Raw genomic sequence first — 64,100 nt, forward strand, 5'->3', positions numbered from 1 at the left:
TTGTGGTACATTGTTCTACTGTTCAGAGATATCTGCACAAATATGGTCTTCATGGGAGAGTCATCAGAAGAAAACCTCTCCTGCATTTTTACCATAAAATTCAGCGTCAGAAGTATGCAAAAGAACATCTAAAGAAGATGATGTATTTTGGAAACAAGTCCTGTGAAGCAATGAGGTTAAAAAATAACTCTTTGGCCACAATGATTGATGTGAAGAAAAAAGGACACATAATTTCAAGAAAAGTGTATCTCATCAACCATTAACCATGGGGGTGGATCAATCATGTGGTGGGGTTCTGCTGCAGCCAATGGCATGGAGAACATTTTACGGGTAGAAAAAAGAATGGATTCAATGAAATTTCAACTAATTCTTGATGCAAACATAACGCTATATGTAAAAAAGCTGAAGTTGAAAAGAGGATGGCTTCCACAAATGGATATTATCCTAATCACATGTGAAAATCCATAATAGATGACCTCAAAACGTGCAAGCTGAAGGTTTTACAATGGCCCCGATCTGAACATCATTGAAAATCTGTGGCTGAACCTCAGAAGAGCAGTGCACGCAAGACGACTCAGGAATCTCACAGAACTGGAAGACTTTTCCAAGTAAGAATGGATGAAAATCTCTCAAATAAGAATTCAAACACTCTTGGTTGGCTACAAAAAGCTTTTATAAGCTATGATACTTGCCAAAGGGGGTGCTACTAGGTACTAACTGTGTAGGGTGCCCAAACTCTTTTGAATCGACCCATTTTCCATTTTTGTTAATTTAAATATGCAAAACATGAATATATATATATACATGTGTATATATATATATATATATATATATATATATATATATACACACATATATAATTATATATATTCCCCTAAAATACAAAGGAAAGGTGTCATCATTAACTTCATGCCTTTCAGAGATCATTTCATCTTCAACTTGCTTAGCTGTTCACAATAACAGTAATTTTGACTAGGGGTACCCAAACCTTTTCATGCCACTGTATTTGGGGGGCAAAAAACTCCTGCATACAGTCCTGGATGGAGTATGCTGAGCCTTGTAGTTCTGCAGCTGCTGTCTGTCTGTATGGAGGAGAACATACAGCAGCTGCATAATTACAAGGCTCAGCATCCTCCATCCAGGACTGTATGCTGGAGGAAGAGGCAGGGGGAGCAGAACTGCAAGGCTCAGCATACTTCATCCACTAGTGTATGCAGGAGAGCAGACAGCAGCTGCAGGACTACAAGGCTCAGCATGCTGCATCCAGAACTGTATGCTGGAGGGAGAGACATGGGGGAGCAGAACTACAAGGCTCAGCATGCTCCATTCACTAGTGTATGCAGGAGAGCAGACAGCAGCTGCAGAACTACAAGGCTCAGCATGCTCCATTCACGTGTATGCAGGAGAGAAGACAGCAGCTGCAGAACTACAAGGCTCAGCATACTCCATCCAGGACTATATGCAGGAGTTTTTTGCCCACAAAAAAAATGACATGGGCTTCGCCATATTTTTGTATGCTAGCCAGGTACAGCAGGCAGGTACGGCTGCCCCCAACCCCCAGCTGCCTATTTGTACCTGGCTGGGAACTAAAAATATAGGGAAGCCCTTTTTTTAATTATTTCATGAATTTCATGAAATAATTAAAAAAAAAAACTACATGGGCTTCGCCCCATTTTTGTGTCCAGCCAAGTACAACTAGGCAGCTGGGGATTGGTATCCGCAGCACAGGTTGGCCTGAGGTTTCTTGGCCCCTCTGCTGTGAATTGCAGTCCGTAGCCGCCCCAGAAAATGGCGCTTTCATAGAAGTGCCATCATCTGGCGCTGTATCCAACTCTTCCAGCTGCCCTGATGCCGGGTGGCTTGCTGGGTAATAATGGGTTAATACTAGCTTTGTTTTACTAGCTAGTATTAAGCCAGAGATTCTTAATGTCAGGCAAGTTTGACCCGGCCATTAAGAATCTCCAATAAAGGGTTAAAAAAAGACACCACACAGAGAAAAAATACTTTAATAGAAATAAATACACAGACACACTTCGAGACTCCATGTTTATTACTCCCTCTCACCCCTCCACGATCCTGGCCTTCTGTCTTCTTTTCCTTCAACCCATGCAGCTGTGCTACATCAGACAGCACTGCGTGGGAGAAAGACGCTGCTGCTCCCGTGCAGTCTAATCACTCAGTGAGTGAGCAGAGGCTGCGGGTTGTAAGCAGTGATGTCACCGCTGCCACCATTGAAATAGTAATCTGACAGGCGGGTTACTATAGCAACGGTGATTTCCGTTCACCTGATTCCCGGTGCCGCTATTCACCAGCTGTGGCATCCAGTCCTTGCATGTGGGCTGACTCTGTAAAGAGCGCCCACATGCAGGAACGGGGAGCCAAGCATGTGCCCAAGCATCTCGCCGGTACATGGAGATGCTCAAACGAGCACCGCGTACCAGAGAGATGCACTGACAGGACCTAGCATGACATCTAGCCATGTGACCAGTCTGTAGCCAATAAGATAATAGACACGTGACTGGTCACATGCTGTGACGACGTCACGGAAGGTCCTATCATCAGTGCTGGTTACCGGGAGGGCGCAGCAATGATCGGAAGGAAAAGCGGCGGGAGACAGAGTGCAGGACACGTCGCGGGGACCTGTAAGTATAATGGCAATTGTTTATTAACTGTATGTGTACATGTACAATGTGTTTGTATGTGTTTGTGTTTGCCTGCCATTGTTTTCAATGGGGTTTGAAGGTGTTCGTCAACGTTCGTCGAACTAAGCCGCCGTTCGATGAACCGACCGAACTCAAACACTAGGGGGGTGGCTCAACACTAATCCTTAGGTCTGGTAATCCGGCTCCTGCCCTGCTAGTCCTAACCTTGGCAATGTTTGGCATAGGCTTATGTATTTATGATTATTCATTGTCCTACATTGTGGATATCAATCCATTGACATATTTTAAGAAATTAATTTAAATGCTCTGAAGACTTTCTCTATAAAAAGGTTTTCAAAAAGCAGAGTTGAGTTTTAATAGTCATGAATTTTGATGACTGTCAATCACTGGGGAAACTTCACTGTAGCATAAACACATACTGTATACAGCTTTTATTCTGAATTAGAATAATTGAATCAATGACAGTGATTTGCTAAGATGTCAAATCTATCCATCATAACCTGTCACTACCAGTTTATTTTTTTGTGATTAAAATCAAAAAGACTACTATTTTGTCATCAGCTATTTCATTAGTTACAGAAGGCTTTTTTTCTTCCTTTGCTTTTCAAAATTAGCTTTTACAAATAGGGTTTTTTCATACACAGTGAAGTTTTAAGTCAAAACTGGCACAGTCAAACACATTCAATGACGTGCCATTAGCTTCTGAGAGTTTGAAACCCAATTACAAAAGCTATTATTCACATTATGAAAGGGAGTGTAAGAGTGCGAGATTTTTCTGTTCTCTACTTATCATTTAGTTATTCTTTCGCATACAGCGCTCTTCAGCTACTTGCACATGGACGGGCTTCTTTTATGCCCGTTCTCCTAATCCATCAGTGGTGCAATATAGCAACTATTCTGGGGTCCTCATTGTGCAGCTTCACTTGATTATCTGATTACTGACCGGCAAGACACACAGGTGAGAAGTTCAGCTGCCTTCTAGTGTACTACGTATGCTTGTTCCAGATTAGCTGCTACTCACATTGCATAAAATATACTGTGGACATCAAAATTAGAGACCAACACACAATTTCCTAAATGTTAATGTAATTTTGTTGTCCTATGTGATTATATCCTAGCATAAGTAAACTCGCAGTATTTTAAGCTTATTTCATGAATTGAATTTTTTTTTAAAAGCACAAAATAAAACTGTAAATGAGATAAATGTAAAAGAACACTGATCAAAATTAGAGAACACTTTCAGATACCTGCAAGTTATTGGAAATACTCTGGCACCTAGTACTAATTTCCTTAATTATCGGACAAACCCTATTTAACTGACAGCCTAACTTTCCAGTTTACACTTACTTTGCAAAAATGATGCACTGTTCCATAGTGACTGAAACCCTTCGGCATCAGGTTGTCCAGATGAAGGCCAAAGGGGTGACCCTATCAGCCATAGCAAGAGACGTTGGTTATTCCTTGTCTGTGATTTCGAGAATATTGCATCTTTACAACATCACAAACTCTTTCAAGTCCCACAAGAAGGCTGGTCGCTCTCGCATGACACATACAAGAGAGGACAGGATAATGGGGAGAATCTCCATGGGTAATTGTTTCAACACTGCAGCTGGAATTGCTCACCAGTTCAGGATCAAGCAGGGTAAGGGTCTGTCTCGTCATACAGTGTCACAACATTTAAAAGGATTTGGACTGAAAGCCCACTCTGCAGTGACCAAACCTATCATTAGCTGAAAGAATCAAAAAGCTAAACTCACCTTTGGTGAGGAGCATGTTGTGTGGACAGAGGAGAAGTGTTGATGCTATGATGCTGAGCACGTGTGTAAGTCATTACCTCAGTCTTGTAATAAAATGTGGTGAGGTGTGTGGAAATGCACAATGGGCCTTGGTTTTCTCACCATCCTCAGTCAGTTCTGGACAAACAACTGATGCATGTGAACAGATGCGAGGCCCCTTCAGCAGGTGAGCAGTACCACTGATGACTGTGACTTGACTCCTCAGCGACATCCAACACTCTCATGCTAGGTCCCAGAATTTTTATCTTTCAGCAGCAATCCTGGCAGAAATCTTTTCCCATCTGGACAGGTTCTAGTCATGGTCATGATCAGCCCCACTCTGCCACTGGTATGTTCGTGGTGGGATGCTTCCATACATGGATGTTACTGGATCTCCTTCTGGCACCACCTCTCTCTATCTTCAGTTACTTCAGGCTGCACTTAAGATAGCCGGCCCTCTCCTTCCTTTGATACACATCCACCCAAGCTTAAAGTGCCACATCTATACAGATCTGGGCTTTGCCACATCAAAACATCAGTTTATTGACATCAATGAAAATTGATTTTAATGTGGGACCGATCAATGTGTATCAACATGATATATTTTCTAAAATATTGTACAGAACAGATATCTTTTATAGTCTTTCAGTCGTGCCAGAAAAACAGCAGCTCTTTGTGGTTGAATAACAACATTACTGCAAATGATTAAAGTTATTTACAACAAGTACAGTATTATACTGATTCCGGCACAGAGATACACATTTATACCACACTGGTGAGCCAGCACACATCTCATATGTGCACTTAATCTCGTTGTTCAACCATGGTGAGGCCTGCTCTGAGAGTAACCTGTCTTGTTAAACCGCTGTGTGGTCTTGGCCACTGTGCTGTACTTCAGTTTCAGGCTGTTGGCAATCTTCTTAAAGCCTAGGCCACCTTTATGTAGAGCAACAATTCTATTTTTCAGATTGTCAGAGAATTATTTGCCATGAGGAGCCAAATTGAACTTTCAATGATCAGTATGAAAGTGTGTGAGCGATAACACCAAATTTACCACACCTGCCCCCCCCCCCCATTCACAACTGACACCTTGTAACACTTATGAATCACATGACGCTGGTGAGGGGAAATGACTAACTGGGCACAATGTGATCATTTTAACTTAGGGGTATACTCATTTTTTGCCAGCGGTTTAGATATTAATGGCTGTGTGTTGAGTTATTTAGAGGACACATCAAATTTACACTGTTATACAAGCTGTACACTGACTACTTTTCATTGTCCCAAAGTGTTATATCTTCAGTGTTGTCCAAAGAAAAGATACAATAATATATTTATAAAAAATGTGAAGGGTGTACTCACTTTTATGATAAACTGTATGGTTGGGATGAATTTTATGTAGCATGCCATGTGCAATACTCCCTCATTACAAGTCTATAAGAAGTATGGTGACAACTAATTGAGAGTGATTGATTCTGCACCTCCCATAGAGTTGTATGAAGTAGTAGTGTGCAGGTTGTTCACTGTTCCATAGCATTTTTCCACACCAAGAATGTGCTGGAAAGAGAAGGGATGGGAACTATGGTCCATCATTCTAACAATTTGTGGGTTATCAACAGATATATTACATGTACTGTATCACATATCAGCTTTGCGGTATAATTAGTTCAAAGTATAGACTTGGTCCATCTAATATATAAAGCTGTGTATGTGTGTATGTGTGTGTATGTATGTATTTACAGTACAGACCAAACGTTTGGACCCACCTTCTCAATCAAAGAGTTTTCTTTATTTTCAAAACTATGAATTAACACATGTGGAATGAGATACTTAACAAAAAAGTGTGAAACAAGTGAAAATATGTCTTATATTCTAGGTTCTTCAAAGTAGCCACCTTTTGCTTTGATTACTGCTTTGCACACTTTTGGCATTCTCTAGATGAGCTTCAAGAGGTAGTCACCAGAAATGGTTCTCACTTAACAGGTATGCCCTTTTAGGTTTAATAAGTGAGATTTCTTGCCTTATAAATGGTGTTGGGACCATCAGTTGTGTTGTGCAGAAGTCTGGTGGATACACAGCTGATAGTCCTACTGAATAGACTGTTAGCTGCTTTTTCTTAACATAATAAAAATTCTAAGTAAAGAAAAACGAGTGGCCATCATTACTTTAAAAAAATGAAGGTCAGTCAGTCCGAAAAATTGGGAAAACCTTGAAAGTGTCTCCAAGTGCAGTGGCGAAAACCATCAAACGCTACAAAGAGTCACCTCTGCTGCGGAGGATAAGTTTATCCAAGTCACCAGCCTCAGAAATCGCAAGTTAACAGCAGCTCAGATTAGAGACCAGGTCAATGCCACACAGAGTTCTAGCAGCAGACACATCTCTAGAACAACTGTTAAGAGGAGACTTTGTGCAGCAGGCCTTCATGGTAAAATAGCTGCTAGGAAACCAATGCTAAGGACAGGCAACAAGCAAAAGAGACTTGTTTGGGCTAAAGAACGCAAGCAATGAACATTAGACCAGTGGAAATCTGTGCTTTGGTCTGATAAGTCCAAATTTGAGATCTTTGGATCCAACCACCGTGTTTTCGTGCGACTCAGAAAAGGTGAACTGATGAACTCTACATTCCTGGTTCCCACCATGAAGCATGGAGGAGAAGGAGTGATGCTGTGGGGGTGCTTTGCTGGTGACACTGTTGGGGATTTATTCAAAATTGAAGGCATACTGAACCAGCATGGCTACCACAGCAGCTTGCAGTGGCATGCTATTCCATCCGGTTTGCATTTAGTTGGACCATCATTTATTTTTCAATCAAACCTCCAAGCTGTGTAAGGGCTATTTGACTAAGAAGGAGAGTGATAGGGTGCTACATCAGATGACCTGGCCTCCACAGTCACCAGACCTGAACCCAATCGAGATGGTTTGGGGTGAGCTGGACCGCAGAGTGAAGGCAAAAGGGCCAACAAGTGCTAAGCATCTCTGGGAACTCCTTCAAGACTGTTGGAAGACCATTTCCGGTGACCACCTCTTGAATCTCATCAAGAAAATGCCAAGAGTGTGCAAAGCAGTAATCAAAGCAAAAGGTGGCTACTTTGAAGAACCTAGAATATAAGACATATTTTCAGTTGTTTCACACTTTTTTGTTAAGTATTTCATTCCACATGTGTTAATTCATAGTTTTTATGCCTTCAATGTGAATCTACAATTTTCAGAGTCATGAAAATAAAAAACTCTTTGAATGAGGTGTGTCCAAACTTTTGGTCTGTACTGTATGTCCGCTAAAGGAATCTGCACCATCACATTTACAATCGTGAAATTTTGCACACATGCCACATAGACTGTGTGTTGATGGGAAAATGTAACCCTGTGCTTTACAGTTACTCTCTAAAAAACCTGCCTCCATTAAAGTCAATGTGATTGGTTGCTATAGAAACAAAGGAAAATCATAGTATAAGAAGCTTGTGTGTGAGGTAATATGATGTCGGTGGAGAGACGGATAGAGAGACAGAGAGACAGATAGGGAAAAGACAGAGATAGAGACAGACAAGGAAAGACACAGACAGAGGCAGATAGACATAGGCACAGACAGACAGTGAAAGAGACAAACAGGGAAAGAGATAGACAGACAGGGAAAGAGAGAGACAGGGAAAAAGACAGACAGGGAAAGAGACAGACATGGAAAGAGACAAATAGTGAGAGAGGGAAACAGACAGACAGTGAAAAAGACTGACAGACAGAGAGACAGACAGAAGAAGGCAGACAGTGAAAGAGACAGACATGGAGAGATACACAGACAGATATACAGGGAAAGAGACAGACAGGGAAAGAGACAGACAGTGAAAGAAACAGAAAGACAAACAGAGACGGACAGGCAGAGAGAGACAGACAGACAGAGACAGACAAAGAGAGACAAACCAAGACAGACAGTGAGAGATAGACAAATAGACAGGCAGGGAAAGAGACTGACAGAAATACAGACTGAAAAAATTAAATGGTCTGGCAGAGCGCTAAAGACAGACAAGGACAGACGCACAGAGACAGACAGACACAATTACAGACAGACAAAGAGATAGAGAGAGACAGACAGACTGATATAGAGACAGACAGAGAGATAGAGACACAGACAGAGACAGACCTGGATAGAGACAGAAACAAACAGACAAAGACAGACACAGACAAACACACAGACAGACGGACAGAGTACAGACAGACAGGGAAAGAGATAGACAGAGAGAGTCTGGGAGAGGGATAGAGAGACAGTTACTATCCCGGGCAACGCCGGGTACTACAGCTAGTAATATATAATAAGTAAGTTGTGTTAACAAGCAGATATACTAGATTTATATAAAGAAACCAAAACCAAGGCTGCTGATTATGCAATCAGGGAAGAGCAAAAGAAAGAATGTCCCTAGATGACTGGAATAACTGTTTTGTTGTATTTGTATGTGTCAATGCACCTCATAATGCCTTCCCTGTACTGCTCCCATGAATTGTAGCTTATCCCCAAACCCAGACCACTTCACCTAGTACACAGTTCTAATTATATACAACTAGGCACGGCAGATGAACTTCCCCTCTCTCAACGCATCTTGGTATGGATGATGGGTGAATGATTATGTGTGAACCAATTTACACAATGTTTTGGTTGAATCAGTCTTGTCTGCAGTATTTGGGGCAGAATGAGTAGCCTGAAGCAGTATCAAATTAACATACAGTCTTGGACTTATATCATTGCAAAAAGGCTTAGGATATTTGCAATATTACCGAAAACATGTCCTGTTTTTGTTATCATGAATTTATAACACCATTTAAGAAGTAACTTTTATTAATATTTTAATTTCTCAATCCTAACCTCAGATTTTGTTGTCGGTGATGTAATCAGGCTCGTGCACAGCATTGCCTCAGTTGAACCTCTCATATGGATGCGTTCCACTGCCGGGTCCTCCATGTGTTCCACTGCAGGTCCATGCAATGCACTGCACTGCGTCCCACAATCCTCTGCCAGCCGGAAGCAATCTGTACCATCGGATGTGATGAGTGTGTGTGTTGGATCTGATGTGTGATTGTGTGTGCGATCTGATGTGTGTATGTGCAATCTGGTGTGTGGGTGTGTATGTGCATTCTGATGTGGGTGTGTCTGCGATCTAATGTGTGTGGGTGTGCGATCCGATATGTGTGGGTGTGTGATATGATATGTGTGGGTGTGCAATCTGATGTGTGTGGGTGTGCGATCTGATATGTGTGGGAGTGTGATATGATGTGTGTGGGTGTGCGTACTGCTGGAGGTCCTCTCATTTGGCGTCTGGTGAGTAGGATCACGGGGTCTTCTCACTTGTTTCTTCTCTCTTTTGGGGGTGTCTGTTTTCTATAATGTAGTTCCCTGCAGTATTCTTTAACCTTTTTAGTTGCATGGACACTTCCTTTTTGAATGGTGACTATGGCTTGTTTTCGGGGTAGGGCTAATATTTAGCCCTTCCATCAAAAAAAAATAAAAATCACAGCATGCACAATTTTCTTCTGTGTCTCGGATGAGACTCACCCATACAAGTCTATGGGTGCATAAAACAGAACATCTGTGTGGCATATGATTGGCATGTGGCATGCAGATGTATAAAAACTAATTACATCAAGATGACACATGGTCGTCACACGGATGAAAAATGTCCACGTTTTCAGGATGAAATTGGAGACCTTTTCATCCGCTCATATGTGCCCAGCCTTATGCTATGACCAGAAGTCATCATTCCTACACTATGGCGCTGTCTAGAAGGATTGGGAATTTACACAGGAGTACATTCATTCATTGTACCCATCCTCATTCATTTGTTTGAATCTGAGATTTTCCTTTCAGTGTTTGTAACCAAAAGTATGTGGAAATTATTTTTTATTAAAATATTGTATTTTTGATTCCTATAAAAAAAATTTAATTCACTGACTATTTTGCTTAGTTACATTACATATTTAGGATGTACACTTAAATTGTACATGTTATTGGTTGATTTAAAAGATTAATTATGCAACACCCTAGTAGAAGCCTGTGTTATTTTCTGTATGTATTCTGCCATAATCTAAGATTATATTTTACCTGTGATGGTGAGGATCTTCTAATGAGAAAAATGTAAGTGTACCATTTACACCAGAACAAGGCTCTCACTGAGAAAAACATCATACAAAGTGAATCGTAATAAATGTCAGTTCTCGGTTTCTTAATAATACATAAAACTTGGCATTTTATGGTAAATCCTGCAGAGTTAATGATATGGGTCACAAATATATGCTTCTTAACTTTCATTTATCAGTATTTCACAATCCCACACAGAAAATTATTAGTCTTAACTAGCTTTGTTCTCTATATTTTAAAGGCTTCTAGCAGAGCGGAAACCATTCATTGAGAAAAAAAGGCCAATTTTTATTTTTCAAAAACTTTTTTTTTTAACTTCCATCCTGTGTATATATTTTAACTAATAAGTAGACAATTGAATTCTTCTATTGTCAGTTGCCAATAACAGAATCATGTGTTGTACAAAGTTTTTGGAAAGATTGTGATCAAAATATACAATTATCACAATTTTCCATCTTCTCACTCATTCTGAGCCTGATGAAGAGACCTGAGAGTCTTGAAAGCTTGCAATTATTACCATCTTTTCAGTTAGCCATTAAAAGGTATCAACCACTGAGGACTTCAGTTCTTTTTAACAATTTTTTATCTCTACTGGCTAACACGGTACAAAGATATATTTTGCCTCACTCATTCTGATATTGTAAAGTTCCTAAAAGTATCACAGAACAGAAATACATACACTTTTACTTTCCCAAAAAAATATATGAAGCTTTTTTACTAATGAACACACATTTGAAAGTAGACATTTACATACACTATCTAAAAAGACACATATGCCTGTTTTTCACCACCATTAAAGAACTACAGAAAGACTTGGAATTAGCAGGTACAATTGTTTCTAAGAAAACAATAAGTAATGTGCTTAACCTGCATGGCCTGTATGCACGGTCGCCACGCTAAACTCCATTGCATGTTGAAGAGCGTTTAAAGTTTGCTCAACAACATTTAGACAACCTGTGAAATACTGGGGGAATATAGTCTGGTCAGATGAGACCAAAATTTAAATTTCTGGATGCCACAATACACACCATGGCAAGGCCAAAAGGCAAACATCACCCCAAAAACACCATACCATCAGTGAAATTTGGAGGTGGGAACATCATGGTGTGGAGCTATTTTTCACCATAGGGCATTGGCAAACTTCATGTAATTGAAGGAAGGATGAATGGACCAATATACTGAGACATTCTTTTTAAAAATCTGGTGTCATCTACCAGGATGATGAAGATATAATGAGGGTGAACATTTCAGTAAGACAATGATGCTTACATTTTAGTAGTGAATCAACCAATACAACAGTATGTGGCAGAGAGTTCCATATTCTCACTGCTCTTAGCTGGCATCACTACTTTTTTGCTGGATCACAGCAGGCAACCTCCTATTATCAGACATTGATTGCAACATCCAAATTATATGTGGTGTATGTTCTCAGACATTTTTGAAGGTTGTTTATATGAGTATGTATTAGAGGAATTTTTTTTTTGTGCAGCAAATATATTAACTTTTAATGGACAATAAAGAAGGGCAACAGATGGAAATTCAGTAATATGTGACTGGCCACTCAATATAATAATGCAAAAAAAGAAGACTGAGTTTCATATGGCCATACATAATAAAGAGAAACATGAATAATGCACCCAAATACATATGTAAATATTTATTATTACAATAATTGTACAAAAAGGGGCACTGTTATAGACATGGATTATAAAATTATAACAGTAGCTGGAAGGCTGAAAAATCAGAGATATCCCAAACTAGGACCTCAGTAGCAGCATAATCATTAGGGAAGTCCCAACATTAACAGGAATAATACACAGTACGAATGTTAATGTATAAAGAAAGCCCTACAAGGCATATATAAGGAACAAAGTCCATATCCTGTGAAAAAAAATTCTGCCTTCCAGCTACTGTTATAATTTTATAATCCATGTCTCCAACAGTGCCCCTATTTGTACAATTACACTGGGGAACGCAATTTTTTAGGAGTTAGGTCAGACAACTGTTCTTAATTAATTTTTGGATGCTGAATCCAGAAATGATCTCAGTTTTTCTCTATCATGTCAAGTTTTTGAACTATAGGATTTTTGTCTTCTCAAAAATATGTAAACTACTGTACCTAAAAAGTGTTTGTTTTTTTTTTAAATAGTACAAATATGAACAAAAAGTGAAATATATAAGAAATAGGCATGACAAATATGTTTTTTAACAGTATCATGCTTTTTACAAAGGATATATATATATATATATATATATATATATGCAAGTATTTAAGGTAAAAATGTACATTTATAGCTTCTTCTGGAGTGTTTAACTTGAGGACAATCACGTTTGATGCTCCAGCTATAGTCAGCCATCATATGTACATCCCATCTACCCTGGTAACGGTCTTCCATAACCTTCAAATCTTGGTGAAATCGTTCACCTTGCTCATCGCTAACAGCACCAAGATTTTCCGGAAAGTTGGCAAGATGGCAATGCAGAAAATGTAGTTTAATACTCATGTTGCAACCAAGCGCTTTGTAGCTCTCCAATAGTTTCTGAACAATTTCTTTGTAATTACTTGCACGTGTATTTCCAAGAAAGTTCTTGACGATGTCTTTGAATGATAACCAAGCATTCTTCTCAAGATCTGACATAGTCCCGGTGAAATGTTCATCTTTGATGAGCTGTCGAATTTGTGGACCATCAAACACACCAGCCTTGATTTTTTCAATGGACAGTCCAGGAAGTGCCAACATGATGTACTTAAAACAGTCGCCGTCAGTTGGCAATGCTTTTACAAATTGCTTCATGAGACCTAGTTTTATGTGCAGAGGTGGGAATAGTATATTCTTCCTGTCAACAAGTGGCTGATGTAGAATGTTAGGATCTCCAGGTTTAAGACCAGATCTTGGAGGCCAATTCGACTCAACCCAATGCTTTTCTCGAGCTCTGCTATCCCAAATACAGAGAAAGCAGGGATACTTTGTGTACCCACGTTGCTGACCAAGAAGGAAGCAAACCATTTTAAGGTCAACACAGATGATCCAATTGTGTGTGTCATATTTCAATAACTCAATAACTCTCTTTACATCTCCATGTTCTTCACGAAGAGAGACAGAATGCCCAATAGGGACTGCACCAAATAAATTGCCATTGTGTAGAAGGACACACTTAAGACTCCGCTTTGAGCTATCAATAAACAGTCGCCATTCATTTGGATTGTACATTGAAAGCCCTAATTCTTGTAGTAAACCAGGAATATTATCGCAAAACACAAAACCGCTGTCACACCGAAAGCACTGCAAAAATGTACTTTCTCTAGTACGAAAGTATGATATCTTCGCTCCTTGTTCAAGTAACTGTTTCTCATTCAGCCTTGATGCTAGTAATTCTGAAGCTTTTTTTGATAAGCCCAATTCACGTGCTAAATCATTGAACTCGTGCTGATCAAATCCCTTACAAACTGAATCCTTGTGAATTTCAAATTCTGCATCATTGCTGTCACTGTGTTCGTCAACATCACTCAGAACTTCTAGAGATGGTAGCTGTTCGAAAACTGGCACTGGAATTTCAGCTGAATGAGGCATTGGTCTGATAGCTGACGGTAGAGTTGGATATTCTATTTTACTTTTGTTTTTCCTGTTAAATCCTGATGTTTTCACTAAACAGAAGTAACAGTCTGTGGAATGACTTTTTTGCTCTCTCCACACCATGGGGATACCAAATGCCAACTTTTCACGTGTTCCTTAGGTCCACATCCATAAACTCTCGACACACTGCTTGCACACTATGTGAGGGACCCATGGCTTATCTTGATCACCGAGTTTTACTTTAAAATATGCAAAATATGCTTGTTTGACAAATGCACTGATGTTTGCCCTTTGAACTGGAATGGTGAAAACACCACCAATATAGCAGAAGGCGTCAGGGTTATTTAGGCATTTACGACGAGAGGAAGAAGGAGCAGACATGATCTGAAACAAAGGAAATATGTACATAAGTAAATAAAACATTGAGATGGAAAGTTACAAGCTTTGAAAACTAACAAAGAAAAAAATCATAAAAGATATATAAATTACAACTAAGCGCCCAATGTAAAGAGAAAAGCTATCACAAATCCTATTTATTCCTACTATGATACATTTTTTGTGTAAAGATATTGATAATTATGACGTATTGGGAGCTGCACACACCTCTCACCACACTGTCTCAGTTGTGACTACTCTTACAAGTTGCCACGTAGCTCTATATGAGTCGAATTTTACTCAGATAACAGGTCTTATTACAGAAATCAGTGCAATTGTGCTTCTATGGCAGGTAAGTTGAGGAGGAAAAACTTGACGTGATAGAAAAAAACTGACTACATTTTTGGAATCAGCATGCCAATTTTAGTATAAATCAGCTCAAAAACCTAACTCAACAGAATTTTTTTTCAAATTGTTCCCCAGTGTTATTGTTGTAATAATAAATATTTACATATGTATTTGGGTGCATTATTCATGTTTGTCTTTATTATGTATGGTCTTATATTAACTTTTAGTTGAGAAATCCTGATAATATAAACATATGAGTTGTTGGAAAACTCTTTGTTTTTATGTTTTGACCTTTTTGTTGAGATGGAATATATATCCACTTTGTCATAGTAAGCCAAAAAAGTTATCCTGTACAGTAAATCAAATGGCAAGCAGGGTCACTTGTAGGGTTAGTTATAGTTGACTCAATTTCCTAACATGCTTTGGATATGAAAATGGTTTACTTCACCTTGATTGATAATTAAGCACTAAACACATAGTCATATAAAAAATAAAGTACACTGTTTTTAGTTCTATGTATCATGATATAATAAACATACACAATTGATCCTTGGAAGGTCTTAAAGTTAAGTAATTACAACCTGAGATAAACAAGTGTTGAACAATTATTTAACAACTAGTCCAAAATGCAGAAGCAGTGTGTGAAAAATAGGTACACCCTCGCTGCTTCCATTAGCAAGTGTGACCACAACTATAAAAGCAAACATTTTACATGTTTGCTGGTCTGGAGCATTTAGCTATGTATTCGCACAATGCCAAAGACGAAAGTAATCAACCTGGGAAGTGTGATGAAGCCATTTCCAAACAATTTGCAATCTATCATTCTACAGTGAGAAAGATTATTCACAAGCAGAAAAAATTCAAAACGGCAATCTTTTCTGCAGTGGGCATCCCAGCAAATTCAAATCAAGTTCAGACCATGCAATGCAATTCCAAAAAATTCAAGAGCTGTAGCTCAGACTCTAAAGGCTTCAACATGTTCAGTGTTCCAGTTCATGACCGTACAAATGGAGAAAAACTAAACATGTATTGCTTGTTAGAAAGGGTTGTCAGGAAAAAGCCTATTTTACATAAAAAGAATATGACAGAAAAACTAAAAGTTACATTAGTACAAACCACAAGACTTCTGGAACAATGTCTTTTAGCCAGATATGACCAAAGGAGATATTTGCCCATAATGCCCTGTGACATGTTTGGCAAAAATGGCACATACCATCTGTCAAGCACAGTATGGAAGTGTGATGATTTGGGCTTGTTTTATAGCAATAGCACCTGGCACTTTGCAGTCATTAAGTTGACCAGTAACTCCTCTGTATACCAAAGTATTCTAGAATCGTATGTGAGACCATCTATCCTAAAGCTTAGCTGATACTGGTTTGTGCTATAGTATAATGATCCTTACTACTCCAACAAACCAACATCGAATGGCTGAAAAAAAAAAGAATCATGATGTTGAAGTGGCCAGCTTTAAGTCCTGACAGTAACACAATTGAAATGCTGTGGTGGGACTTTATAAGAGCTGGGAATAAGCGAATTACCACAAACTGCAGTGAACTTAAGCAACGTTATAAAGAAGAGAGTCCAAAATTCCTCCAGAATAATGTGAGAAACTGATAGTAATACAGAAAACGATTCATTTACATTTTGTTGATCTGGGTGATTCTACAAGTTGTTGATTTATTTGCATGTTCTTAAGTGTTCACACACTGCTTCTGGTTTTTGGCAAAATTTTTGTTAAATAATAACTCAATGCAGTTTGTCATATATTGTTCTCCATCTGAGGTTGAATTTGCCTAATTTTAAGATCTTCTATTGACCAGATGTTTTTGTTTTATGTCCTGACATGTAAAACCATAGAATTCAAAAAGGGTGTGCTTAGTTTTTCTTATCGGTATATTTATAGTGCGTACACATTGGTTGACTCTTGTCTTGCCCATAATTTCATGATGAGGGAGATTAGGAAAATCCCATATTTTATTTTTCAGTGCCCTAAAGCTTGGGCGTATCTGAGGGAGCATTACTTACAGCAAAGATGGGCTGCAGTGTATACATCGCCCAGGCCAAAAACTAATACTCTACCAGAATACAGCTAACCCCCACTAAATGGAGGCATCACAGGTGCAGGAGAAGCAAATCACACACACAACTCCATGGAATGGAGGGGGCAATTGCTAGATGATAAAACTGCACACTGATGGCTTTCATAGAGCGCTGTTCACACATGCAGATAACACAGTCACAAGCCCGCAGCCTATTAGGTGACGCCCATACTATTAGATCAGGCGGGCTGCCAAGCTGTACCCCACCTGCGTATCATGCAGGGACAGAAACTCTAAAATGCTAAAATCTTGGCTGTATCCTGTACAAAAAAATATGAGGTTTTTGTTGGTATTTATGGCCATAAAAATGGAAGCCTACAACCCTCGTCACGGGACCTCATGTTGTAGGTCCCTACACTAAAAATAACAATAGCAACAAGAAGAGGAATAAATATCCTCCAAAAATTAAGTATTACTTACAGCAAAGATGGGCTGCAGTGTGTACATCGCCCAGGCCAAAAACTAGTACTCTACCAGGATACAGCTAAACCCCCACTAAATGGAGGCATCACAGGTGCAGGAGGAGCAAATCACACACACACACCTCCATTGAATGGAGGGGGCGATTGCTAGATGATAAAACTGCATACTGATGGCTTGCATAGAGTGCTGTATCTGAGGGAGGCCAGGCAGGGCATTTGACCTGAGCGCAGCCAGCAGGGTGGTGCTGTTGGGTTGCCTGAAGCAGCAGTCCAAGGTGTTTCCCCAGCCTCTGCATTTTGTTGTCCCCTGTAGTTGGAGAAGGTCAGTCTCTGATCCGGCTGTCAAGCTGACAGCTGGCTCACAGAAAGTACAGCATCTTTCAAGCATGAGTATAATTGAAGCTCTGACTGCAAGCACATCTGGGTCAGAGCCATGTCAGCAGCGTGATCAGGTCAGCTGATCACACTGTTGACATCACTCCTCGGGACTGCAGAGGCGGCAGAAGATTGCTGTTGTAAGTGCTCCAATGGAGCTGAAGACGCCGAAGATTTATTATAATTAGGGGAAGGTGGGGAAAAATTTGAGTGCACAGAATGGAGAGAGATTGTGGGGAGAGTGTATGTGAATGCAGTATGGGGAGCCTATAGGAAGGGGGAAAAATTTGAGGACACAGTATGGGCAGTGAAGGGTGCGGACAGAATGGGGAGGGGGAGAAATTTGAGGACACTATGGGGAGTGTGCGGGAAAATTTAAGGTCACATGATTGGGAGCAAAAGGGTGAGATGGGTGCAGACATATTATAAGGAGCGAGGAGAGGAAAATTTGAGAACAGTATGAGTAGCAAAGGGGTAGATTTGAGAACACAGTATGGGGAGCAAGGGAGCAGGATGGATGCGGATACAGTATGAGGAGTGAAGAAGAATGGATGTGGACACAATATGGGGAATGAGGGGAATGTATTCAAACACAGTATGAGGAGTAAGTAGGGATGGGTGTGGACAAAGTGTAAGGAGCGAGGAGGGGATGGATGCTGACACTATGGGAAGCACTATGAGATGAGTGTGGAGATTGTGAGGAAACATGATGGGATGAGTAAAATGTGAGGAGGCACACAATAGAGTCTGGGTAGTGGGTTTGTGCACGTGATGGAGAGGGCAGCATGGGCAACAGTGTAGGGGCACAGCCAGGAGGGAACAGTTTGCCGAGGACGGGGAATGTGATGAGGTGGCACAGTATAGAGACTAGGCAGTTTAGTAGGACACAGTACAGAGGACAGTGTAAAGAGGGGACCCAGTATAGAAAAGGTAGGGCAGTCTGGAGGACATGTATCATAAGAGGGACAGTGTGTGCATCATATTTTGTGCAGGAAAAAATGAGGAGAAATTATTAATTCAGGCACACAGTTTAGAGCAGATCATTTTATTCAGGAGCATTATAATCACGCTGCTATTTTTAAGGATATTGTGCCAGGATGTGCTGCAGAAGATCAGAGAAGATGGAAGTCTGCAGAGGCAAGCTATGACTGTGAAAAGTCATCATGGCATCAGGACAAGATAAAGAGCATAATACGAGAACAGAACAACTCCAATCAGAGAAAACTTCATCTATATGGTACCTGGATGTAAATGTTTATTTGTCATACTGATTATTACTCATCAGTGCTGTGTTTCCTGAATGGTTGGCAGTCTGATGATGACTTATAACAACAACTCCCAGTATCTCCTTACCATTGTTAAGGGCATACTGGAAATTGTAGGTTCATGTGATACAAATGTATCTGGGTATCACCTGACATTACAACTGATGTGCCATGATTTTTGTGAAGTATTCCTGATGCATTTCTGTATTGATGAGGATTTTAATGCTATCTTTCTGTACTTATGGAGGTTATATGCATGTAGTTGTGTGCTCTGCTGGTGGCTCTGATGATGAATTTCTGTACTGCTGGTGGTTCTGGTGCTGTATTTCCGTACTGATGGGGGTCATAATCATGTCTTTCTGTAGTGCTGGTGGTTCTGGTGTCTTATTCTTGTGCTGTTATTGCTTCTGATCCTGTACACATGTAGCAATGCATAGTTTTTAAGATTACGTGATACATGGCTATGCTAATAAAGTGTTGGATCGTCTGACAAGTTAAGGGTCACTATGTTTTTATTAATGCTAGGAGCATTAAAGGGGTTGTCGCAAGTTTGCAATGAGTGTGGAGTCACTCTATTTTACTGCAGACTTCTAAATTCTGACAACGAACACACTGCACACTGTCTGGATTCTCTGGTGCTGGTCATCACATGGCCACTCCACTCATATGCGATTTTCATACTAACAGTCATGTGACAACTAGCTTTTCTTTCTCCTCTGTTTTTCATTTAACTTTGAGGGAATTATGAACAGCAACTCGTCGGCACGGGAATGTAAGTGTGTAAATTTTATATGAATGATTGGTCACTTTACGACTACTCAAACTGCATGGGGGGCCAAACTGAATTCTTGCACTGGGTGCTGCAAAACTTAGATACACCTCAGACTAGGATACTTGGAAAGCTGATGTCAACATTAGTTTATTACTTCTCTTAAGCACTCACATTGACTAATTAATTACATTGTAAGTTTCCTACAAGGGGTTTTTGTATGGTGATTAGTTACAATGTGTATAGTATTTATGATAGAAAGTGGGAAATTACCACTTCCTTTAGTTGATTACAATGATTTTTTTTTTGGCTTATATTAGCTGAAGGTTACAGGTCATGTGTACTGATATATGTATCTGAACATACATATATAATCCTAGGTTAATAACCTGTTGTACGTATTCCCCAGGGGATACATGCCATGTCTCAAAGGAGTAGTCAGTCTGTACCAGCAGTCAGGCTCCAGCGGACTAGTCTCCTCTCCGGTTATTGTGATGGCCAAATCATTGAATCATTAAACTATATTGTCTCCTAAACGCTCTGACAATAGTACAGACAAGATCTTATTCAAGCTGTCCATGGTTTGAGCAGCATGAATCAGGTGACCGGTTCCCTTTAAGAGAGAAACTATATAATAGGGTAAGAACACACTGAATTTGTGAGCTGAAGTGAATGTATATACTTCTGACATATACTCTAACATTGCTATGAGGTCCTTTTGGCCTCTGACTTGTGCATTTATATATACTGTTGTATCAACAGTATAGGAAATCACAGCACTATACGCTGTCCTATACAGAAAGCTACTTAAAAAATCTTCAATACCAGTGTTTTGCATGATGCCGACAATACTATCTGAGGGGAGTTGCACATTTGCAAAATACTGATAAACATACACTTCCACACTTCTTGTTTATTAGGGGGTATATACTTGTCTTAAAGGGGTATTCCCATCTCCAAGATCCCATACCATATGTAGTAGGTGTAATAATAATAATATTAGCAAATACCTCCAATTAGAAATGTAGTATAGTTCTTCTGATTAGTTGTGTCGTTTACTTCATGTGCAGGGCATTGCAGCTTAGGTGTCCATGGTTACCTCCACTCATATAATAACAGTTAGTTGCTCTTGGATACCTAAGCTGCAATGCCCTGCACAAGAAGTAAGACACATGGCTATATCAGGAGAACTATACTACATTTCTAATTGAAGGTATGTGCTAATATTATTATTACATCTATTACATATTGGGATGGGATCTTGGAGATAAGAATAATCCTTTAAGGCTAACACCAAAGCTTAATATATTGCTACAAAAATCGCTGTAATATGCAACATTAAGTTCCTTGAAAAACATGTGAGTCCTTAATGATTTAATTTTTGGAAAATAATACAAATTGGGATATCAGAGTGAGTTATTCCATAATCCACAAAGTATGGGCCCTCTATATAATCAGAACTAAACGATTATATTAGATGCCAATTTGATCATTTCACCTGCAATAATTTACGTTATGTCTCCATGGGGATGAACAGTTGCACTACCATTATTCACCCCTATACGCTTTACATTTTTTTTTAAATAAGTGAATATCCATACAGAAATAGTGTATTTTTTTTACAGGTCAAAAATGTCCTTTACCAGAGGAAGAGCATTCAAAATGGAGTAGAGAAGGGGTTAATGTCGCTCATCAGCCAAATGAAACTATAGAGAAGTTGATGAATAATATCTTTCTTTTATTTCATCGGTCTACGCTTTTCAAGGTCGATACCCCTTCCTCAGGACCAGTACATCAACAAAAGCCTTTTGTTGATGTACTGGTCCTGAGGAAGAGGTTTCGACCTCGAAACGCGTAGACCGATGAAATAAAAGAAAGATATTATTTATCAACTTCTCTACAGTTTCATTTGTCTGATGCGTGGCATTAACCCCTTCTCTACTCCATTTTGAACGCTCATCCACGTGGGGCTGCAGCAGATGCCATTGCAGCACCCTGGGATTTGCTACCCCAGTGATCTGCAGGATCCTAAGGCTTTCTGGAACACCCTATGCTGACAACCCACACCTCACACACAGGTAGGGGCACATTCCCTGAGACCTGGGTGCAGCATGTAGAGGGTTAACAGTGGTCAGATGTGAAAACCAATCCCTTAGCTGTTAGCCTGGGAAAGGGGTGTGGTTTGTGGGAAGCAACAGGTGTTGCTAGGCAGAGTTGAGAGAGAGGAAAAACGACAGTTAAAAGGAGCCAGTGAGTGAGAGGGGTGTGAGGATTGTGAGGAGACCCCCAAAAGGCGACTAGGAGGTAGTAGCCTGAGGGTAGATAGATCCCAGGCACTACGCACGAGGGGGTACTGGACCCCAGAGTAGAAAACAGCTCCAAGCGGTCTGCTGGTCCAGCCGTGTGTGGTGACTTCCAGGGTAACACACCACCCATAGGCTCAGGGACACAGCCTCATATATAGGACCCGGGAGAGGGCACAGAGAAGTAGCCTACCCCACAAGGGACCGCGAGGCCTGTCATACTGGGCCCGGAAAACAAAGGAGCAGAGCGCCACAGGTCACCAACAGCTTCAGGCAAGGGGACCATCAACTCTGCATGTGCACGGAGGGCTCAACTGGGACTCACGTCAGCACCGGGACAAAGGAAAGTCGATTGACCAGCCATGCCAAACTGCACTTGCAACATCCTGTGAGTAAATTACCAGTTAATCTCCAAGAACTGTGTCGTGTATATTACTGGTGCACCACAAGGCGCAGCACACCTACATGGGACTTAAGCCCCTACTGGCGGAGGGTGCGAACACACTTGCTGCTATACCATCTGTCCCTAAAACCACAGCAGCGGCGGGACATCTTATTACCGCAACCCGCCAGTGGCGTCACAAGTGACATATAAAATAACCCTGTTAACGAGCGCCCCCCCCCCCCAGGGCACGGCTACCTGTGATGGCGATCCCCATTATCCACCACCCGGAACCGAGTATCCTAAGGGCCTGGGGTGTGGCAGCGCTCTACAAATTGGCGTCACGAACAGGATGCAAACTATGCCCAGCAACCCTGGGTGCAGTGTGCTTTAAACCGTTTAAAATTGTATATAAACTATGTCGCCATTTTGCCTCAGTGAAAACTACTGCGCCATCACTCTGGCTGTAAAAGAGAGCAAAGTTTGAAAAAGTGCGCAGGAAAACCTTTCTCCGCCCCCCCCACAGGGAATCTGCAGAGAAGCCAAACACCGAGCAGTAGTCTGACTTCAGGAGCTCCTGAGCCACTCGGGATCCCCATAGAGAAGGTTGCTGAAATTAACCAAGGGGGACTAAAATGAAGCGCAAGAGAACGGAGACGCTGCCAGACCAAGTCGGAGCGCAGACGCTGCGGCGGTGGCACCGATCATGACACTTATGCTACCCTACCTCCCAGGTGCGACCTGGATGCCCCAGTACAATGGCAAATTGGATACCTTAGCCGGGTTCAAAAAGAAAATAACTAATTCAATGGACATGTATCCCTTAACCGGCAAGCAAAGGGCATCCATTATACTGGGTCAGCTTAAAGGGGCAGCGGAGCTAGAAGCAGAAACTTGGTCAGATGCTGAACGCGAGTCAGTAACTGCCATCTTTGACAAATTGAAACTTGCATTTGAGACCCGCACTGAGGCAGAACTGCGGATGGAGTTCTACACCTGCTGGCAGAAACCAGAGGATAATATCAGGGACTATGCCCTGAGACTCCAAGCAGCAATAAGGACATTAAAACATGTCGATCCTCTCAGTGCCAGAGAGGAAAACCGGATGCTAATGGAGCAGTTCATACAGGGCCTTTTGTCATCAGAGGACCGCAAGCAACTGCGCCTGTGGTCCCTTGAACATGCTGATGCAGACTTTGCAACTCTAAAAGATCGGGCTATCAAGGCGTTGCAGCCCCCGGCAACCTCAGACTCTACCCTGATGGTGCTACCTGCCAGTGTCCCTTCCTTGCAAGTGGAAACTGTCTCCTCTACTCCAGTAAAGGCCAATGGGCAGGTTGTGACCCCTAGTGCACCAGAGGACCTGCGTTACCAAGTGCAGCGACTCAGCGAGGACGTAGCAAAGATCCTCAAAGCCATGCAGCTTGGTCCAGAGCCTAAGCCACCAGACCGTATCCTGCTTGCTGACTGCCCTGAGGACATCCCGTGCATGAGGAACCGGAGGAGTCCCCCACTGCAAGGAAGACCCACTGATCGCTATTGTTCTTCAGGACAACCCATTTGCCAGCATTGCAGTAAAACAGGCCATCTTGCAAGAAGGTGTCCTTTAAATTTGCAACCCCTGGGGCCAAGGGCCAATCCCCAGGTGTAAGTCGACAAGGCCCAATGGAATGGCGTGACTGGTATGTGGGTGGACGTCCGGTTCTGTCCATTACCTTGAACGGGATCCCCACTTCTGCACTGTTGGACACCGGTTCACAGGTAACCACCATTCCTTATGAGTTGTACTGCCGATTCTGGTGTTATGAAGAACTCACCCGACCTGATCCAAGTCTCACCATATATGCTGTAAATGGGTTACCGGTAGAGCAGATAGGATTTAAAGAAGTAACCATAAAGGTGGGGAGGGTGGAGCTTAGGGGTCAGGGATTGATTGTTGTTAAAACTGATGCAAATGATAGAAATCCCCATGTGATCCTAGGTATCAATGTCATCGAAAATTGTTTGGGAGAAGTATTGTTCTTGCTCCAACAGATCGCCAAGACTGCCGATGCCAGGCAGCAGAGGGTCCTGCAGAAGGAGATTAAAGCCCTCTTGCTAAAACAACAGGTAAACCAGTCTGGTGGAGAACTGGGTAGTGTGCGGGTAATGGATTCTAACCCCATTGTGTTACCTCCAAGAAGTGAAATGATGGTGTGGTGTCAGGCATCCATAGGTCGTAGAGGGCGAGATTACCAGGCAGTGGTAGAGCCCGTGTACTCAGGGGACTGGTCCACAATCCTGACAGCCAGGGGGGTAGTCAATGTACACAAAGGGAGAGTTCCTGTACGTATATTAAATTGTGGGGACTAGGATGCCAAATTGCCCAGGTACGCTACCATTGGTAAATTGTTTACCATCACTGAAAATGCCATTCAAGCAGCAGAACCACTTGCCCCAACAGACCTGGCAGATGAGCAATTAGCAAACTGGTGCCAGGAACTCCATGTTGGTACCGACTCCACGCCTTCTTATCAGAAGCAAGGAGTATACCGGGTTGTGCAGGAATATGAACCAGTCTTCAGTAAGCATCCATTGGATTTTGGGAGAATTAAAAGGGTACAACACCATATCCCCACTGGGAACCATCCTCCCATCAGAGAGCGATACAGACCTGTTCCACCAAAACACTATCAGAGGGCCAAGGAAATGCTACATGACATGAAGGAGGCTGGGGTTATCCAAGATAGTTGTAGCCCTTGGGCAGCTCCACTAGTCTTAGTGAGAAAAAAAGATGGCACCATGCGGATGTGTGTAGATTACAGGCAGATAAATCGCATTACACATAAGGATGCTTACCCATTACCGAGAAAACTGCGTTTGCCACCCCGATGGGCCTGTGCGAGTTCAATAGAATACCGTTTGGACTCTCTAACGCACCTGGAACCTTCCAGCGCCTGATGGACTGTTGTCTGGGGCATCTGAACTTTGAAACTGTACTACTCTATTTAGATGACGTCATTGTGTTCTCCAAGTCCTACAAAGACCACCTGGAACATCTGGCAGCGGTGTTTGAAGCACTATCCAAGTACAGCATGAAGCTGAAACCATCCAAGTGCCATCTCCTTAAACCCAAGGTTCAGTATCTGGGACACGTAGTCAGTGCTGAGGGAGTCGCGCCAGATTCAGACAAGATAACAGTCATCAAGAGCTGGCCAAGACCAACTACTATCAAAGAGGTACGTCAGTTCCTGGGCCTGGTAGGATACTACCAAAGATTCATCAAAGGTTACACCAAGATGGCTGCCCCCTTGCAAGACCTCCTGGTTGGTCAACCCAAGAAAGGCAAGAAGTCTGATCCTCCATTCGAATGGGGCAAAAAAGAAGAAAGTTCCTTCAAACAAATGAAGTGGGCTCTGACGGGGGAAGAAATTCTTGCTTATCCAGACTACAACTTACCCTTTGTGCTGTACACAGATGCCAGCAACGTGGGATTAGGAGCAGTGTTGACACAGGTCCAGAATGGGAGAGAGCGAGTAATTTCCTACGCTAGCAGGAAGCTTTGGCCTACTGAGAGAAATCCGGAAAATTACAGCTCCTTCAAGTTGGAGTTGCTGGCCATGGTCTGGGCTATCACTGAGAGGTTCAAGCACTATCTAGCAGCCACTAAGTTTACAGTTTTCACTGACAATAATCCTCTTACCCATCTAGACACAGCAAAGTTGGGCGCATTAGAACAACGCTGAGCAGCTCGGTTATCCAACTATGACTTTACCATCAAATACAGAGCTGGACGTAAGAACGCAAATGCAGATGCGCTGTCAAGAATGCCCCATTTTCAAGAAGAGGGAGAAGACATAGATGAGCTAGAAGAAATAGAGTTACCTGCCTTCCATCGCAAGAGAACATGCCAATGTCAACAAACTGGTTCTAGACCAAAAGAGGCAACCTTGAAACCCTTATCACATTTTAGTTGGAAAGAGACACAGGACAGTGATCCCACTGTCAGCTTAATCAAGAGACTCGTAAGCCAAACTGATTCTCGTCTTGCACCAGAGGCTCCACAAGAAGCCCAACATCTGTGGAAGAATAGGAATAAGTTGTTTATCCACCGGGGAACACTCTGTAGACGATTCATCAATCCAAAAACTCACGAGATGAGGTGGCAAGTGATAATACCAAAAAGAGATGTCCCAATAGTGTTAGAAGCGTACCACAACGACGCCGGACTCTTCGGTTGGAAGAAACTTGAGATATTACTCCGTGAAAGATTCTACTGGATTGGAATGAGATCTTCTATCGAAAACTGGTGTAGAAATTGTGGTCCATGTGCTTTAAGATGAAAAGACAGAGATAGTCAAAGAGCACCACTGCAGCCTATTGTTACCAAACAACCTCTAGAATTAGTCGCCTTAGACCATGTGAAGTTAACACCGAGTACCAAAGGTTATACTTATGCCCTTACCATTGTAGACCACTATTCAAGATTCCTTGTAGTAGTACCAGTCAAGGACCTAACAGCACAAACAGCAGCAAAAGCGTTTCAAGCCTACTTTTGCAGACCTCATGGTTATCCAGAGCAAGTAATTGCAGATCAAGGACCAGCGTTTGAAGCAGAAGTTTTTCAAGAGTTCTGTAATATGTATGGTTGTAAAAAGATTCGTACAACATCCTATCACCCTCAAAGAAATGGAATGTGTGAGAAAATGAATCAGATCATCATTGATATGCTAAAGACCCTACCACTGGAAGATAGGAACAAATGGCCAGAAAAATTGCCTGACCTAGTGGATATGTATAACAACATCTCCGTAGGGTCTACAAACTTCACCCCAGCTTATCTTATGCGAGCAAGACCAGGAAGATTACCCGTCGACTTAGACATGGAAGTCCTAAACCCTGAAGACCATCCACAAAGTGATTGGAATACAGCTCGTCAAGCTCAATACAAGAAAGTTCAAGAATGTGTTGAAAGGAATTTAGACCAAAGTAGGGAAAAACAAGAAAGAGATTACAATAAAAACGCAAAAGCTGTACCATTGACACCTGGAGAAAGGGTACTAAAAAGAAAAAGAAGACTTCATAAACTTGATGATCAATGGGAAGAAGAACCTTACATTGTCCAAACATCTAACTTTGACAACAAAAAAGTCTGTATTTTTAGCAAAGATGAAGGAAAAACATCAACAGCTGTTTCTAGAGACCATTTAAAGAAATGCCCAGAACAGTTGGTGCCAAAAGAAAGTACAGAAAGAATTGTAAATCTACCTCAACCTGAGCCAAAGAAGAAAGTGATCCATACTTTAATGGACCTAAGCCACAGGACTGGCGTGGCACAAAAACATTTGTATAAAAGTTGCACACGTTGTGCTTTTCATTGGGATTACCCAGGAACTGAATTTTTGTTCCCAACACCCGAAAAAGAGAGCCGGAAGTCGCAGGAAGGGTCTGCAGCGACCCCCATCACCATCATAACCGGTGATGTGCTCCCTAGGGCAGTCCCCACAGGGAACAGTCACCAGGACGTTCGGAGAGGTTCACCGGATAGTGGCCTCAAAGACTGTGGGTGGTGGGAAGAGAAGTGTACGGAGTACTAACCTGTTACAAATGTATATTTTTTATTTATTGCTGTTTTAAAAATAATATATATTTTGCAGATTTTCTTGTTTTGCAGCCCGCGGACGTCCTGGTCTTAACCAAGGGGGAATGCAGCACCCTTGGATATGCTACCCCAGTGATCTGCAGGATCCTAAAGCTTTCTGGAAGACCCTATGCTGACAACCCACACCTCACACACAGGTAGGGGCACATTCCCTGAGACCTGGGCGCAGCATGTAGAGGGTTAACAGTGGTCAGATGTGAAAACCAATCCCTTAGCTGTTAGCCTGGGAAAGGGGTGTGGCTTGTGGGAAGCAACAGGTGTTGCTAGGCAGAGTTGAGAGAGAGGAAAAACGACAGTTGAAAGGAGCCAGAGAGTGAGAGGGGTGTGAGGATTGTGAGGAGACCCCCAAAAGGCGACTAGGAGGTAGTAGCCTGAGGGTAGATAGATCCCAGGCACTACACACGAGGGGGTACTGGACCCCAGAGTAGACAACAGCTCCAAGCGGTCTGCTGATCCAGCCATGTGTGGTGACTTCCAGGGTACCACACCACCCATAGGCTCAGGGACACAGCCTCATATATAGGACCCGGGAGAGGGCACAGAGAAGTAGCCTACCCCACAAGGGACCGCGAGGCCTGTCATACTGGGCCCAGAAAACAAAGGAGCGGAGCGCCACCGGTCACCAACAGCTTCAGGCAAGGGGACCATCAGCTCTGCATGTGCACGGAGGGCTCAACTGGGACTCACGTCAGCACTGGGACAAAGGAAAGTCGGTTGACCAGCCGTGCCAAACTGCACTTGCAACATCCTGTGAGTAAATTACCAGTTAATCTGCAAGAACTGTGTCATGTTTATTACTGGTGCACCACAAGGCGCAGCACACCTACATGGGACTTAAGCCCCTACTGGCAGAGGGTGCGAACACACTTGCTGCTATACCATCTGTCCCTAAAACCACAGCAGCGGCGGGACATCTTATTACCGCAACCCACCAGTGGCATCACAAGTGACATATAAAATAACCCTGTTAACGAGCGCCCCCCCCAGGTAACGGAACCGGGCACGGCTACCTGTGACGGCGATCCCCATTATCCACCACCCGGAACCGAGTATCCCAAGGGCCTGGGGTGTGGCAGCGCTCTACACCATTATCTTATGCTTATCAGGGTTTGTGACTCTCACAACCAAATTAGGTGAGTGTATATCTCCTATATACTGCACTTGTTCATCTGGTATTACACTATCAGCGCTTCTTATTTTTAGATCTTTGCCAGAGGAAGAACATTCAGCCATGGTGTTATGTCGCAAAATTTGGAACTGTGCTCTGCTCCACCAGGACAATGGACTGAGCAAGTGAATTTAGGATATGAAAAGCTTATTATTGTTTTTAAAAGAAAACAAAATCTCACCATGTTTGGTAGATATTTTTCACATGTTTGTAATTTAGTTTCCAAACAATTTTCTTTTTTCTAACATTTCCTGCACTCTCAGATGAAACGTTATAAGTCCCCTATGTTACTTTTCTGGCTTAAAAAAGTTACAAATGATGGTGCACACCATTTTTGCATCACAATTTGTGACTTTTTTTACATTTTTATGTCGCTTGTGGCTTTTTTCTATAAAGTAGCGAAACAAAGTGTGGCACACCATGCCAGAAAGTGGTGTCAGTTATAGTTTAAGCCTTTGTGGCTGACCTTTATTTCTGATTCTGGTGCAATGCACCTTAATTAACTAAGAGACATATCTTACTGCTACAGGCTTTTTATTATCATTGGAGTAAATAAATGCTGGTCTTAATTCTACCATTAATTTATTTTTCCCTGTCAATCATCCACTATTATTAGGTTGTGCATTTCCGTTTCACATGGAGGTATGGCCTCCTGGTTGTGGGACCTGATAGCAGATGCCATGATGATTACTTTAGCTGGTGTCACACATAACGACGACGACAACGACGTCGCTGCTACGTCACCATTTTCTGTGACGTTGCAGCGACGTCCCGTCGCTGTCGCTGTGTGTGACATCCAGCAACGACCTGGCCCCTGCTGTGAGGTCGCCGGTCGTTGCTGAATGTCCAGCTTCATTTTTTGGTCGTCACTCTCCCGCTGTGACACACACATCGCTGTGTGTGACAGCGAGAGAGCGACGAAATGAAGCGATCAGGAGCCGGCACTGGCAGCTGCAGTAAGCTGTAACCAGCGTAAACATCGGGTAACCAAGGGAAGACCTTTCCCTGGTTACCCGATGTTTACGCTGGTTACCAGCCTCCGCTCTTGCTGCCAGTGCCGGCTCCTGCACTGTGACATGTGGCTGCAGTACGCATCGGGTAATTAACCCGATGTGTGCTGCAGGAGAGCAAGGAGCCAGCGCTAAGCGCGGCTCCCTGCTCTCTGAACTGTGACATGTAGCTGCAGCACACATCGGGTTAATTAACCCGATGTGTGCTGCAGGAGAGCAAGGAGCCAGCGCTAAGCGCGGCTCCCTGCTCTCTGAACTGTGACATGTAGCTGCAGCACACATCGGGTTAATTAACCCGATGTGTGCTGCAGGAGAGCAAGGAGCCAGCGCTAAGCGCGGCTCCCTGCTCTCTGAACATGTAGCACAGCGACGTTATGATCGCTGCTTCTGCTGTGTTTGACAGCTAAGCAGCGATCATAACAGCGACTTACAAGGTCGCTGTTACGTCACCGAAAATGGTGACGTAACAGCGACGTCGTTGTCGCTGTCGTTTAGTGTGACACCAGCTTTTCATAGCTACAGCTACTCTTTTTTTTAATGCTGTCAAGTACAGGGCGATTGGATTAGGGCAACCACTTATTCATCTTTACCATAAGGGGGGCATTTGTTCATAAAAAAAAGAAAAATGGATCTGGGAAATTAAGGGCAGTAAATTGATCCGTTGTCCAATACAGATTCCATTTTGTATTAATCCATGTGAGTAAACCTAAAGTTTTAAAGCAACAAATTTTGGCTCCTTTGGATATTATGAAATCAAGGAAAGTAATGAGTCAATTTACTATGGAAGCCATATTAATAATCTTCCATGTTTTTAGGTATTTTATGAACGCAGTAGTTGCACATATCTCGATGTGTGAGGGGCCAGTGGCTCTTCTTCCTCACAAGAAGACCCCAGCTTGATAACACTCACATAATAGAAGGATAACGGCATCACCTCTATGGCTGCCTTTATAGACTTAAATACTATAAGTGATTTGGACCTTAGTCAAAGAACATGTCACTCACCTTATTGTCACACACTATAACTCAAGGACTCTAGTTATGCCAAATTGTGCACACGTTACATTAAAATGAAAAGTTCATCAATCGGAGTTGGACATTTGTACAGCACAATCTTTCAGTTGCCCTAATTTATTTAAAAATAAATTACAATTAAAACAAAACGGACTTGACGTCCATTACCGGTAACAACACCACGCTAAAGGTTTAAATGAAAAAAATATATAACAAAGGAAATACAAAGGCTTTGGTATGGTTTTTTTTACAATCAACAATGGTTAATTTTGATATGTACTTGTGAACAACTTGAAAACACTTAAGTTGAAAACTCTTGCAAGCACTTTTAATCGGTATAAGGAATGATCTATGCACAAGAATGATTGGACTGTGAACATTTTATACAATCTATCTAGGAACAATTAACGACCTGCTGACCAAGAAAAAAAAATATGATGCATGAAAAAGTGTATAAAACATCTATACAGTATCCTTGTCAAATATAAATGAAATTAATTTTATTATAGAAATCATTCTGGGAGATTTCTAGGGAAGACAAAAAAAAGAACATTTTGACACAAAACATTGGATTATATCAAAGACATAATCTACCTTTCATCTACCAAACGTCTCTCTTCATTTTTCCTTTTTTTTGTTTTGGGAATTAAACATCAACCTTTGGGGATTGCCAATGAGTAGAGGGATTCTAACGAAAAGGTTTCTTAAATAGAATTTTTTTTTTTTTCAGCAACTGCCCAAGGAATGGCGATACAAATGTGGAGTGTTCCTGGACAAACCCTGGGGGTTGATATATCTCAATAAATCTTTCGTGGCTTGATCATGGCTTCCATTTAAAAATTCAAAAAATAATAAAAAAAAAAACAATTAGAAAACAATTATGACTATCGGAGAGCAGATCCTTCCACCCAGCCTCTGTTGTTCTGTTCGTCATTAATTAACAAAGTCAGTTTACAAAGAGTACATCAAATGGATAAAAGTTTGGATATCAAAATGAAGATTTGATCCAAATGATATAATGCTCTGAATGTGCAAATGTCCGTTTGTGCAGTCCTTCCCAATATTATTACACAGTTTCTGTGCAGAAAAGTCTTTTTTTATTATAATCCAAGAAAGTTCTCAGTTTGTTTTGCCTTTATAAAATACTGCTGAACATCCAACTGTTCTCCATAAAGTCATTGGTTAAATTAACACGGTTTTTACTGTAGTCTTGGCCAGTACTGAGACATGTCAGGTTCACTGCCGGGTACTTGTACTGGGACTGACACTCCAGGGGAAATGAGACCTAAAAAAATCCAAAAAGTACAAGTTATAATTTCACATTATTTTATTTCTATTTTCTATCACAATACACAATTCATGCACTTTGTGGTTTAGGACATTTATAGGAACTGTCATTAGGATGCAGGGCTTTATTTTGAGCATGCATTGTGTATAGAATGTGATTTACTTTTTTTATTACTTTTTTATGATTATTTTCCACATATTTATGAACAGTAGAGCTGCACGGGTGCAGTCCCCGCTTGGTGTATAAATGTGTGGCTATCTGAGTCAGGAGTGGCTGTGTATGAGGAGTGAGAGAGAGGGTGGAAAATAATGGAATGCCTACCTGTAGAAGTTGTACCAGAGGTGCCCATTGATTGGCTGTTCATGTGTGTCTGCATGTGGGGAGGTGTGTATGTATCATAGCTCCGCCCATTTACAGATGGACTTGTGGGCAGCATGCATGAGTAGGAGGAGGTCTGGCTGGGTACAGGGGGCTGGAAGAAGAAAGAAAAGCAATATTACTGCTCAGTGCCATCTGTGATGTATAAACACAATCACTGCACCTCCTGTATCCAACATCTGCCCAAACTAAAGTATGTCTGTTTGTGTGTGCCTACAAAGACCACTGCATTTGCATATAAACTTAATTTCTAATTCTAATTGCGTAGTTATAGAAGTAGCAGTTTACCAATGGTTGAAATGTATATCACCATCTTGTAGGGGTATGCCCTTCATGTTTACACTACAACAAAGGACAAGTAACAAATGGCTGATCATGCACAGCCCAGCATACATGTTAGCACCCATATGTGAATATCTAATATTTTATTATCAAGGGACAGGGGCTACTGATGAAATGATACAAGCTTTCAGCTTACAAGTGTTAAAATGTAATTGGTCATAGAAAGAAGAGACCCATGTATTTTTAGTGCATGTTAATAGTTACTGTAAAGGGGCTGTCCACTACTGAACCCCAGCTTAATTAATTCAGGATCCTAATAAAAACAGTGTATACTCACCTCCTGCAGTGGTGCTGTTCCATCAATGTCAGTGCCGCTGTTTCCTGGGAGTGCCATAACTTGTTGTGTCATGTGCCGGCTGCCGCCTATGAGCCTTGGCTCATCAGTAAAAACTGCAGCCGGCACATGACACAAGAAGTCAAGTCACGTTCCGGGAACAGTGACACCAAAATCACAGGAACTGCACCACTGAAGAAGGTGAGTATACACTCACTGTTTTTATTTCAATTAGCATTCTGAATTGATTAACCTGGTTTCTCTAGTAATGGACAACCCCTTTAAGTAATTCAAGTTGACGTTTAAGGCAGCAATTTGTTTTCCTTAGGCTAGTTTCACACTTGCGTTGAACGGTATCCGTTGCATTGCGTTGTGTGAGGGATGCAACGGATGTGTTGCATATAGTGGCACAACGGATGCAACAAAACAACGCAATTCGTTTTGTTTTTTTACAGTTTTACCGTCGGCAGACTACTGTGAACGATCAGCTGATCGCTAACATTAGCCGGCCGCCGGGTGATCAACCGATCACTCACAGTAGCCGGCCGCCGGGTGATCAGCCAATCACTCACAGTAGCCGGCCGTCGGGTGCTCAGCCGATCACTCACAGTAGCCGGCCGCCGGGTGATCAGCCGATCACTCACAGTAGCCGGCCGGCGGGTGATCAGCTGATCGTTCGGTCGCCGACAATGTGTGCGGGGGGCGGGGGCGGAGTGCGAAGTGGGTGGAGCCAAGCGGGGCCATGGCTGAGGACGTCAGTGCCGTGGGGACTGCATTGCTGGGGGACAGGTGAGAGTGTGTGTGTGTGTGTGTTTTGTGTGTGTTGTGTGTGAGGGAGGGAGGGAGCGGAGCCGAGCCGGGAAGTGTTGGGATCCCGGCACACGTAACCAGGGTTCCTTGGTTACCCGATGTGTACCCTGGTTACGGGTGGAGGGAGCCAGAGAGAGCATGCACAGTGAAATCCAAAGGATTCCGCTGCTCAAAAAAAGTTACATGCTGCGTTCCTTCCGCCCGACGCAGCGTCAAAATAACGACGCTGCGTCGTCCGGCGGATGCAACGCTGACACTTGCGTTACAGTCTATGGAGAATAGCGCAGTGCGTTAACGGACTGCGCTATTCTCCATAGTGACGGACTCCGCTGAACGCAAGTGTGAAACTAGCCTTATTCAATGGGTCTAAAACTGAAAAGGATTGTTCCTGATCACTAAAAAATGATCTTCTTTTTTTCTTGGTAAAACACACTGTGTTTGTGCTATGTCTAGGACTGGATTGGGTGACGTGACACACTGATAGACTAGACATGTAGCTGTTTTTGGAAGAAAATGAGTAGAACCCCTTTGTTGATAATCTTGGACAACTCTATTAAATTTTAAAGCCAATATTTTTGTTAACATACAGCTAACTAATGACTAATTCAATCTCTATTGGGTATGACCAAGGCATTTGGCTAAAGATAATATGTGATAGGCCTGGCAATAAAATGTATATTATTTCTGGGACTTTAATGTGTTTTCTACTGTTCCAAAGTCTACGCCCATTTAATCCAACCCAAAATGACAGTAAGAATTCCGATTACTCTATGAACCCATAAAAGTCATAGTAGTGGTCCGGCAACCAAACCGTTCTACATGAAAAAATTAGGGATGGGAACATAAAGTATTTAAATTAATATTATGATGCAATTCTTTAGCCATGATATTTAATGTATATTATTACTAATGTCCAGCTAGAGGGTACACAGGTCAGGTACAGGTTGTCACAAAACATTTATTGGAACCACAAGGGTATGTAATATTCAACTTATATATTCATAATATGTCTTTGTCAGCCTTAAACTATATGTCTAACTCTAAAAGTAAATGGTGGAGTTAAATCTGAACCTGCAAAATGTCATCAGCTGAGAAAGTGTAGAAGTAGAGAAGAAAAAATGTGAGATCGAGTGTAACTAAGGCCCATTTCAGACCGGTAACCCCAACCCCTTATGGTGCTGTTAAACCGATCATCACAGATCATCAGCATCAAGTTCAGGTATGTGTACTGCGGCTTAAACATGGACACTGAAATGGGATTATTCATGTAATTGGGGTAAAAATTATGTAAATTCCAGATTTAATGTTTTGAGACCTACAAACGCCAATGGGAAATCTCATATAAATTCAAGTTAAGATAGGAATATTTTTGGAAACAAACAATTGTATCATTCTTTTTACTACATTGAAAGGATATGTTCAACGTTATCACATAATACATTGCTTGCCCAGAAATATGACTAGCGATAATCTTGTTAATTCTGTTTTTGTCCCACTTGCAGTGACTTTCTTTAGGTTATAGTGTAAATTTTGCTCAATGCATGTGTGTATTATAGCAGTATATTGGCTTTTGAGTTTTAGTAAGGCATGAGCGTACTCACTTGCATAGGAAGGTTATTTGCCATGGTGAAGCTAGGCATAGGTGGCAGCGCACTGTATGTGTTAGTAAGAGCTGTATCTGTTCTTCCCAGCATAGATCCTGATGTAAATGATGACACTGTGGGAGAGAGAGGGATTTTATTACAATACATTATCACTTTTCACATGGATTTTATTCCTCCTGCCATGACAATGCCATGGTCGTATATTTATTGTCTTGTCCTCAGCAACATCAACAAATTTTCTGCAACTGTACAACCTATCATAGATGCATATGAAACTTAAAATATGTAGTTACTGACCAGATTCTGGTCTATTAATAAAAATAATTACAGATGAGCAAATCAATTTGAGGTGACTTCAATTTGTGTCAGTTTTAGAAATTCATTGAAACAATTTGGGATTCAATTTGTGAGAATTGAGTAAAATGACCACCTCCATTACACACATTTCAGATGGTTGCATCAGCGAGAAAAGGCTCACTTGACCTTGGGTGGGGCTGGGAAGGTTTCCCCATAACATCTTACAGGTATCACGTCACAGCCAACCTGTTTACACAGAATTTTGCACAAACTTCGACGATTGTCATGGTGGTGGCGGGCTCTGTTCACATTGCAGATTTTGACACTCCACCCAATGGTTTCTCTGGTGTCTCTGATCAACACAGGCAGACTCGGACATCAAACTGCTGTGTGCTAATTCATTGGCAGGCTAGCAGGAGTTAACCTCTGCCGGACTGCTTGTTAGGCTCCTTTGATCACATGTTGTGAGGAAGCTAATTACATCTGCTCCTCTCATATTTAAGCTGGTTGAAATCATCTACCCATGACAGCTATAGGTTACACAGTGTTGGTCGGTGTGTTGTGGTATCCCAGACTACCTGGAAAGTGTTGCTTTTTGCCTGGAGTGATTGTGGAGTTTACCCATTATCTTGTTGTTTCCTCCCTGCTTTTGATTTCCTCCTTATCTTTTATTGTCTGATAACTCTGTTTGTGCGTGCTGTGTGACAAGAGTTTTAGCTTCTGTTGTCTGACTATTTTTGTGGGTTTAAACTCACTCCTGTCCCGGCTTCCCCTGGGGGAGGGAGTATCAGATCAGGGCTGCTCAGCAGCAGAACCAGGAAGGAGACTCAGGCATGCCCACCTTTAGGGGTATCCCTGAGACTAGGGATAGCCTAGGGCTCCCTAGACTGAGGGTCAGCTTAGGAGCCGCAATTTCCTTCTATCTCCATAGTCTTCATGACTATGGACTACCATAGACGGTATAAAAGTAGAAGCAGGAAATTTAGCAGCCGTTTTATAGTGAATCTGAATCATCAGAGGGTTTCACATCTCACAGCTTGGGCATTGAGATAGGGAAAGTCATAAAACACGGAAGAGGAAAAGGAGGCGATAGACATTTTGGTAGACTGAGCTGCTGTGAAAAAGGAGTGTGGCAATGCATCAAGTAGCTTTTATTTACACGTTTCAGGTTCATACAGAACCCTTTCTCAAAAACAGAACTACATATGAATATATGTAGTTCAGTTTTGAGAAAGTGTTCGATACAAACCAGAAAGGCGTAAACAAAAGCTACTTGAAGCATTGCCACACGTAGGACTACTTCTCTTTCACAGCAGCATGGTCTACCTGAATGTCTTTCTCCTACTTCTCCTAATCTATCTGCAGAAGAAGATCTTCTTTTATCTGCAGACGTGACTGCAGCAGCTGAATAATCTGCAGACATTTATTGCAGTTGTGACATACACAACCCAATCAGGTCAGCTACCCCCCAATTTCACTTTTACGACACAATATCACTCTATGGGTAAGTTCACACAGTGCGTTTTTCGCGGCATTTTTGCGCAGTTTTCGGGTGCGTTTTTGCTCAGAAAACTGCATGACTTTGCTTCCCCAGCAAAGTCTATGAGTTTTCATTTTTGCTGTCTGCACACAGCATTTTTTTTCAGCTGCGTTTTTGTGGTGCCACAAAAACGCAGCATGTCAATTATTCCCGCGTTTTTCACTGCGCTTTTCATCCATTGAGTGCAATGGGATGTTGAAAGACGCAATGAGAAACGCAAATAGCTGCGTTTTGGTGCGTTTCTAAGACCAAAAATGCAGCTATAAACGCAGGAGGTGGGTAGTAAAGTGACGTGTACAGGAAGAGGATTCCTTCTGTCAGTAAACACAGAAGCGTGAATCCTCCCGGTACCGTCACCGCCGCTTCCACCTCCCGTCCTGTGCATGTATGCTGCCGTGCGGCGCCATGTCTGGGCGGGAGGTGGAAGCGGCTGCGAAAACAAAAGTTAACAGTAGAAAAAAAAAAAAAGTTATACTCACCTGTCTGCAGCCTCCCGGTGCCATGCCCACTCCCATCTCCTCTCACGGTATCGCCACCCCCGCTACGGCTGTGTGCCGACGGATGCAGGACCTGGCGATGGATCACCTGATGCAGTCACCTGACGCACCAGGTGATCGTAAGTCTCGGGCTGACGCCAGCGCCCGGCCGGCTTCATCTATCAGCGGATGCGTCAGGAGACTTCATCCCTGATTACCGGCAGCTGCTGCAGCGATCGGACGGGATCAGACTCCTCCAATCGCTCCAGGAGCTGCCGGTTATCAGCACATAAGTGAGTATTTTTTTTGCACCGATGCATCAGCTGATTGTATAATCGGCTTTTATACAATCAGCTGATGTGTGATGTGCTTCAGCCCCTAGAACCTGACACATCATTTGATCGCTTTGCCTTCCAGCAAACTGATCAGATGATATTGGATCCGGATTGGACGGCGCGGGACCCTTGACCCAGGATTACTGCGGAGGGGGGGTTCTTTATTTAAATAAAGATGGAGTCACTAATTGTGTTGTGTTTTATTTCTAATAAAAATATTTTTCTGTGTTGTGTTTTTTTTTTATCTTTACTAGAAATTCATGGTGGCCATGTCTAATATTGGCGTGACACCATGAATTTCGGGCTTAGGGCCAGCTATACAGCTATCCCTAACCCCATTATTACCCAGCGAGCCAACCGGCATCAGGGCAGCTGGAAGAGTTGGATACAGCGCCAGAAGATGGCGCTTCTATGAAAGCGCCATTTTCTGGGGTGGCTGCGGGACTGCAATTCACAGCGGGGGTGCCCAGAAAGCATGGGCACCCTGCACTGTGGATTCCAATCCCCAGCTGCCTAGTTGTACCTGGCTGGACTCAAAAATTGGGCGAAGCTCACGTCATTTTTTTTTAAAATTATTTCATGAAATTCATGAAATAATTAAAAAAAAAAGGGCTTCCCTATATTTTTGGTTCCCAGTCGGGTACAAATAGGCAGCTGGGGGTTGGGGGCAGCCCGTACCTGCCTGCTGTACCCGGCTAGCATACAAAAATATGGCGAAGCCCACTTCATTTTTTTTGTTTGGGGGGGCAAAGAAATCCTGCATACAGTCCTGGAAGGAGGATGCTGAGCCTTCTAGTTCGACAGCTGCTGTCTGCTCTCCTGCATACACTATTGGATGGAGGATGCTGAGCCTTGTAGTTCGACAGCTGCTGTCTGCTCTCCTGCATACACTATTGGATGGAGTATCCTGAGCCTTGTAGTTCTGCAGCTGTCTGCTCTTCTGCATACACTAGTGGAGAATGAAGAACACATTGAAGAAGGAAATGACATCAGACCTTTTTTTTTGTTCACTGATAAAAAACGCATAAAGACGCAGTGAGCAAAAACGCAGCAAAACGCAGCAAAAAAACGCACCAAATCGTGGCAAAACGCGTGCGTTTTTTGCCGCGGGTGCGTTTTTGTGCGTTTTTTGCCGCAAAAAACGCACAAAAACGCAGCGTCAAAAAAACGCATTGTGTGAACCTAGCCTATGTGTGCTTGTCTCCCTTTTTTCTTTTATAAAACACTGTGTACATAGGGTGTGGCACAACGACTGTGTAAACTGTGCAGATAGGGTATGACAGCACAAAATTGAGGGACAGTTACCTTCAATTTTCCTACAGTCACATACGTCAAGGTCACTGACATAAGTAAGGCTGTATTTGCATTGGAGCTTGAAAGGTCTTAGGGTACCTTCACACTTTAGCGATGCAGCAGCGATCCGACCAGCAATCTGACCTGGTCTGGATCGCTGCTGCATCGCTACATGGTCGCTGGTGAGCTGTCAAACAGGCAGATCTCACCAGTGACCAGCCTCCAGCCAGCAGCGACGTGCAAGCGACGCTGCGCTTGCACGGAACCGGTGTCTGGAAGCTGCGGACACTTCTAACTAAGGTAAACAGGTTTACCTTAGTTACCAGCGCACACTGCTTAACTTAGCGTGTGCAGGGAGCAGGAGCCGGCACTGGCAGCGTGAGAGCTGCGGAGGCTGGTAACGAAGGTAAATATCGGGTAACCACCTTGGTTACCCGATGTTTACCTTGGTTACAGCTTACCGCAGGCTGTCAGACGCCGGCTCCTGCTCCCTTCACATTCAGGATTGTTGCTCTCTCGCTGTCACACACAGCGATTTGTGCTTATCAGCGGGAGAGCAAGAATAAAAAACGAACCAGGGCTGTGTGTATCGAGCAGCGATCTCACAGCAGGGGCCAGATCGCTGCTCAGTGTCACACACAGCAAGATCGCTAATGAGGTCACAAAAAACGTGACTCAGCAGCGATCTCAGTAGCGATCTCGCTGTGTGTGAAGTACCCCTTACATTCGTCTTTCTGAAGATTAGGGGTAATTGTGAATTGCTGCAAATACAGTGTTCAAAATTATTAGGCAAATGAGTATTTTGATCACATGATACTTTTTATACATGTTGTCCTACTCCAAGCTGTATAGGCTTGAGAGCCAACTACCAATTAAGTAAATCAGGTGATGTGCTTCTCTGTAATGAGGAGGGGTGTGGTGTAATGACATCAACACCGTATATAAGGTGTGCTTAATTATTAGGCAACTTCCTTTCCTTTGGCAAAATGGGTCAGAAGAGAGATTTGACAGGCTCTGATAAGTTAAAAATTGTAAGATGTCTTACAGAGGGATGCAGCAGTCTTGAAATTGCCAAACTTTTGAAGCGGGATCACTGAACAATCTAGTGTTTCATGGCAAATGGCCAACAGGGTCGCAAGAAGTGTGTTGGGCAAAAAGGCACAAAATAACTGCCCATGAATTGAGGAAAATCAAGCTTGAAGCTGCCAAGATGCCATTTGCCACCAGTTTGGCCATATTTCAGAGCTGCAACGTTACTGGAGTATCAAAAGGCACAAGGTGTGCCATGCTCCGGAATATGGCCAAGGTAAGGAAGGCTGAAAAACGACCACCTTTGAACAAGAAACATAAGATAAAACGTCAAGACTGGGTCAAGAAATATCTTAAGACTGATTTTTCAAAGGTTTTATGGACTCATGAAATGAGAGTGACTCTTGATGGGCCAGATGGATGGGCCAGAATCTAGATCAGTAAAAGGCAGAGAGCTCCACTCACACGCCAGCAAGGTGGAGGTGGGGTAGTGGTATGAGCTCGTATCATCAAAAATGAACTTGTGGGACCTTTTCGGGTTGAGGATGGAGTGAAGCTCAACTCCCAGACCTACTGCCAGTTTCTAAAAGACAACTTCTTTAAGCAGTGGTGCAGGAAGAAGTTGGTATCATTTAAGAAAAACATAATTTTCATGTAGTACAATGCTCTATCACATGCATCCAACCACTCCACAGCGTGGCTGGCCAGTAAAGGTCTAAACGATGAAAAAATAATGACATGGCCCCCTTGTTCACCTGATCTGAACCCCATAGAGAATCTGTGGTTCCTCATAAAATGTGAGATCTACAGGGAGGGAAAACAGTACACCTCTCGGAACAGTGACTGGGAGGCTGTGGTGGCTGGTGCATGCAATGTTGATCGTAAACAGATCAATCAACTGACAGAATCTATGGATGGTAGGCTGTTGAATGTCATCATAAAGAAAGGTGGCTATATTGGTCACTAATTTTTTGGGGTTTTGTTTTTGCATGTCAGAAATGTTTATTTCTAAACTTTGTGCAGTTATATGGGTGTACCTGGTGAAAAAGTGAGATGGGAATATATTTTTTTTTATTAGGTTGCCTTTAATTCTGCACAATAATAGTTACCTGCAAAAACAGATATCCTCCTAAGATAGCCAAATCTAAAAAAAAAACACTCCAACCTCCAAAATATTAAGCTTTGATATTTATGAGTCTTTTGGGTTGATTGAGAGCATAGTCGTTGATCAATAATAAAAAAAATCCTTTAAAATACAACTTGCCTAATAATTCTGCACACGGTGTAAATTCACTGTGAATTGAATTTTTTGCAACAATTCGGGAAAACTCAAATTTCAAAGGATTTGCTCATTTCTACAAATGATATTTCAACTAATTAAATGCATTCAACATAGTGATCATCATGCATTTTATATGTATGAGACAGAGAGTGGAAGAGGTGGTTTTGCCTCCCCTTTCATACTGATATCACCACAACTTATTCCACCAGGAAGCTTTTGGTCTTCTTTACCACCCTCAATTTACTCAAAATTGTAACATCATTTAACAATTTATTCAAGTCTTAAGGCCGCTTTACACGCTGCGATATCGTGACCGATATCGCTAGCGTGCGTACCCGCCCCCATCGGTTGTGCGACACAGGCAAATCGCTGCCCGTGGCACACAATATTGCGCGGACCCATCACACTACTTACCTGCCTAGCGACGTCGCTGTGATCGGCGAACCGCCTCCTTTCTAAGGCAGCGGTTCATTCAGCGTCACAGCGACGTCACAGCAGCGTCACTGAACCACCGCCCAATAGAAGCGGAGGGGCGGAGATGAGCAGGACGTAACATCCCGCCAACCTCCTTCCTTCCTCACTGCGGTCGGCCGCAGGTAAGGTGAGGTTCCTCGTTCCTGCGGTGTCACACGTAGCAATGTGTGCTGCCGCAGGAGCAACAAACTATTTCGTACACCGAGCAGCAGCAATACTCGAGAATAGGGGGCATGTCACCGATGAGCGATTTTGAACGTTTTTGCGACGATTCAAAATCGCTCATAGGTGTCACATGCAACGACATCGCTAAAGCGGCCGGATGTGCGTCACAAATTCCGTGACCCCAACGAGATCGCTTGAGCGATGTCGTAGTGCGTAAAGCCCGCTTTAATTGTGAAATTAAGGTTAAATTTTCTATTATTCCACATTACAATGTGTTCACACTGAGGTTTTTTTAAGTGTTTTTGGAGCAGACACTGACTGGAAACTCTCCAAATTTTCCTCCAAATTTGCATTTTCTGCTCAGTTTCTACTCCAAAAAGACTCACAATCTTATTCTGATGTCCAGCATGCAACTTGCTGAGACAGCTCATAGATTAGATTTTGACATAGAAAATGTCTTGGTTCTCTAAAATAAAATATTTTCTTAAATTTTCTAAATTGAAGTGGCTTTTTGAGAGTTCAAAACTCTGAACTTTTAAGAACTCAATAAAGTTCTCATGAATAATTAAGGGAATCAAATTTGAAGTTGAAATCTGGAGGGAAAGATTTACTAAATTTCGGCCTCATAAGTAGATTGATGCTTTACATTCTTGTATTCTGTGTACTGACCTGGAGTGGTTGGTTGTGGGATTGGCTGGTAAACACTTGTGCTGAAACTACTACTGATAGGAATGTGACTCGGCGTATTACTGGCTTGTCGTCTCTGGTTTCGCAGCTTTTCTTCTCTTCTCCATTTTGCTCGCCGATTCGAAAACCATACCTGTTAGTAAGAAGAGGCCCAGTGAGTGATCGGTTGATCATCTTATTTGGACAATGATAGTAAAAATAAGTCCAGCTGTGAATAAATTGGGGAGGGGTAGTTGTTGTATAAGTAATGGAATATGTGAGAGTATTTAACCCTTGTAGAAGCTCTTAAAAGATCCAACTATTTATTGAATCTGGAGGCCATTGCTATTGGTTACATACGTCCTCTCATTCTTTTTGTGTGGGATCTCTATAAATAAAACTATACATTGCGAGGCCCATACTTATCTACATGACTGTTGTGCTTGAACGTAAACGTGATGCATTTTACACTGGGGGTCAAACATCTTATTTAATTACATAGTAACAGTTACCTGTATCCTAGCTTCTGGCAAATCTATTTTGGCAGCTAATCTCTCTCTGGCAAACACATCAGGATAATGGGTTCGTTCAAATTCTGCGAGGAGACAAAGGAACAGGTTAGTTAAGAGAAATGTACAGGTTTCATTATCAAAGCTGTTAAACATCTCCAATTAGAGGATGAGCTCTTGTGGCCCCTGTTCTACACTTTTTTCTTCTCTGCCAAGAGAGGAGTGTCGTGGCAGTCAGATCCCACAGTATATTTTACTTATATACCCATATACCCAGTCATTTAAGATAACATTTGCAAATAAATATTCCCTACTTGAATGTTATATTTGCAACCATTAGTTTCATAAAATGGCATGTACCTTTTTCGAGAGCCTCTATTTGTTCCTGGGTAAATGATGTTCTGTTCCTTTGAAGTTTTCGTTTTAATTGAAGCCTCATTTGTGCTTCATCTGAGTCTTCACCATTAGAACTGATGGAGTTGGTGTTTTCCGCGCCTCCTTCTTGTTGTGGGCATCCGTCTAGGAGAGAGCGGCCAAATTAAACTCAATATACTCCAATATTCACTACACTACATAACAGATCATTGAGTTCTAACTGGGAAAAAATTATTGTTTTGCTTCTAATTTTTGTTTTTATGGAGTCGAGAAGCGTTTGCCAAAAGATTGCATTTGACACTTCAAAGCCAAGAATGCCTAATGCCTTGAAATATTTCAGTTTTCAGAAAAAGTGGAGAAAGCAACTTAAATTGGCCATGCCGAATTTCTAAGAATTGCTGCACGACAATTTTTGTGGCAGGTAACCATGTTGCCCTGTTAATACTTCTCTAAAATTTTCTACAATCAGCAATTTTAATCAATTAAATGCTGATACGTTTTCTGAAAATGTGATTAAGAACTCAAACAGAGCTTGTAATCTGGAAAAAGAAATATTTATCTAGGTTTCCTTTTTCTATATATTTCAATTCCACACAGTCAATTTCATGTTTAAAGGTTCTGAATTTAGAAGTGCGCGCATTGTTCTACAATTTTATTCAACCATTGTACGAGTGTGCAATTCCCTGACACCTATTACAGTGAACAGTTGTAATTATATCATCAGTAAGAACAGCCTATAATTGCAGAAAATGGAATTTTATATTTAGATAAAGGGACTGTCCATTCTTTGTAATATGGTGCACAAGAAAAGTGGGATTTCTTCAAAAATTACTGTATAATTTTTTATTTTTTACAAGTTAATGCAATAACTTTAGCACCATACTATAACTTTATAATGTTTATGGCGAGTACATAATTTAATGGTGGCGCGTAAAAAAAATAAATTAAATTGTCATATTACACCTGTATTTAAGATGAAAAACAAATCTAATAATACATTTTATTTATAATAAAGCTAATAGATGATTGGGGGAAAATAATAAGATTATAAACCATTCCATTATAGATGCATAATAGTAATATTAATATTAATCATAATTTATTATTTTATCTTCTACCTCATATCTAATTTTTCTTTTGTCTAAGCATTCACCAATAAGGGACTGGGGATTGGTGTGTGCGTTTTGTAATTTAAGAAAGAGGGAAAAAAAAGGAAAAAAATATTGACCCTTATTCCTTGAAAGAATTTGCACCTTCTGTAATTAAATATTGTGGGAATTAACATCACAGGAATATTCTAACACAATAGTGCTGCCTTCAAAGGGTTAAGAGAATTGTGACAGAATCTGGTGGGTTCTTTTCAAACACTTTGAAATGTTTTAAAACCCCAACATTCCCTTCCATTTAAATCTAGGGATTCATCTACAGTGAGGACCATATGGACGTTTGTAGACCTATTGAGATGACCACCAACACATGAATAGAATGGGAGCTGCTTTTCAACACCGCACAATGGCAGCGGAGTAAGAGAAACTATTAAACACTCGGGCTGGAGGGATTGGCAAACTTCCGTGGGTAGAATTTTGAGGACACAATCGAGGCGTAGAACAAAAGGATTCTCTTCAATCTCACAGTGATCTACATTGTATCACAAGGGGTCCAGTCAACAGACTGTTAGGCAAGTATGTTAACCTTTAGGCGCAGCTATCATTAATCACTGTCCTCAAGCCTGGCCTCCTCAAAGCTATATAGGATTTTTTGTAACTTTCTATAGGAAGAAAAAAAATACCTAAATGTGTCAATGGGATAACTCCATACACTGCAGCTATTTACTCAGCCGCAGCCAGGAAAAAAGGCGGAAAAGTACTCAGTTAACATTAGATAAGCTTCAAGTCACATATTAACCCACAAGTGTCCATCTATTTATTGTTCTACTACAGACTGTACCGGAAAACCACTTTCCCAGCAGGGCTGTAGCCTGGGGCCATATTGCCGTAAAGGTGCAGAAGGCCAAAAACACTTGGTGCCCAATAAATGATGATGTGGGAGCGGGGGTTTGGGCAATTATTGATTTTTTTATATATATTATCTTGGATAAACTGCATGTACAGAAAAAATAAATATAATATAAAATTTGGAATTTATGTAGAAATTTGATGTAAAAAAGTTAAAATGATCACTTAGAGTTGCAAGAATTTTATGTTATTTTTTTGCTTTACATAGCAGTTCTAACAATAATGGGCATTATACTAAGTCATGGGGATTATATATTCTCTTTGATTTCCAGCGATTTGCAAAGGCTAAGTCATGTAGTGTCAGATGCCACAGGTGAACCCTCGGCATTTTACAGTAGGGTCTACAATGTGCTCACATCTGCAGACAGGCAGGATAACTTCATAATCCTGAAGGCAGACATTGCTTTCCAATTCCACTGAGTTTTTTGAGTTTTTAGTCTGATCCACATCAGCCTGAAATGGCTGCTTCCAGAGAGCAATAGAATGCATGCAATTTGTTTTTCAAATGCATCTCCTTGCTGGTGTTTCTTCATGCCATCAGAATGCAATGTCGTGGGACATGATGGCTCATAATTGTTGCCCGTCCTCAGCATCTTCCCGTACGATCCCAATGGAGAAGCGAAGTACAATCCAGCTCAGGAGAGAAAGGGTTAGGGTTAGGGTTAGCTTGGCCTCCCTAAGGTCACATATGAGTCCTATTGGCTGCCTTTATGTATAATGTCACATATACAAAGGAAAATACTTCACACACAGATATAGCAGAGCTGAACTTGTCATCTATTTTATTTATGTGCTGTAAGTTTACAATATTTAGCGTTATTAAAGGAATTTTCCAAGTTTTTTAAAAACAAGGAATATACTGAAATAAAAAAATAACCAATTCCCACATGTTAAATCCCCTGCCACACATTTGCCAATGCTTTGGTGGTCCTCCCCAGTATTTGTAGCACTAGTACATGCCAGCTCTACCACTGAGACCAGTGATTGGCTGCAGCGGCTCGTGGATTTATGACATCATTGCTACTGTAAACAGACTGCCAAGGTCCACTGGAGGGCCACAGGGTCTGACAGGTCAGTATTGTTTTTGTTTTTACTTTTAGATATAAAATCCTTTTTATTTTTTTAATCTTTAAAATCATTGGCTCATACACACACCTAAACAAAGTATAATCCTGGTGTATGAACTGTAGTGATAGGAAGGAGAAGATATATATAAACTACGTATATACAGATATATACAAAGATATACATATAAACTACGTAACCTCACAGAACACACTCAGCACTGCTGCATCTGTAACAGTATTTCCTATACTGTAGGACTCTGGTAATTGAAATATTCAGCCTCCTGCATTTCTAATTACAGTCTGCAGAAAACACAAAAAATACAGAAGACCCTGCAAACATAGGGCTGCATTTATCAGGGCATTCCCGCCATTATTTTTGGGAAGAATGCCTCTCAATTAGTCATATTTTAATTTGCTGCAAAATTATCAAACACTTTTTTTAATTTGACTTTTATTTTCTTTTCTGATTTTTGTGGCTTTTCCAGACGTTTGCGTCATTCAGAAAATGCTAATTTTACAAACATCACAAAATTTGGTGCAACTGTGTTTCGGTCCGCCTCTGGAGGGATTTTATGCACATCTGATATTTTGGTACGAGTATGTGCTGTTTTGTGAAACATGCAACATTTCAGGCTGAAAAGTCAAACAATAAGTGATAGCAAAAAAAAGAACATTTTGATTGAACACAAAATTCTTGAACCATGTGGACCCTTGATGAATTCAGCACAAAAAATGGCACCGAAGCCCACAAGACAAGAAATAAAAGTGACTTAAACCCTCTGCGCACATGACAAATCGGGGCCATAGTGATTGCATTACTAAACTGAGCATCGGCCATTTCTATAGGGATATGAGAGACAGTACTGTCCTCCCTTGAACTTCAATCTTGAGATCTGGATATACTAATAGTAATGACACCTTTTCAATTAATTTTAACTATTTTTTTTGTCATTCTGTGTTGTTGCAGAAGATTTCCATGAAATCTACAGCCTATATGCATCACAGTACATAGCAGACTGCAGAATGAGTGGTCAGTCAGTGAGCTCATCTGATGGCCGCTACAGCCCTTATCTCTTCTCTAATTAACTCTCTTGTAATTTTTACCTGAAAATTCAATTAATCAAACCTCAAGTTTGGTCCTAAATCAGCTTAGAGGCTTCATCACGAGAGGAGAGGGAAGGTAACAAGCTTTGTGATCAGGCAAACTCCCTGACAGATTTGACTTTCAGCTCATGCTGGATATGTACATTGATACATAGAAGTTGCCGGCGCCATATGGTCCAACATTTTTAATGAAATCTTATCACAAAAAGTCTTTATTGAGAAAAAATGAGTGCACTCCCTATATATAGATTCCTCCAACACTCCATAGCCTTACTGATAGGGAGGTTACACTGTTAGCCCCAATGGGGACAGTGATGATGTCTGTAAAGCGCTGTGTGAGTAAAATAAATACCAGAATATATAGTGTTGTGTGTTATGTTGCCTGTGTATTGCAGTGGACAGCAGGGTCCATCATACAGATGAGAATAATCTGCTCCTGCTCTCCCAGGAGGAGCCGTAATGTCAGAATGAATATGATGGAGCTTTACTGTTCGAGGACAGTACGTTGCACATGCATGAGATTTATCACATGATTATTTTTCCTTCATGCATCTAAATGGATTCCTTAGTCATACAACTTTTTTCTGTCCCAAATAATGTGACAAAAACAATTAATTTATTACATTTATGTAACTATAATGAGATATAAGTTGTGTCCCCTGAGTGACCACTACAGCCAGACCCCGAGAGCAGCCGTATCAGGTGCTCACATGTCCGTCCCCTGCTCTGGGATATAGAGTTACATATACAGGACACTCAATTAAGATATCTGGTTTAAGGTCTGTATAGAAAGGAGTCGGGGAGTGAATGGCTGCTGAGGATAATCCATATAAAGGCTCTAGTGACTGCGCGCCACTATTATCCCGCAGCCAGAGCAGCTGACGCGCTGGCCTGTGTGCCACTGTCATGTATGGGATTTACTCCTTGGAAGAAGACACAGGAGAGAAAGACTCTGGGAAATTAGACTCATTCCTGAGTTTCTTAGTGTCTTAATCAGTGAGGCGAAAACCCAGTAACATCAGACAGTAACTCAGCAGCTTCCAAGGAGCACACAACATGGCGCCACAGTGCGCTGGGGAAAATGGCTGAATCCTAAATAGAAGCTTTATAGTCTTATCTGAGGGGGTAAAGTTACAAAAGTGTCTGAGTCGTCAGTAAAGAGCGGCCTAATTCTCTCCCTGGACTGAGCGGACTCTTTCATCTCCATTATGGAGATCTTTATGTGAAGGGTGTTGGGAATATTGGGAACATATTTATGCCCTGTGAAGCCACAGCCTGCCTTATGCTTCCTCAGTAATGGCCTCTCAGGGAGCAGTAATGTCCTTGAGCAGCGAAAATACATCAGCCAAAGAGAAAGGAGGAGAAGAAGAAAAGACAGAGCGCAGAGACACCTGCATGTTCTGAGGGGTTTACTGGAGATGAGTCTGGTATTTCCTTCTGAAAAACACAGTTTTCAATGACGTAATAAATGCAATGCCTCTATCTATCCATCCTTCTATCTATCTATCTATCTATCTATCTATCTATCTATCTATCTATCTATCTATTTATCCATTCTTCTATCTATCTGTCTGTCTGTCTATCCATCCATCCTTCTATATCTATCTATTATCTATCTATCTATTTATCTCCCTATCTATATATCCATCCATCTATCTATCTATCTATCTATCCTTCTATCTATTAAACCATCTCTCTCTCTCTCTCTCTCTCTCTCTCTCTCTCTCTATATATATATATATATATATATATATATTATCTAGCTATATATTATCTGTCTATCCATCCATCCTTCTATCTATTATCTATCCATCTATCTATATATTGTCTATCTATATATCTTCCTAGCTATCTATATTTTATCTATGTATTATCTATCTAACCCTCTATTTTCTATCTACATATCTATTATCTATCTATCTATATAGTATCTATGTATTACCTATCTATCTTATCTATTATCTAGCTATCATCTAGGTATCTCTCTATTATCTATCTACATATCTACCTATTATCTATCTTTCTATCTATCTATCCATCTATCTATTATCTATCTATCAATCTATCTATTGTCTGTCTCATATCTATCTATATATTATCTATCTATCTATCCCTCTATCTATCTATTATCTGTCTCATATCCATCTATCTGTCTATCTACCTACCTATTATCTATCTAGATATTATCTATCTATCTATTATCTGTCTCATATCCATCTATATATTGTCTATCCATCTATCTATCCCTCTGTCTATCTTTTAGAAAAAAACAACAGGCAGGACTTCAGAAAAAACTTGTAAAAAGTGTCCTCTGTTAGCCCATGTGACGTGGTGACGTTTCTATCATCATATGTATTATATGTATTATTATCCATATATTATGATAACAGCTCACAATACAATTTTCACGTTTTTCCATTATAACCTGGATCCTAACACATGTGTAGCATTCTTTTTATCTTGCATTTACAATTATACAATATTCCTTTTTAGCCGTGAACTCAGAAATAGTTTTTTTTTATCTCATGATATTTCCCATAGTGAAATTTGTTTATAGCCAAGTACTGATAATGATGTGAATTAATGAACATTTCTGCCAAATGACAAACTCTGCTTTGCTACATCTGTAAATGTGTAAGAATGCCACTCATCTAGAAGTTGCATTATATTTGGACACTTGTTTAGCAAAGTATTTGACAAAACTAAATGAATAAGGGATAATTTTAGGACCTTAGCTGACCTCCTGCCAGGAGATGGGGATCTGGCGGCCTCATTCCTGGTGATGTGAAGGAACATTGGGTGACACATGATATAAGGCTCAGCAGTGATGGGACTAATCAGGATACTCGGGGAGCCCCACTTTCCCATCTTAGCCCCCTTCTTCTTATATTGTTTTTCTAATTGGCAAGCGGAGACGTATCGTGTCCAAGGGTCTCCTGTGAAACATTTCTACAGCTGCCCCTCCAACTAGACGCTTTATTCATGTCTTCTTAATGAGAAACAAAACGATCTCTAATGAGCAATTACATCGCCACAGAATTCTTCTTCCCATAACTAATTCTCGTGTGTGACAGAAACATCTATTGTGGCAGATCCTGGGCATATTCCTTGGACGGGGTCTGTTCTGCTACCTTGTCTGGAATAATACGCCCCGACAATATTGCGCCACATCTTCTACCTTGGAAATATCGGCTCAGGATTATTACCTCCCAACCAATTAAAGTCCAAGCGAGCTTTGGGAATAAATCCATTTATCCCCAATCCCACACTCGTAATTTCTCCGATAAAATCAACGTTCAGCTATAAACCCGCTGCCTTCTAATACAGATGTAGCAGAGGTAATTTAGTCATTCTTCTTATGACAGGTCAGATAATCTAGTTTTCCCTCCATTGCTGTATGTATTGTGTCACATAACCATCTCAGCTCTGCTACGTCTGACAAACTCCTCTGCAATATATACACTTCCCGGCATTACGTACTTATCATATGATGCCAGTAAATCAATGACTACATACCAATATGGCTGGAAAATATAGATTTTAAAAGCTACAATTCTGCACCAATGACTCCAAAACATCACAATCAAATCCTTGCAAATATTTCGTGTCCAAATTATTGTATTTGCAAATCATTACACAACGTAATTAACCCCTCTTGTAACTTAGTTGTCAATACTCAGGAGGATAACATGATACGTGGCAGATCCATTATGAGCCACCATCTTAATCCTTTACATATTCTCCGCCACATTTCTAAAACACAGTTACAATCATTCTATGCAGATGAGGCCCCACTAGAGAGTAGACTAATATCATTATTCAGCATTAGAGCATCCTCGGAGCATCGCGTCTTCACCCCGCGGCCAATACTGAACATGCAGAAGTGTTTACCTTGTGTAGGCTGGCCTGGCACTGATGTACCCGGATACCAACCAGGCCTGGTCCCCCAAGTCCCTGTTTGTCCGTTCAGCATCCTCAGCTTGTCATACATGCCATCTGCGCCCATCTGTTGCTTCTCGCTAGCCAGGTTGCGCAATACTCTGTTTATTGATGATACCTGCGGGATGAATAGTGATAGAGATCAGGTTAAGAGCTCAGTGCTGTTCTTCAATGTGACAATTATCTTAGTGTTTACTCTATGTACAGTCCATGATCTCAGAGCCATAGTGGTCTGAATGAATTGTACCCTCCCTCGAAGCTGCTCATTAATATATGATGCCCAATACATGTCATCAATGATTAAATTCTAGTTATCGTTACATTTTGCCTATTCGGATTATTCCATACCTCTTCGATAGGAAGAGACGACTTAACAAGAGATGTTCTGTCATTATTAAGGATGTCCAGAACTTTCTATCCTTTCCCTGTAAGTCATGCAGTTTGGGGGGTTCATCCCCACAACCCTATGAAACATGTTGAGTGCGTCTCCATTGAAAACAGTTAACTTACACTAGGGATGTTATCGTTAGTGCAGACGCCTTCAGACAGTAGCCTGTCTCGGATCTCCCAGGCAAAGATGGAGGGGCACTCTCTTTTATATTGGGCTATTTTGCTGACCACTTCTGGAGTGGCCACCCTAGGCTTGCTTCCCCCGATGGCTCTTGGTCTGATGGATCCAGTCTCGTAATATCTCCCTAATATCTTACTCACACAACCGTTAGACACCTGTACGGAGAAACAAACAACAAATCACATTATTAATAATTTCAAGACAATAGTACAATTTTATAGTAGGCATTAAACAATGACAAGCTTACGTTTTGACTATCCAGCACTGGCACTTTTGCATCTGCATGGCTCTATAATACAAAAATATACCTTCAATGGTATGAGAACTTATGTCTGTTTCTTTTTTTTCTTTTTTTCTTTTCTTCTTATTTTTTTTTAAGTTTTATAATTACATTTATGGCGCTAGAAACTCAACGTCTAAATATTAGAAAACATTTTTAAATATTATGAATTTCCTATTTAAATCTGCCTATTCCTCCAATATATTCTAGGGTGTAGGAATAACTTGGGTTTAATCAGAGCCAAAACATAATCTAATTTGATCCAGGGTGCAGCGTATTAAAATGGCATAAAGCCAATGTATTATTATTATTATTATTTTATGAATTAAAAAAAAAATTGGGGAGAATTTTTGATAAGCAGATGTATTAATAAGCTGGAGAAATGTTTATATTTATAGAGAACGGGATATAATGATAACAGATGGGCATCAATATATAATCAGAGCAGTTGGGAAGCAAGAAGCATTTTCACCTGCAAGATTCTTGAAATATCACAAGGTCTTGCTCCACTGTGTGCCAACTCCACTATCTTCTGCCTGGTAGAATCTGGCAAGGGTCTACCGTTTACAAACACTCCACCGAGCTGATTCACTCCACTGTGACCTGAGAATAAAACATAGTAACAACGACTATATTACTCTACAACACCACCAAAATATCATGCAACCCAAGCCACAGTGGGGGGTGCACCCTGCAGGCAGTATTAGTCAGCCTAGATAGATGCAATAAATACCAAATATTTGAACATTCATATCTTATAAATATAAAAAAGCCAATCATCTATCTCTAAAAATGCAAAAACCTTCTTTCCTATTCCAAAAAAACCCAAACAAGTAGCTTCCAGCTAATTATATCAAGCAAAAAGAACTTAATTCCAGCTCACCATCAAATGACTTCATCATACACAAAAAACGACAAAAGGTTCCAATCGCAATGACCACTTTAACTAACGCAAAGAAATGGCACAAAAAGTGGCAGAGTTCAGACGCTACTCTACTGAGAAGGTCTTATAAATACCCTGAGAGTCCTCTTCAGACATGGGCTGGAGCTCCCCTTCCTTTGTGCTGAGATATTATAGTACTTTACTTCATTAAAAAAAATAAATAAATAAATAAAAAGAATCCTCAAACCTGAAGTCTCAGAGCAGAGACAGTTTCCCTGGAGAAGAAGGAGGGAAGGAGATGTGTGTGCTCCTCAGCTTGCAGACTACTGATAATAAATGGACTTGCAGGAGGCTTTGCCTTCTTAGCAAATAAATAAGCACCAAATATAGAAGAAGGGGGAAAGTATGATGAGTCTTTGTGACATTTGTCTTTAAAATAAAGCTAGCTGCACGTCAAGTTTGAGCTTAATTTCTGGAAATAGGCGGAAGTCGCCCCAGATCATGCATGGAAGGCTAATTGAAAAGATCATTTGAAGTACTTGTGGCAGACATGTCACTTTATGACAGTGTTCTGCTTTTGAAAATTGCATCGTCAGGACAAATGGTACTATGATAAAAACGACCCTTTCTATCCAGATTTGGAGATCACTCAGGCTGGAGATAAGGCTAACACTAGTTACTTTAAGGGAAAGACACATTTTATTTTAAGGTGGAGAGGGAGGATGGGGAGCTGGATGAACACCACAAATGAGGGAGCCTGGATTACTACTGACATCCACTTTATATTATTACTGTTATTTTCTATAAGGTTTGGTTGACACCTTAAAAATTCACCCCTAGCCATGGTCTTAAAAATCCAGACCTCCTGAAGGAATCATTTGCCAATATATGATGTCCAAAACTCACCAAGACACAGCCACTTGCATTACATATAGTAATTTTTCATATCTGTGAAACTCAATTTGGCCAATAACAGCCCACTCTATGCTCTTCTTATAAAATCAATGAATCTTAGTTTTTATTCTAAGCCCAAAACGTCATATAATATCTAATACATATATACTTTATAATGCCCAAAAAATACTTTGAGGAATCAAGTATTTCAAAGTATCTGGACATTCGTACAAGTCCATGTAGACTTGTCTACAAAACAACTCCTCTTATTTTTGGGATTTGCAGGGACCAGTGTTCAGCTTTCATCCCCTACAGGAATGTCATTTCCAAAGACCATTTATCAACTTAAAAATTGACACTGACAATGGTGAAATACTAAAATTTCACTTAAAAGGTTAAAGCCTTAATCAAGGAGTGATTTCCCCAGGGAAGGCTGTAGAGCTGCCTTTGTGGCAATCATTAGCCACTCCTAGGCAGCTAATAAGAAAGCATATGGTGTTGATTTGGACTTCTTGCATTTTATACACCCAGGAATTGTTGTCACATAAAGCTACAAAGATACTAATAGTGACCTTTACACACACAAAAAAGGCATCTTAGTCAATGCAGGAAACCTCGGAGCAGATCACAAGGCACCTTGTAACGGCATCTTTTACAAATGCGACTCATCCCTCTAACAATGCTACATTATAGGATGTACAGATTGGTACAAAGTTCCAATTAACCATTAACTAACCAATCCTCTTTAAATGCAATGGACGCAACAATATAGATGACATTATAAAATAAAGTATAAAAGTAAAACTAAAACACATGACCCACACACATGTATATACGTGTCTATGTAAGATAAAGGCAAATATAGCTTTACTTCAGGATATCAAAAATATTTTCTTGGCAAACTCATATTTTGGAAGCAATCAGAATCTCCTCAATTAATCTGAAAGCGTTTACTATATTTAAAACAAACCCACCCATATATATATATATATAAAATTATTATATATATATATATATATATATATATATATATATATATATATATATAAAGAGAGAGAAAGATAAATGGATAAGTGGAAACATTTTACGCACATACTAGATTCCTCAAATGTTTTGACAACTCAATATTAAAAACAACTACCTGAAAATAAATGAAAGGAAATATATTCTATTTTCCAGCCAATTTTCAAAGACAAAAGTCAATCCACTTAACGGACATTAGCTCCAAGTAACGACAACTCATCCTGAAACCCAAAATAATGGAGACAAACAATTCTAACAGTTTAGTCTAATGTGCAAAAGGCTAAAACATTCAGGAGCAAATATAAGCCAAACTAAATGATCAGCCATAAAAAAAAACCTTTCTGCAAAGCTCTTCCACTACCAGCTGCCATTGTAAATAACTGTGACAATTTAGCCCAAGTCTCTTAACAAGCGCTCAGTAAAATATTAGAGGGGTCATAAAATAAATCACCCACTTTAATTGATTGATGCCCCTCAGATAAAACAATAGACTAATAGCATTTATTCCATGGTGATTCATTACTTACTGTTCTGCATGGTGGTGGTGATGATCTGCAGTAAATTCCCACGTGGTGACTCCAAGGGATTCTATTAATAAATAAACACATTTTCTATTAATTAAAAAAAGCAAAACAGCATTTAAATGCCCTTTGATGAGCAGAAGATTTAATGCTCTGTCACTATTTTTTTTAAAGCTGTTGTGTCTTAAAAGTATTTTAGACAAAAACTATACATTTTTTTTAAACTTTAAAAAGGTGCTAACGTATTTTTGAAAATAAGCAACATTGGAAAGTGTGTATATATATATATATATATATATATATATATATATATGTATATATAATACAAATATAAATTCACAGTTCATTCCCAAATAGAATAATCGTTAAGGATTTATTTAGGATATTACTTACATATATATATATATATATATATATATATATATATCACTTTTTAATTTTGACAGCTTTTTTTTTAGAACACCACATGTGTGTGGACACATCTATATATATATATATGTATATATATATATATATATATACTTACACATAACTTGGTGACTTAACAAGTGTATGATATCCACATATATATGTGTGTGTATATTTATATATATATATATATATATATATATATATATATACATACACACACATACACACATACAGTGTGTGGTGTTTTAAAAAATAAGCTTTCAAAATTAAAGAGTAAATTTTAAATATATATATCTATATATATATCTCAAACACTTACTAAGTCACCGTGTTATGTGTAAGTTAAGACATTGCATTAAAATATTAAAAGAAAAATGTAAGTATAAAAAAAAAAGTGTAAGTATATATAGATGTTACTGTGGCTCTAACTAGATATATATGCCAAAACAAAAATTATCATTTTTTTGTTTATTTTCCAGAGGCTTACCTGATATTTGCTTTTCCTCTCCCAAATGTATTGCACACTTCAGCATCTGCTCTTAGTATCCTTCCTCTAAGACAAAAAAGAGGTGTATAAGATTAACAAAAAATACATGAAAAAATATCAATGCAATTGTGTTTCAAACTTTTACTCAATTGTCTGTAAAGCTTGAATTACTATTAAGTTTTTATTTTAGTTTTTTTTTTCCCAAAATTTGTTTTTTGTTATTATTTGTAATCAAAATGAACAACTGCATCAATAATATTATTTTGTTAAAGCTTTCAATATTTTAGGAGAAAAATAATTATAGGGTACAGTATTACCATAGAAACCAGAGTCTTGCCTGCTTGTTAACTATGGAGTTAACGCTAACAGCCGGGCAAGTGCTGATCGTCTATTTTACAATTTTAAGCTTCTTTTTCTGCCACTAACTTTTAGGTTTTAGCAGTTTAGATCTTTACGTCGGTGACTGTACAATGACACACGTTGTCGATCTGGCTTTAAAAAGTAAAACCAGGAGGGGGTAAGGCTACTTAACAAAGCCTACAATGATTTTCATTCTACACCATCTACCCAAAACCAAACTCTATGAATGCAAAGCAAAAGCAACCATCCATTTCTAGAATAAAAACTTAAAGCAAATATTCCCTTTTCCCTCCGTTAACTCTTCCTTCTTTGTATTATGACTAAGATGTTGTAGCAGATATTTATCTATAAAATAGGAAAATAGCATTTAAAACTGTGCATATTTTGGAAGGTAATTGTGTTACTGGTGAAAGTTGTTAGGGGTTTGTTAAAGCCACACAACAACTCTGTGGGGAGCTCAATTGGCAATAGACAATTACAAAAGACAAGGCATTGGAAGGTTTGAGTAAAAAGAAATAAAAAGCGGATGATGGTGGCATAAAATGAAATAAAAATAAGTGTTTATCTGTCTCTTTAGAATTGCTGCTGGGCTTCTTTTATGTGTAAAATGAATATTAATGTCTCTGATTAATATTTGGAAACTTTTAGGCACCATCATGGGACCAATAATCTGGCAGATAATTGGTAAATATTTACAGTGATGGATATTAATAATTTAGCAGTGTAATCACGGTTCCATTCATATTTCTGCCCTTTTCTTTTACAAGGACAGTGGCTGGTGGATGAGGAGCCGACAGTGATTTGTAAACACTTTTTTTTATGGGTAACCAAGCATATCCCTTGCAAGACTCCTGCACAGAACACCACTAATCTCACTTAGAATAACATACCTAATCCATGTAGCATACACTTTGCAGAGTCAATTTATTATGTAAATTAAGGAAAAGCATAACCTTTCGAAAAAAACACAAAATAATCATTTACCAGAAACTTTTAAGCAATCTGGTTAATTGCAAAACTAAATTCTGCAAATAGCAACAGGCATGGCCTTGTCATTGCACTAGTATTGATATAACGTGTAACAGTATGAAATAAAATGCTCAGTTTTATGTTGTATTATTTACAATATATGATTTATACAATGTAGCAAAGTAATTTTTATTATTTAATTATTTTGTAGCATTGAATTAATATTTCAAAAATATTGATAATTACCAGAATGTAACAAGCGGCAGCCTGCATATTACAGCGATATTTACTAATAATATTGAGTGATACCACGTAACAAATCTGCTCACACAAACTTCAACAACTTCCTGCATTTTTTCTACAAGCAAATAATCAAATCCTTGTGTTCCGTCCACATCAGCAATTTGTTTGTACACAATGTAAGGGCGGCGTTAATTTGTACATCACCTGCTTGTGTGGATTACAAATCCCTCTATATTTACACAAACTTTTTACAATCACATGAAGTGCTTAGTCTAATGGGTGATCTAGCGATCATCAATGCTCCGCCAATACACATGTATAATTCATTGCAAGGGGGCTAAATTGCAAAGTAAAGGCAGTGCAAGATAGTTTGGGATTTCTGTAGAATTAGAGTGAGATCTAAAGTACATTGTGAGGTTTGGGAGTGACATATCACTGTAAACCATAGTAATTCCATATATATATATACAGCATACATATATATCTTCACATATAAATTTGGCCACATGTGGTATTTGCAAAATCTCCAAGGGGTAAAAAAGTATATATATATATACATATATATATATATATATATATATATATACCTTTTAAAATCATAGCTAGCTGGGATATTCCCGTAGTGATTTTTAAGTTGAATTAGCCATATTTTTATGTCATAAAGTATTACGTGTAAACTAAATCACACCAAAAGCCATACACATCTAACCATGAGCATGGCGGTCACGCTAGCCCTCGCTATGGCACTGTTTCTTACTCCATAGCAGTGCCTGCACTACAAGCCAAAGTTGGACACTTGCCTGTGCCAGAAGAACTACAATTGTGCACAGTCCACGAGTCTCGCAGCTCGCACGCAGCTCACCTGTAAGAGGCATCCTATGTTTGCAGGCTCCTCTTGATAATTGGTGTGTTGCTTAATAAAGAGTTGCTGATTTATTTTGTAGTGCCCAGGAAGGATGAAGCAGCTCCCCTTTCTCTCCTTCTCTGTCTCCCAGGGATGAGCCTCCTTGTTGTTGTTGGTTAGATTCTGAGAAGGAGATAGAGATTGACAATAAGAAGAACTGTCAGGGAGGCAGGGAGTGTGTGCGAGCAGAGCACAGGCACCGTGCACACCTATACTGATTGTTGATGCTTCAAGTGTATTAATGTATGTGTGCTTGCTCCTTGTTGCCTCACCTCCACTGTTCTTCACTGGCCCATTAGTAAAGGCTGACCCCTGTCATCATGTCCCAGTAAAACACTTCCTCCTCCTGCTTCTCCTCTACCACCAGAGCGGGAAATGAGGCAGTGCTTGGGCTTTGCTTTCAAACCCACTAATCACTCTAGACATGCAAATGCACTGACTACTCCACACACAAAATATTGCTTTATGCAAAGCAGCGGGGCTAGCCCTGCACATGCCTATTGGCTGCTCCCCCAGTGCATGCCTCCATTGGCTCCTTTCTTTGAATATGAATACACTTGATTTTTTTTTTTCGCAGCACAGATTTTTTGTTGTGTACTGATTGCTCTCCCTATAACTACGTGTGCGTGTGCGTGTGTATGTGTGCGTGTGTGTGTGTAAAGCACATTCAGGATTTCATGATTGGATTGCACTCACTTCATTTCTACAGGATTGAATAAGATGGCTCTTCAGTGCAACTTTGAAGATGGATACCCCCCTTTTCTTTTTTATATTTTATTTTTTTTTTTAATGACTCCTCTGATGCTCTAGAAGGTAGCACTACCTGACAAGTCTTGTTCCTTTTTGAATGAAGCCGCTGTGATTGTGTAATGCTCACAATAGGAGTGAAATAACTTTCCTTGTAAGCAAGCATTTTGTTGTAAAAGGGCCATTTTGGGTGTGAATGGGGTCCATTTGCATTTTGGAGAGAAAAAGCCTTAGTAGACAATAGGGATAAGCAAAATATCATTCATATGTTAAGAGCATAAATATTTGGGAGACAGGAGTATTGTAAGCTGGGAATTGCCCCCAGCCACGTAAGAACCACAGACATTTCCTTTTTTGTTTTGTTTTAAAGAAGACCCTGTCCCAAGACTCCAGGAGCAAATTCTCAACTCACTAAGTGTATTGACAGAGTCGCCTTAAGTGTCCTTGGCAAACACTTCCAAACTTCTTCCACGTGTCAGTGTTGACTAAAGTATGTTTTTTTCTTTAATCTAAGACATCATCTAATTAAGAGTCACTTTTACTTTTATGCGAGATAATTATGCAATCTTCAGGCTGGGATGAATTCTCTTTTCTGCAGGTAATGCAAGAAGAAGCATTATATATATATATATATACAGTATATGTGCGTGGTATGTGGTGAAAAAGTATAGACAGATATAGCAGTGCTCAGATCACTGTGATTGTCAATGTGATGTTTTAAAGGAATAGCTGCACTACAAATTCAGCTCTGCTATTCCACTAGAAATTATGTTATGAATGCTATGCTTGTGCTAAAATCACCAGTGCTGATATTTTTATATGCACGGAAGGGGTGGGACCAGGGCATGGTTTCATATATATAATATATATATATATATATATATATATATATATATATATATGTATAGACACACACACACACACACACACAGATATGTATTGTAATTTTTCTCTGTCGTTATATAATGGCGCCCTGATTTCTGACACTGGGAGGTGACAGCCATCATGTCCTAGTAAGTTAAAGCTTTTTAGTATTTTGACCACACACCAGAAAGTACATTTGTGGAGTGGTACACTATTAACACACCTCAGTACACTCCAAAGCAACCCCTGGGTGCTGGTTTTAAGGTTACACTTAAAGTACCAGCTTGATCTCTGGTTGCCTTAATTGTTAATTTCACAAGTTTCAAGCATGGCAAAAAAGAAACTGAAATAAAGTTAACAATAAAACAAGCCCGGAGAGGAGAGGGATGGGGAATGCAAGGAGAAGGGGAGAAAATGAAGTATTAGATGTGTACACTTGACTTTTCTTGACATGTGAAAGTGTTAAAAGTCACATCTCATCAATAAAGTATGTGGACAGTGAATGAGAGGGCTGACAAGCATTGCATTCTTACATAGACTACAATAGGGAGACAAACGACTCTGCCAGAGAGTTTGCATGTTAGTGAATGGGAGCAGGATAATGAGCTGCCTGCCTGTCACTCTGTGTCCCCTCTCGGCCTACACACGGCTTCTATGCCCAGCAGTGCCCCTCACAGCGGCTCGGAACTGCCCCTCATTGTAGTTTGCTGTAAGCTAATACCTGGAGACCTTGTCCCAACACTCACTGTCTGGGGTGTCAGGAAAACGTACTCCAAAATATTGAAAAAATCCTACTCCAGGAACAGAAACCTAAAGTCTATATACTATTTTATAAAATATGGGACTTCTAATACTCTAACGAGAGAAACAAATTGAATCTATCTATTTTTCTTTCTTTTTTTTTCTTTATTTTTCTCTTTCTTTCTCTTTCCTTGTTTCTTCCCTTCCTTAATTCTTCCTTCCCTTCTTTCTGTCATATTTCCTTTTTCATTCTCCTTTTTTTCATTTCAATTGAAAGTATTCTTTTTCTCTCTTTCTTTCTTTCTTTCTTTCTTTCTTTCTTTCTTTCTTTCTTTCTTTCTTTCTTTCTTTCTTTCTTTCTTTTTCTTTCTTTCTTTCTTTCTTTCTTTCTTTCTTTCTTTCTTTCTTTCTCTTTCTCTTTCTTTCTTTCTCCATTTCTTTCTTTCTCTTTCTTTTTCTTTCTTTCTTTCTTTCTTTCTCTTTCTTTCTTTCTTTTTCTTTCTTTTTTTTCTTTTCTTTCTTACTTTCTCTTTTCTTCTTCCCATCTTTCTTTCTTCCCCTCTCTCTTTCATATTTCTTTTTTTCATTCATTTTTTTCTTTGCCATTGAAAGAATGAGCTCCAGATATTTGCGAGATTGCTAAATCCTTTACCCCTTGTGATTTGATCTTTTTTTTTTTCAGGAGACCTTATAATTAGCACATTGCAATGGTTAGGAGAATGGGGAATTGGGTTACAGTGAACTGGTCACACCCTCCGCCACTGCTTATAACTTACTTAAGAAAATAGAATTTTGAAGAAAACGTATTTCCTGGAAAATAAAAACAGTTGGTTTTCAAGACTGCTATAAAAAATATGGAACAGAATGGAAAAATGTAGTTAAAATAATTTATTTTATTATATTATATTTTATTATTTGTTATATTTTTGTACCTATACCTAAATATGTGAAAACTGGATGCTGTTTCGTAAAAAATACAATCCTACCGCTGGCCCTCCTCTCTAATTAGAGATGTTTATTAGAAATTATGTTTATCCAGCTGTCATGCAGCAAAAAAAAATGCAGCATAATTACCTCTAACAGATCGGCTTTTCATATGCATATCAGTATAATACATTAATATGCTGTAAAATATTGCAGAATTTAATCCAGTCCACTCTGTAATCCAAGTGTCTATAAAAAGTGAACCCTTCTCACACGTCCCTGCCATGGCCGTACACTGTTTTTTGGGATTATAACATCATTTCATGTTGTCTCCAGTGAATTGTTGTTATCAATAAAAGAGCAACCTCCGCATTGGGTCGCCCATCATAGTTATTGTATCACAAAGCTGCACTCACATATTCCAGATGTCACCGAGGACAAAGTGGTTAATAAATTGACCTCTAATTGAAAATATATCATGGAGAAGATACGAAGTGTGCAGTCATTTCATCCACACTGAAGCCGGGGAGATCCGGCTACTAAGAAAACCGGCATTGAGCCGATCAGAGCCTCCATCAACACACATTAAACTCTTTGGAACAGATTGCATTAATCAATAGTTTATCCTATCAGCATATATTGGTCTTTATCAGAATTCCAAACTATATCACAGAGCAGACAAAAGAAAAAATGTAAAAATACATATATATATAT

The 64,100-nt window shown here is 40.4% G+C and overlaps 1 protein-coding gene across 7 annotated transcripts; it reads right to left on the reverse strand.

Moving 5' to 3' along the window:
• Positions 1-32,040: 32,040 nt before the first annotated feature.
• PAX6 (paired box 6) lies at positions 32,041-60,529 on the reverse strand. Of its 7 annotated transcripts, XM_075325569.1 has the most exons (14): positions 60,383-60,529; positions 60,069-60,233; positions 57,635-57,700; positions 56,743-56,803; positions 53,888-54,018; positions 53,383-53,424; positions 53,075-53,290; positions 52,517-52,682; positions 44,425-44,583; positions 44,068-44,150; positions 43,559-43,709; positions 35,996-36,111; positions 32,912-33,062; positions 32,041-32,587 (listed from the first exon to the last, which is right to left on the reverse strand). In XM_075325569.1, the coding sequence occupies exons 4-14, from the start codon at positions 56,750-56,752 to the stop codon at positions 32,502-32,504; spliced, it is 1,311 nt and encodes a 436-aa protein (XP_075181684.1). In that variant the 5' UTR covers positions 56,753-56,803; positions 57,635-57,700; positions 60,069-60,233; positions 60,383-60,529; the 3' UTR covers positions 32,041-32,501. The 7 variants fall into 7 exon arrangements, with proteins under 7 accessions (XP_075181684.1, XP_075181686.1, XP_075181688.1 ...); XM_075325571.1 differs by lacking the exon at positions 53,383-53,424; XM_075325573.1 differs by lacking the exon at positions 32,912-33,062.
• Positions 60,530-64,100: the final 3,571 nt, after the last annotated feature.

This window comes from Anomaloglossus baeobatrachus, chromosome 10 (assembly GCF_048569485.1).
Source record: "Anomaloglossus baeobatrachus isolate aAnoBae1 chromosome 10, aAnoBae1.hap1, whole genome shotgun sequence".
Lineage (NCBI taxonomy): Eukaryota > Metazoa > Chordata > Amphibia > Anura > Aromobatidae > Anomaloglossus > Anomaloglossus baeobatrachus.

Excerpts from the sequence above, each read along its gene's own strand:
- PAX6 (XM_075325567.1), bottom strand. The coding sequence starts at position 54,454 with ATGTCTGAAGAGGACTCTCAGG. Across the intron at positions 54,019-54,432 it reads GTCTGAAGAGGACTCTCAGG|GTCACAGTGGAGTGAATCAG; the intron begins GTATTTATAAGA and ends TTTTATTCTCAG. Across the intron at positions 52,683-53,074 it reads CTAACGATAACATCCCTAGT|GTATCATCAATAAACAGAGT; the intron begins GTAAGTTAACTG and ends TTCATCCCGCAG.